Source organism: Amphiura filiformis, chromosome 8, assembly GCF_039555335.1.
Source record: "Amphiura filiformis chromosome 8, Afil_fr2py, whole genome shotgun sequence".
Lineage (NCBI taxonomy): Eukaryota > Metazoa > Echinodermata > Ophiuroidea > Amphilepidida > Amphiuridae > Amphiura > Amphiura filiformis.
Genome location: NC_092635.1, coordinates 51,525,509 through 51,586,456, shown reverse-complemented (window position 1 = coordinate 51,586,456; position 60,948 = coordinate 51,525,509). Strand labels below are relative to the sequence as shown.

Here is a 60,948-nt window from a genome sequence, read left to right as displayed (position 1 = left end):
CGGTGAATGGTCAAATCTATTCCTCCTCGTGATCTCGGAGGGAAAAAAAGTATGGTTTTAAGGTCACAAGGAGCAAATGGTCAAAACTATTGCTCCTTGTGATCTCAAAACCGTAGTATTTTCCCTAAGCGAAGGTATTATCCTGGTAATGTCACCCCAAATTTACACACAAATCCAACCTGGTCAGTGAAATGGGTCTCCTTTTCAAGAAAGTTAAGGGATGGGGTATGAACATATTTATTGTGGGACATATCAAATTACATTCTGAATACTGAAGAATGTCCTTCTGATATCAATAATTTAGATTTTTTCCCAAAAAATTAGGTCTTTTTGGGAAAAATCATATCTTCAATATGAAAGGTCAAAATTTTCAATTGATCGTCGGCTTTTCCACCCCGCTACACACACTTTAAGAATATATCATTAGATTTATAAAATTTACTTCGAAGACTGTTATATATCAAAAATGTGAAAAATATCAAATTTTAATAATTTTCAAACAAAGAAAATTATTTGATATCAGAAAGACATTCTTCGTATTCAGAATACAATTCGATATGTCTGATGTGCTTTTATGTCCCACAAAAAATACTGTCGAAACGCTCATTCCAGATCCCTTAAGCAAGTAAAGTTAGTAATTTTGTTCAATGTTTAGTAAGGGCAGGCTTGAGGCTGATAACACATGATAGCCCTGGGATATGAGCATGACTACAAAAGAAAGAAACATTGTATACACTTCAATATCAGTTGTGCCATTTCTTAATTGCAACATTTAAAATACAAAAATATTTAATATCATAAAACACTAGAATATAGATAATTACAATTTACAAACATTATTTTTGAAATATCTTAACATTTTCAGCTGAGATTATGTAAGCCTTGTTACACCCTTCACTCCTTTTGTTATAATCTTTGTAAGTTCTTCAAAATGGCCATGTCATGAACATACATTCAAATTGTTAAGCTTGTGATAAAGCTATTTCCAAAAGTATAAACTTTCCGCACAACTAACCTTAGTAGTCTTATGACATTGTGTTGGACTTACCCTCATGTGGACTATTATGGCAAATTTGGGTAAAAAGAGGGAATTGTATACGAATGGGCACTCCAGCACTTGATCACGATTTAGTTCTGATGATTTCTTGATTTTCTTCTTGATTTGGATAGCCTCCCTAACAGGGGTACTCTCTATCATCCTTATCCTAAAGCCTTTGTTTTGTAAAGTACCACAATTTAGTGATGAAATGCCATCCTAATCAAGGACAAAATCACAAACAAGGACTGGAGTTGCCATCCTTATACAAAGACCCTCATTCCACCATAAGTTAAGGGACCGCTCACAAACACTTGTAAGGGGGGGCTTGATGCAAAAGGGGGGGCCCTGAAAATTTTTGACCCTCCTAAGGGGGGCACAGTGACATCGCCCCGATATCTTCATGGTATAAATCGCCATGGTAGGTTGAATCCACAGCCAACCATGGCCATTTTATTCGGACCTTATGAGATGTATAATTAGCGAAGTGACCTGACTAAGGCTACTGATAATAGACGGTGTAATTGATTTCTTGCTGTGTGAGTAAGCTTGTATACGACATCATTGCGGTCAATGGTTACTACTCTCCACTTGAGTGAGTGCCGCTATAGCCTGCTGCGCGCTGTAGTCCATACACATGATACAGGACCAACGCAATATAAAATTAGAGTTTTGGCCAAATTTTGAGTTCAAAGCGCACGGCCAATTTTCAAAGCGCACGCTAACGACTATCATAGCTGTTCAACACATATTTTCAAGTGTATGAGACTACATCTGGTTTCTTGAGAAAAATTCATTTACGGGAGATATTCATCATTTTCTAATCCAGTATCCGAAGATTTTTGTCTGATATCAAAATCGTGCATAGCAATTCATGTGTATCGATCCCGTGTATTCATTTTAATGTCACTGCTGCACCAAATAATTATTAGCCAGGCGATGTCGGTGTGGGGGGGGGGCCCTGAAAAAAAATTCTGGGAAAATTGAGTTTATATGCTTTTCTATGGGATTGACCGATAATTTTCATGTCAAAAAGGGGAGGCCCTGAAATTTTCGAGGTCTGTAAAGGGGGGCCCCGAAAATTTTCGCGATAAAATTTTTTTGCATCAGGCCCCCCTTTACAAGTGTTTGTGAACGGTCCCTAATTGGTAATGGTCAATTAAGGGAAAGTTTAAAACAACGTCATAAGACTACTTGTGATAATTGTGTGTCACACATCGAAAATTCAAATAAAAATTTTGGAAAATGTATATTATTATAAATACTCTTATGCACAAATCAATTGTAGTCCCGGCCCCCAGGACCCGGGGATAGCAGGGACGTACCCAGGGATGTAATTTTGGAAACTGTTATAAACATGTTACAGTCCTGGCTTAGTCCGTGCAGGGCGGGGCACTATTTCCTTGTACATCCCCGGCCAAGTCCCCGTCCCCTAGCCCCAGGCACCATGTTCGAAGTCCCTGCATACTCCCCGGCCCTATGGGGCTGGGACAGGCTCCCAATCTCATCGACCAAGAACATCATCAACTTGCCAATGGCCATAGTTCATTTTTCATTAATGACGGAATTATGGCATCCCTGGCTGAAATTTGATACACTTTTGATACACCACTTTTGATACGTATGAAAAATGTATGAAATAAAAGGCTTTGAATTGGAACCCTCATTTCATACACTTTTATGTATCAAAACTGTATCAAATTAACATTGCATACACATTTTATACATATCAAAAGTGTATCAAATGCCAAGATAATGTATCAAAAAGTATCAAATGAAATGTATCCTTTCATTTCATACATATTTGATACATAATTATATCAAAAGTGTATCAAATAAGTAACTGTATCAAATCAGGGTTCCAATTTAAACTGTATCAAATTAGCGTTCAAATTTTTATCCTTTCATTTCATACACATTTCATACATAATTTATATCAAAAGTGTATCGAATATGTTACTGTATCAAATGAGGGTTCCAATTTAAACTGTATCAAATTAGCATTGAAATTTTTATCCTTTCATTTCATACACATTTAATTCATAATTTATATCAAAAGTGTATTGAATATGTTACTGTATCAAATCAGGGTTCCAATTTAAACTGTATCAAATTAACACTCAAATTTTTATCCTTTCATTTCATACACATTTCATACATCATTTATATCAAAAGTGTATCGAATATGTTACTGTATCAAATGAGGGTTCCAATTTAAACTGTATCAAATTAGCATTGAAATTTTTATCCTTTCATTTCATACACATTTCATACATAATTTATATCAAAAGTGTATCGAATATGTTACTGTATGAAATGAGGGTTCCAATTTAAACTGTATCAAATTTTCGTTGAAATTTTTATCCTTTCATTTCATACACATTTCATACATAATTTATATCAAAAGTGTATTGAATATGTTACTGTATCAAATGAGGGTTCCAATTTAAACTGTATCAAATTTATGTTCAAATTTTTATCCTTTCATTTCATACACATTTCATACATAATTTATATCAAAAGTGTATCGAATATGTTACTGTATCAAATGAGGGTTCCAATTTAAACTGTATCAAATTTATGTTCAAATTTTTATCCTTTCATTTCATACACATTTCATACATAATTTATATCAAAAGTGTATCGAATATGTTACTGTATCAAATGAGGGTTCCAATTTAAACTGTATCAAATTTGCGTTCAAATTTTTATCCTTTCATTTCATACACATTTCATACATAATTTATATCAAAAGTGTATCGAATATGTTACTGTATCAAATGAGGGTTCCAATTTAAACTGTATCAAATTTATGCTCAAATTTTTATCCTTTCATTTCATACACATTTCATACATAATTTATATCAAAAGTGTATCGAATATGTTACTGTATCAAATGAGGGTTCCAATTTAAACTGTATCAAATTTATGCTCAAATTTTTATCCTTTCATTTCATACATATTTCAAACATAATTATATCAAAAGTGTATGAAATATGTAACTGTATCAAATAAGCGCTCCAATTTAAACTGTATCAAATTAGCGTTGAAATTTTATCCTTTCATTTCATACATAATTATATCAAAAGTGTATGAAATATGTAACTGTATCAAATCAGGGTTCCAATTTAAACTGTATCAAATTAGCGTTGAAATTTTTATCCTTTCATTTCATACACATTTCATACATAATTTATATCAAAAGTGTATCGAATATGTTACTGTATCAAATCAGGGTTCCAATTTAAACTGTATCAAATTAGCGCTCAAATTTTTATCCTTTCATTTCATACACATTTCATACATAATTTATATCAAAAGTGTATCGAATATGTTACTGTATCAAATGAGGGTTCCAATTTAAACTGTATCAAATTTATGCTTGAAATTTTTATCCTTTCATTTCATACACATTTCATACATAATTTATATCAAAAGTGTATCGAATATGTTACTGTATCAAATGAGGGTTCCAATTTAAACTGTATCAAATTTATGCTCAAATTTTTATCCTTTCATTTCATACACATTTCATACATAATTTATATCAAAAGTGTATCAATATGTCACTGTATCAAATTAGCGCCCAATTCTAATGCTGGCCAGCTGGACCGCCCTATTTTTGATACATGCCATTTGATACACCTTTGATATAGTTTTTGATACACTTTTGATACAGTTTTTATACACTTTTGATAGTTTTTTGATACACTTTTGATAGTTTTTTGATACACTTTTGATACAGTTTTTTATACACTTTTGATACAGTTTTGATACACTTTTGATACAGTTTTTTATACACTTTTGATACAGTTTTTCAAATTTCAAAATTGGTCCAATCAAGCTCAAATTCAACAAGAATTATCCATACATATCTAAACATATTTGCAAACATTAATGACCCCAAAGTGAAGGGGTCAAAGGTCAAATTTTGAAATTAGTCTAATCAAGCTCAAATTCAACACTGCCCTCTACTGCTAATGCTGACCTCTAGCACTTTCCCCATCACGGAGCAGCTCAATGCACTTTCCCTATCAACGCTCAAAATTACAACGCAATAGGATAAATGTGTGAGAAAGTCTTGCAAAAAAGAAGCAAAACCCAACCAAAATGGAACATACATACATCAGAAGGCCTGCTTGGAATGCAGTGCTTGTCACTGAAGTTGTTACCCTCAATAAAGAGACAAAAAGGCTACCAATAACATCTACTATACAGGCATGTGCTATATTCATGCTTAATACATATACATTGAGGCCCTATATATAATATATAGTAAGCTTACCTTATCAGAACAAAGTCAGATATTTCCTCTTTAATCACAGTCCCTGATTACAACTACATTGTAACCTAATGTGCAGTCTACAAGCATGTTTGTATCAAATCATCATGATAAATAAAACACCATAATTTGCTCTAAAATACAGTACATTTCCAAATGCAAATCCTGGTGTTAACTGCATACATGCCACATGGGCAAATTTGAAAATGATGAGTCATTATCTAGACATGTGATCAGTTATTGATACAGTTTTGATACACTACAAAAGGTCAGTTTATGAAAGCCCAATTTGATACACTTTTGATATACCTCTAGCCACCCAAAATAAACTAAGTCCAATTTAATACGCTTTTGATACACTAAAAAACAGGCAAAGTCCAATTTAATACACTTTTGATACACTGTATGCAGCCAGAATTTGACTAAGTCCAATTTGATACACTTTTGATATACCTCTAGACACCAACAATTAACTAAGTTCAATTTGATACACTTTACATACACTAAAAAACAGGCAAAGTCCAATTTAATACACTTTTGATACACTGTATGCAGCCAGAATTTGACTAAGTCCAATTTGATACACTTTTGATATACATCTAGCACCAAAAAGTTCACTTTGATACACTTTTGATACACCACAAGCATGGCCAAAATTAACTAAGTTCAAATTTGATACACTTTTGATACATTTTTGATACAGTTAGGTGGTATTTGATACAGTTTTGATACCTTATATTTTCAGTTGATACATTTTCAATACACCCTTTGTATATCAAAACTGTATTAAATTGCTGTTTGATACAGTTTTAATACACTTTGATACACTTTTGATACACTTCTTGCTGTATAGAATTTCTGCTAGGGATGTTCCGTATTTTCGGGTTTTTAACTTTGGAATACGGGACTGGGGGACAGTTGGCAGGTCTGTATTTCACTAAATATGAGCAGTGAAAATCTCTGAATAGCCTTACTTTTAAAACATAATATCGAACTTTTTGAAAAACCTACTTTAGGACAAAAATCCGTACTCCCGTATTCTCGACCAATTTCCATACGAAATACGGGAAATGAAGCGGGAAATGAAACACATGCGCTCGAAACAAAATTATCGAGAAACGTGTATTCCCGGGTAAATCGCTAGAACGACGAGTGTTTCCCCGCATACGACCCGGCACAGTTGTGAGTACTCTTCTATTACGTCCCCGATACACTCCCGGGTTAGAACCCGCCTGTTTATGCCCCCGCTTACGTCCCTGCACTGCGGGACACATTGAGCTGTTACATCCCAGGCCAAGTCCCTGCTCGGACCCCGCTATTGCCCTGGTCCTGGGGGGCCGGGACTACAATTGATTTGTGCATTATACTATGATCACAGGCGAGAATTATTCAGTTTTTGTTACTGTGCCAGTCAATTACATCCGTGTAAAATCACAAAAGCGTGCATCAGTCACGCAACATACAGAGCGCAGTTTGCGCAGGTGATGCCGCCAGCTGCGTGTACACCATTCTATATCAATCCACAATGTTATGAGTCCTGTCTATTATGACCTGATCAGAGTATAGTATTATTATACCAAGAGTGTGTGTCGATTCACACCCACATTTCAATATCTGGCAGCCTATCTCAACAATTTTCAACATTTTGGCTAACACAGTGCATTCCAAATGTTTACCTTGTTCATAGTTATAAGTAGTAATTGACTTTAACATACTTCCCTGAGTAATTTAACAAGTAATCAACAAATTATATATTATACATGTATGCATACAAATAAAACACATTTGGTCATGCGTCTTGAATTTGCCACCCAAAAAAGGTGGCGATGTTATGTTTGTCCAAAGTCGACTCAAAATTAAATGATGATATCTCTGCCAAGCAAGAAGTAATTGTCATGCTTGTGGTCCCATTTTATGGCTAAATAAAATGCACTTTTATTTAAACCCTGTAAAAAGAAATTATTTAGCCTTTTTAATACTGACATTGTGCTTCATAGAATTCAGAATGGGCAGGGTGGCTGAGGTGGGGGATGTGGAGGTGGGGGATGTGGTACACACAAACTCTATGGGATTCATATTTTTAGTGCATAATCTGCTTCTGTAAAGGCTGTAAATTGGATTTTAACTATATTTAGCATCTAAAAGACACATGACATTACAGCTAAACAATTCTACTAATTGTTTTTAATCATTTATGATTGCTTAAGTCTAGGAAATACTAACTTTTCCAGGCGGCGGATGACATGATCGAGCCGGCAACTCGTGAAACCGCCCGGCCGTATGGCATTTTCCATATACTCGGTTAGTTTTGTGGGGTTCATTATCAAACCCCAACGGTTTTAGCTTGTATTTATATTATTTATCAACATAGGCCTATTTGTTTGTGATATTTCAAGCGTTTTAAAATTTCAAAATAATCCCATTCAATTACACGGTTGACGATGAAAATTTACTGAGTTTAGGGAATGCACGTCATACACCACCTGAACTTTTCCATACAAAATAACCCGTTTTCATATAAAACACTGTAGCAAGTAATGCGGATGTCTTCAATATCTATAAGTTACTGTAAAATTTTAATTACTTATCCTATCATAGTCAAATTATAGATTTTCTGAAGGGAAATTTGGCGAGGAATCTAAATATGGACTTATTTTTGCTGTATGGGTTAGAAATGTTTCAGTTCAAAATATGTTGAATTGTAAAAATTTTCAACATACTTTGGGACACCCTGTATTCCGAGATTACAAAACAGCTGTGATTTTGAAGTCAGTAGGTTCCCCCCTATGCTCTAACCAAATGAATGTTGTTTACTTCCAGTTTATTACTGTTATATAAAGTACTCTTTTTTTCCCCAAATATTTTTGATTCCACCCTTTATAACTTGAATGTCACCCTGTATAATGAGTTGAAATGTCTATATTTGAATTGCTTATGCCTTCAGCTTTCCAAAAATGAACACTTTTGCCAGTTTAGGGTTGATAATTGTGGAGATAATCTAATTAGAAACTTGATTGGTGTAAAAATTCGTAATATTTGTGATGTAATGCTAAGGGTGGCGAGTTCAGGACACACAGCCATTTACATTGTTTTTAAACAAGTCATAAGTTGATAATTTTGTATACGACTGAAAATATTTGTTACAAATTTAACATGAAATATACATGAAATAAATATTGAACATTCAATATGCTCAAATATTGTAGCAGGCTATTCCAGTTGAAATCCACATACCCCTTATGGAAGGCATGACTTTAATCTCCCACACAGTGAGTGTGAATTTTTCAAATGGGGTTACCTGAATGGGTGACTCCATTTGAAATCACACTCCCTGTGTGGAAGATTGAAGTCATGTCTTCCACAGGGGATGTATGAATATTAACTGGAATAGCCTAATAAAGTCAACTTCAAGTTTTATGCATCACTTAACACATCACAAAATGGCCAGCAGAGATCCATCACTGCCGATCCACACTTCCCCCACACTTGCCCGGTTTTGTTGCACGTTATTTTGCAAAATTTACTCAAGCTGACCCCTGAAATGAATAGGTCAGATACTGTGTCAAGAGAGCTACAAACAAGTATCAGATCTTGATAGTTCTGTGTCCCAGGAGACAAGGAATTCTGTTCCAGAAAGGAAGTTGAATTTGGAAACCAAACCACGCTCAACATAATGTACGCTTGATAACATACATGTAGTAGTTATGGGTATCTATACATATGGCAAAACGGTATAAATATCTCTATAGGATGATTGCACGCCAGGTCAAAAGGTCAAACTCTGTGACCTGCAAAATCACTGGACCGCGTAGGAGGATATACAATCAGGCTAGCCTCCACGGCTCAGTGCCCGTGGCTGTACGTAGTGTGTGTAGCATGTTGTTATTCACCCGTGGAAAATCTTACCTCCGAACTTCGAGTAAATTCACCTCAAAATGGTGAAGTTTTCCTGCATGCGAACGCTGATAAATCAAGCGTCGCCATGATGCAGGTCTGTACTGAGTAGGCCTAAAATGCATGTAAACTGAAATGTCATAAAAAGAGGATGCCAGGATCACGAAATCCTCCTTTAAGGGAAGACGCTAACACTGCAAAATTGGACGACGTTAACACTGCAGAATAGCCTATGAGAAATACCTGCCTCGCTTTGACTGCCATGATTTAGCTGAGGCTGCTTGAATAGCAAACTGTGAACTATCAGCATTAAATGTTAACACAAGGACTTGTGTGTTGGCCAGAACGCGAAACACTGTGGAAGACCATGCCGATGCAGTTTAGGAGATCATTCGGCAGGAAAGTGGCAGTCAATGTTCCATTGAAATCACAGCCTTTACTCGTGGGAAGCCACAACTGAGCCCACTGGATGTGGAAAAAAAACAGAGACATCGCCCATCTAAGAATCCATGTTGAGAGACTAATCGGCTGTACGTCCGAAAGAAATATACAATTCAGGACAAAACACTACCGGTGGAATACTGTGAAACTACTACTGATGAAAATACAATTCCAAAAATAGATACAATTGCAAGACTGTGCTGTGGGTTGACAACTTGATAAATATTTGTGAATCTCTTTTCCAACTCTTAATTAGGCTAAAGAAAAATAATATATTGATTCCTGTAGTTAACATGGTCTCAATAAATTGGATATAGGTATGTTGAAAAGAAATGTTATCTTGTTTGCATGAAAAAAAAAATTGTTTTACGGGCCCGAATAGCCTACAAGAAATACCTGCCTCGCTTTGACTGCCATGATTTAGCAGAGGCTGCTTGAATAGCAAACTGTGAACTATCAGCATTAAATGTTAATGTGACAGTGAACAAGTTCAATTTGTTAACCTTTGCCCACATTTTACTGAAAACATGTACGGTATGCTGTTGCTGGAATTCATCTACACAGAGTTAAAGGTTACAAACCATTTGCCAGCCTTCTTGAAAAGGCCATAATGAGGCGCTTTAGTGCTGTGAATGAAACAAAATCACAATATGAAGTGGGCCATACCTCATACACAAGGCAAAACAAAAGCAACCAGTGTAAGGGAAAGAAGAACCTGCAAGACGTTACCCTAGGCTGAATCGGCCGTATTGACCACCTCCAAAGCCTATCATCCTCCAAGGATCATGAGTATGCATCCTATGGGTGCATGTTATATATGAACAGAATGATTGTGAAAACTTAGAACTGGAGCTGCAAGTACACATGGGAACACAAACACCAGCATTAATTTGCCAGCAAAAGAGACAGTGGAAATATCGACCCAAACTGAAATGTGTACAGCAGACATCACAGTGCTGGAATCACATGCGGACAATAATAACAAAGAGCTTGTTAAGGCAAGAAATTGCTCAAATGAAGTTGACAGAAGAAAGTTTTTCTAAGGATGACAAGAAGACATGTGAAGGACAAACTCACTCCTAGGTACTCATTGCCCCACTTTCAAAAGTTACTAATTGTCCTAATGAAACTCAGACTTGCAATTCATTCATGAAGACCTGGCTTATCAATTTTGTGTATAAGCGAGCCAACAATATCGAGAGTAGTGCGTTTGATATTCTCTGTCCCTCGCTCAACTGGTACCTCCAACCTTCTCATTCAATTGCATTGGCTTCCAATCCAGGACAGAATTCTTTTTAAACTTCTGCTTTATGTTTTCAAGTGCTCTCAGGGCCGTGCCCCTAATTATCTTTGTGAGCTTCTTTCAGCCTATGCTCCCGGAAGAGAAGGATTGAGATCTTCTTCCGATAAGACTCTGCTTAGTCAGCCTAGGGCACATAGAGCATATGGTTTAAATACCTTCTGTCTCTGGCCCGAGGGAATGGAACAAACTCCCTAGAGCCATCAGGGAGTCTCCATCAATTCCAGTTTTCAGAAAGAAACTGAAAACTCACCTTTTCAGTTAGCTTCTTTCTTGTTCCTTCTGTGTTTCTTTTTTCTTCCATCTCTCCTTGTTCAGCGCTTTGATACATTTTAAAGGCGCTTTATAAATATCTTCATGTATGTATGTATGTATGTATTCAATATGGGTATTGATGCTCTTTATGGCATATCAAAGTTAATCGCATGGCCTGAAAGAGACATTCTTTGGAAGACAATGCCGATGCAATTTAGTCGGGCATTCGGAAAACGTGTCACAGTTATTATCGATTGCTTTGAAGTATTTTGTAACAGACCAACAAGTCTTGAAACCTGTGCCCAAACTTGGTCAAACTATAAACACCATAACATAATCAATTTATTTCATTTTTATCTGCGCCTGTTTGGTGTTATAAAGGAGAATTATGACTTGAACGTCAAAATATTGCAAGGTATAACATGGATTTGTCAAACCAGGGTCCTATTTCATAAAGCTCAACTTAGGATTCATCCTAAGTAACTCTTCCTAACTTATTTAGGAAGAGTTCCAATACAATTCATCCTAAGTCAGGACTTATGATTGATCCTAGGATAGGAAGAATCCTATTTTGATTCTTCCTAAATAGTTCAACAGTATGCCATGTATTTGTGGAAGAAGCTAATTTGCATATTCATGAGTTTGCTCCTCTAGAGAAGAAACCAAGATGGCCGCTTTTTCAATGTGCACACAAAAGTGAAAATGGTGAGTAAATTGCCTCAAATCATGGCTTTATATGTATGGTTTGAGGATTTTTCTTCATTTTTCTGCTAGTAAATGACATTATTTTACCTATGTGCTTTTGTCTGGCCATAAAAATGTCAGAAAACGTGAAATTTTAAAGGAAGTAAATTGGCGTCTGTGAGATTCTGTGGAGGCACACGAAACCCTATGCAAATGTATAGGGGTAAACTTCAGCTTTTTAATGTCTTCACGGCAGACTCGTATTTATTGAATAGGCCTTTATTTTTGCTTAGACAGTTTACCATACACATCACGGTCAGGAATTGTGAAGTTTTCAGGCAGTAAATTGCGATAGGGAATAGGGGGGGGGGGGAATTTAAAATATTATTTATTTTATAGGCACGCAATGCATAATTTTGTACTTGTAAGTTGTTTCAATCATGCATGTACTGCCATGTCCCGATTCCTTTTTCAATCATGCATGTACTGCCATGTCCCGACTATTGTTCCACCGATAGCGTTCACACGCAAATGAGAACTGTTATCGAGATTTTAGGCCTCGTAATTAGCTTTGAGTAAAAGCAACAGAACATTGAAATCAATTAAAATTGTCAACTTCAATTTTATTGAGAGTTTTAGTTTAGGCTTTGTAAAGCCCGGTGGGGTTACTCAACTTGCAATACTGACCGCACGATCGTTACCAAAATCGAGGAAAAAGGGGTCATTTTTGGGGCTTGTCCATGGACAAAATTGTCTGTGAAATTGGAAAAATAGGGTGTTTTAGCACACAAAGGTCAGCGAAATTGAATAAAGGCCAAGAGGTTCTTATTATTTTCTCCCATCCAGTGGAATGATAGCTGGCCAGATAAATAAATCACAGGAATAAATTTGGTTTCCTACTTCGTACTCATCCCGTGATCAATATTGTTCTCGGTTCTATTTCATCGTAGCCTTAGCATAGATTTGGAGAAATTTTGCAATAATAATTGTTTGGTTTATTTCATGCTGTCAAAAACACCCAATGCTAACGGGTGTAAAGCTTTAAGTTTAAGAGGCCTAAAAATCTTGATAAGATTTTATATTTCAATGTTCCATAAATTAAAAGCTACGGCACATTGAAATCAAGGATTTTAAACTCGTAAACCTTTATGAGGCCTAAAATCTTGATAAAATTGAAATTAAGAATTTTAATTGATTTCAATGTTCCGTAGCTTTTGCACAAAACTTTACGAGGCCTAAAATCTTGCTAAATTCCTTGATTTCAATGTGCCGTAGCTTTTATGGAAAAGTAAAATCAAGGATTTTATCGAGATGTTAGGCCTCGTAAAGGTTTATTAGATCTAAAATCTCGATAAAATTGAAATTGAGAGTTTTAATTGATTCCAATGTTGCGTAGCTTTTATGCAAAGCTTCAATGTGCCGTAGCTTTTCCGAACAGTAAAATCAAGAATTGTATCGAGATTTTAGGCCTCATAAATCTTTATTAGGCCTAAAATCTTGATAAAATTGAAATTGAGAATTTTAATTGATTCCAATGTTCCGTAGCTTTTACGCAAAACGCTTACGAGGCCTAAAATCTTGATAAAATCAGTAAAATCAAGAATTTTATTGAGATTTTAGGCCCCGTAAAGCTTTATTAGGCCTAAAATCTCAATAAAATTGAAATTGAGAATTTTAATTGATTCCAATGTTCCGTAGCTTTTACGCAAAGCTTTAGGAGGCCTAAAATCTCGACAAAATTCTTGATTTCAATATGCCGTAGCTTTTACGGGAACAGTGAAATCAAGAATTTTATCGAGATTTTAGGCCTCGTAAAGCTTTACTAGGCCTAAAATCTTGAAAAATCCTTGATTTCAATGTGCCGTTGATTTTAAATGTGCTTGTGTGGACATCAGCACATGAGTGAACACTAGCGATTAGAAGCTGAGCCCAATGACCCAGTGGGCAACTGGCAGTCGAGTTTTTGAAGCTGCCCCTTATAAAGTTTGATTTCTTTTTAAAATTAACTGATCATAATGCTTAATTGTGTGTTTGATTTGCAGTTGATGCTGGTTATCAATGTGTTAAGTGGATTGGTTTGATTTCTATGAAGAGTCTGTGAAGACGCAGTGGTCAGTGGATCTGTCAATGGTAAGTAGAATAATGAATGCAAACAGCAAACCCATGCAGATAAAAGATAACAGAGAATTTAGAACTCTTTATTTACATGTAATGATGAAATCCACAATATGAAGAATGTTGGAGAATTGGGGTAAAATCTCTTGTAAAAATTTACCTTGTATTTCTTTTCAGTATCAGGTCCATGATTTAAATCAAAATTATTCTTAAAATTTAAAGAAATTCAAAATAAAATTAATTGGGATCTTTTAAAGGTAAACAGACTTCAGTACAAATTATGTAATAATACATGTGTCTGTGTCATGACTTAGAAAGTTGGTCGGTTATATTTTAAGCAGTACGTTTCACAGATTAGGCGTTGGAAAATAATTTTAGATGGTAATTAACTAATTTCATTCGATAAATTGAAATTCACGTTGGCAGAATTCATTGCAAATTGCATAATAGCTAGCTAGCTGAGACCCAGAGACCTATTAAACCTATTTAGAAACATGTCAAAACGTTTTCCATTTAATTCACACTTTTTAATATGTTTTTACTTTTTTTGTCTTATTTTACAGGGGCATGATTTAAAAATCAACCTTACAGCTGCCATGATTGCAGGAGAAACAACACAATTTGTGACTCAAGAGACTGATCATATTCTTGATGATTATGCAATCTACATGTCCCGGCTACATGACTGGTACAAAGTAAATTTTAAATGACACTATAAATATTAGTATAAGGATTGGATAAATTTATCTCTAAAATTGGAAGTAAATGGCAATACATATTACCTGACTATCTTTAAGATGGACTAGAACTTAAAGTTACAAATGTTACATAATTTACAATTGCAAAATGCACCTACAGGTAAGTGCAATAACACTGTTCATGTCCATGGTTACATGAAAAAATTGTTGTGATATTCTCTCAAGTGGCAGAGCAATTAGGGGCTGTGCAATAATTATGAGCTCTGGTGGGAGCCAGGGGGTAGAAATTTCTGGCAAGCCAAGGGGGGGGGATTTTAACATTCATGGGGGCTGTGCATGTGCAATGAAATTTCCGAACGGCTCTACAAAAATCACTTGCCCCCCTCACGGCCTGCCAAAAATCGCTTGCCCCTCTCAGCCTGCCAAAAAATCTTTGCCCCCTCCCCCCTTGTTCAAACCTTCATTGGTCTAGATACATGTTGCGTACAGCGAGCAGGAAAATTTGCATATTTAAGCATTTCCAACCATTTCCTTTTTGGTGCCCCATGAATGTATGCCAAAATCGCTTACTACCCCCCACTCGGCTTGTCAAAATTTGCATGCACCCTCCCTTTAAGCTGGCCAAAAATGTGTTGCCCCCTCCCACCTGACCCACCAAGGCTCATAATTATTGCACAGCCCCTAAAAACAGTACGGAAACACTTAAATATGCAAATTTGTCCACTTTATACAGCAACACCATGATTTCTATTTTATTTTCACTCCTATCTTTTCTCTGAGTAAAAGAATGGCACTCAGTATTATTTTGAAAATTGAATAGCTTTTTGATGGAGGAATTGTTGTTTTTACTAGCCGTGTGAACGGTGTGATAGAGGTAAGGCAGGTTCAATATTTTGAGTTGTGGATGCTGAATCATGCTGGCACATTTATGGTAGGCCTATCCATTAAGGCAAAATATTGGACATTCCTACACACAGTTGATGATAGTAAAAACAGAAATTCATATAGTTTATTCTCATTCTTAGTCAATTGAGAGGGGGGTCCGTTGGTCTTTGACACTGGTGTAGGAGGTCCCCGATCCAACACTAAGGCCACTAAGATTAGAATATTAGTATGTCTTCCTCCAATCCTCGCACAGAATTACTACATGAAGGTCCATGTCTATTAAACGGGTCTGCAGCAATCATAACATTATGCCTTGTTAGAAAAATAATTATCAAGCATGAATCACATGGTTTTATTTGAAACAAACTCATATTGACCATAAAAACGAATAAAAATAGTCGGCTCTCAACACGCGATATTCAAAATTCCCACACCAAAATTATCTAAGTGCAATGACGTAATGGTTACTTGTGCTCCATTGTCGTCCGCCTTCATTGTATTACTGAGACGTCATTGCACTCGACGTTTTATGGTCACTATGAGTTTGTTTTAAATAAAACCATGTGATTCATGCTTGATAATTATTTTTCTTATATATAAGGCATAATGTTGTGATTGCCGGAGACTTTTTTAAAGAGGAACCCCGCCAGAGCAGTTCTTCTGGGGTGAACCAAACCTGCCTGGTTATAAAATTAATCAGTGACAAGGTCATCTCTGAATTTGATAGGGGCTAATTGATGCAATTGCCAATAACATTAAAACATCAATTAGCCCTTGTCAAATTCAGAGATAACCTTGTCACTGATTAATTTGATAACATTGCAGATTTGGTTCACCCCAGAACTGCTCTGGTGGGGCGTCCTCTTAAAGATTATCATAACAATCAAAATGTGAAGCAAGTTTGTAGTGAACGTTTATGCAATAAATAAAATGATTTCCAAAATGTACTTATGATTTGAAGTTGCATTATGTTTTGTGTGTTTTAGTGTTTTTGATAATTGGTATAAAAACTACTTAAGGTTATAGACGAAATCATCCACCACTAATTGCAACAGAATCCATTTTGCATGCATTGCATCCATCTCCCAAAAGCTAACACAAAAGCATATCAAAAGTCCCCAAAAATCCAAGTAGTGGAACACTGCCTAATTTGCATAAATCCAAAATGGCCGCTTATGCAAGGGGGGGGGTGAATTTTCAAATTTGGTCAAATCTTGCTAAAACCACAATGTATTCCTCTCGACCAGTTGGATTAAAATTGGAGCATATTTCCATTGTAAACGATCAGGACCCAAAATGTGACCTTTGACCTGTTTACCTATAACTCAAGAACTTTATGTCAGAGACTGGAAAAACTATACTTTGTCTGTATCCTTATGATGAGAGCAAAACATTGGTATGGTTTCTAACAAGATTTGATTTGACCAACTTTGTAATTTCACCCCTGCATAAGCGGCCATTTTGGATTTATGCAAATTAGGCACTGTTCCACTACTTGGACTTTTGATATTTTCTTTAATAATAATAGGCCTATACTTTTCTGAAATGAATGGTGATGGTGATTAAATGGTTTCTGTTGCAGTTAGTGGTGGGTTAAACCCTGATTTTCCTTAATTTGATTGGCCTATTAAAGAAGCCATCCCACTTTTTGTGTTCAAGTTCCTCCATGTCAATTATGTTCACTACGTTAAGAAAATTTTATCTCTCCACAAACAGCAATTTTTTTTTCATCCAAAATGCCTGCTTCTCATCAAAATGCCTGTTTTCTCATCAGAACCAAATCTGTTAACACCAAAAACCTTATACACAAAGTAAGGCTCTCACCTAACGGCTAATTATGTACTTGGGTACCGGATTGAATTTTCGAGCGGGCATCCGCCCCCCCAAAAATGCAAAAAAAAAAAAAAGTTAAACTAAAATTACTTGTTATACTAAAAAAATCAAAGCTGGATAAAGTTGTATATTTAATAACTTTTGCTTCTATAGGGCCAGGACACATTTAATTAGTATGCATTGCTAGGATTTTTAAGTAGCAGAATTTCTACTTGGAACTTTGTTTTTTGTGCTAAAAGGAGATGCACAGGGCAATAATTGCTTAATTTTTTCTTCTAAATAGCGAAAATATATGTTTAACTTTATTTTAATATATATGGTTAGCTTTTATCAACCTTGATACACCAAAGTTTCATGTTCGAGTTTCTAAAAATAACGGAGTTAGACTCATTTTTTACCAAATCTGTGGATTTTAAACATTACCATGGCAACAGAAGATAACGAAAACATATGTTTCACTTTACTCTGCTGTTTATGGTTAGCTATTATCAACCTTGACATACCTGTAAACTTTCAGATTTGAATTCCTAAAAATAACGGAGTTAGACTAATTTTTACCAAATCTGTGGATTTTAAACATGTTACCATGGCAACAGAAGATAGCGAAAATATATGTTTCACTTTTTTGACTATATATGTATAGCTTTGATCAACCTTGACACACCTGCAAAATTTCAGGTTCGAGTTCCTAAAAATAACGGAGTTAGACTCATTTTGGACCAAATTTGTGGATTTTAAACACGTTACCATGGCAACAGAAGATAACGAAAACATATGTTTCACTTTACTCTACTGTTTATGGTTAGCTATTATCAACCTTGACATACCTGTAAAGTTTCAGATTTGAATTCCTAAAAATAACGGAGATAGACTAATTTTTTTTTTTTCTGTGGATTTGTAACATGTTACCATGGCAACAGAAGATAGCAAAAATTTATGTTTCACTTTATTTTACTATATATGGTTATCCTTTATCAACCTTGACATACCTGCACATTTTCAGGTTCGAATTCATAAAAATACCGGAGTTAGACTAATTTTGACCAAATCTGTGGATTTTAAACATGTTACCATGGCAACAGAAGATAGCGAAAATATATGTTTCACTTTTTTTGACTATATATGTATAGCTTTGATCAACCTAGACACACCTGCAAAATTTCAGATTCGAGTTCCTAAAAATAACGGAGTTAGACTCATTTTTGACCAAATCTGTGGATTTTAAACACGTTACCATGACAACAGAAGATAGTGAAAATATAAGATTCACTTTATTTTACTATAGATGGTAAGTTTATATCAACCTTGACATATCTGCAAAGTTTCAAAAAATAACGGAGTTAGACTCATTTAAACCCTTTTCCCCCTTGATTTTCATCAAAATCGCAAAAATCATGTTTTTTTGACGTTTTAGCTAAGATAGGGACTATAGGAAGAATCCCTTAAAGTTAGGACACCTCCTGACCCCTTCCTAAGTTAGGAAGAAACTTAGGAAGGATATTCTTCTTAAGTTGCTTTATAATATAGAAGATAGGATTAATCCTAAAGTTAGGAAGAGTTCAAGACTTAGGAAGAATCAATTCATCCTAAGTCCGACTTAGGATGAATCCTAAGTTTTATGAAATAGGACCCTGGAGTGTGCTCATTTGTCCAAAGGAGGTTGCTTTGACAAAGGTGCACTGAATGTCAAATCAAAATCAAGAAGCAAGGGTCCTCAACTGATTACAAGGTAGGCCTACACAAACTGCGTACAGACATAGAGCAGCTAATGAAAGCCAGACATCAGCAATGGGAAGTTGAAAGAGCAGAAATGAAACATTCACTTTCTCTATAAGCCAACGTGATTGAAAACGTATAAGAGCATTCTCATTGAAAAATTTCTGCATTACAAGAACATTTGCTAAAGTCGAACGCAGAAGTCATCAAACCAAAGGATGATGCATATGAATCCAGTCTATCTGGCAGATTACCATCTGCTAGACTGCAGCCGGGTCAACAATATTCAGAGTATTTAATGCAAGTATTGATGCTCTTTATGGCATATCAAAGTATAATTACATGGCCTGAAAGAAACGTTCTTAGGAAGACAAAGTATTTTGTAACAGACCAACAAGTCTTGAAGCCTGTGCCCAAACTTGGTCAAACTATAAACACCACAACACAATCAAATTCTTCATAGGAATAACACCATGTAGTGTTATTTCATTTTTATCTGCGGCATGGGGAGGAAGAGGCACAGATAAAACAATTACGCTGTCATCAAACTTCTTTGACCATCTGCTCCCTGGAGATGTGATATTGGCTGACCATGGATTTGACATAATGGATGATGCCGGGTTTTATGGTTGCTCGCAGAGATCCCTGCATTTACAAGAGGAAAAGCCCAAGTGTCTGCAATGGATATTGAAAAAATCTTTGTCATGTGGAGAGGGTTGAAGAAAAAAAAACCTGAACGGAAACATAGGTTGTTTGTTCTTACATGATCGCATTTGACTGTCATCAGAGGGCCTGTGATCAGATTCACTACTTTGCTTTGTATGTAATTGGTTTGAAAATTATGGCATTTGTCATTTATACTATGTATTTTTGAAGTTGTGAAATAAATGTTTCTTGAATTGAATTGAATTGAATTGAAAACTTGGGCATGGAACAAGGCTGTATCCCGTCAGTACAGCTTTGTGAAAGGCGAGAACAGGGTTTGTGTGTACAAAGCTTTCTTCATGAGCACACTTGACATATCTGACAGGACAATAAAACATGTGATGAATAAGAAAAATGACCTCAGCACATACTCTGGACAAGACAAAAGAGGCTCACACACACCTGTCAACAAGACTGAAGACCTGAGCGCAAGAAGACCGTAAGTCCACTTGGCCCCTCAACATGTATACACTAAAGTTGCATATAGTTTGGTAATGTTTTATACATGTTCAGGGGCCAAAACGAATCTTTCACAACCTTTCATGTTTTCACCGTGGAACATGTATTAAACATTATAAAACCATACGAAACTATATGTAACTTTAGTGTATACATGTTGAGGGGCCAAGTAGACTTACGGTCTTCTTGCGCTCAGGTCTTCATAGTAGAAAAAGAAGACTTAGAAGGTGTGCGGAAGCACATAGAATCCTTCCCAACCGTGGAATCTCACTATGTGAAGAGTGATACCACAAGAAAGTACTTACAAACTGGATTGTCAGTGAGACTAACTGGTGATCCAATTTTGTTTAACATGTCCATATACTCTTGTTCATTCATAAATTTGTATACACGACAGATACAGTTTCCTTTACTTTGTGTACATTTGTATGACAGGACTGCAGTTGAAACGAGGAGGGGCAGACAAAATGGCAATCCAGCGTCTTAGTGCGAGGAAACTGTCTGTCTCGTACGGCACAGTTAAGAAGAAGCATGGGGCAAACTACGATCAGAAAGTGAAAGAATGGGGAAATGAAGTAGTGCATGACAACAACTTACAGAAACAAATGGAGTAATATATCAGAGATATTGAGCAAGAAGTAACTAGTGCAAACACCAGCATGGCTCATGAAGTCGCAACAAAGGCACTTGGACGTGCTAAAGGGTCTTTGGATATTCATAATGGACTTTGTCATCCAAATATACTTAGTAGAAGGCAAGGCATGGCACTTTGTGGCCATAGAGACGACTCACAATATTTCGATGATAACACCAACAACCCGGGAAACTTCATCGAACTTCTTAAGTTCAGGTATTATTCAAGTCTTAATGTTTAATTAATTTGTCAGTACATTGTTGTCTAATTATTGATTAAAAACAATCGCGTGTATGTATTCTGACATTATCATGATAATATACTTTAAAAAATCTCCAGTTTTAAGGACCCTACTGACTTTTTTAGTGGACATATTATTTGATGTAACATACCTTTGTTATTGAATCTATTCCTAATTTCCAGTTATGTTTAAGTTCTAACGAATGTTTAACAACGTAAAATCGATAATATATATCTACTAGATATTCTACGTAACATAATATCGACGTCATCAGGATTTGACGAAAAACAAAATAAATAAATAAACAAACAAACACAACCTTAAGTTTTCAATGACTTAACCTTTTCACTTTCAGAGTTCGGTCTGGTGATAAAGTACTGGAAGAACATTTTGAAACATCTAAGAAGACGGCAACTTACAGATCCAAGACAACTCAAGCGGAATTGATTGACATTATTGGGGATCAAATACTCTGCGTCATTGCTGATGAAGTGCAGGATACCCCAAACAAAGAACAGTTGAGCTTGTCTGTACGTTACATTACGATCAGAAAGTGAAAGAATAGGGAAATGAAGTAGTGCATGACAACAACTTACAGAAACAAATGGAGTAATATATCAGAGATATTGAGCAAGAAGTAACTAGTGCAAACACCAGCATGGCTCATGAAGTCACGACAAAGGCACTTGGACATGCTTAAAGATCTTTGGATATTCATAATGGACTTTGTCATCCAAATATCTGAATTGTTGGGGACAATGTCGATCATAAAGTTAAACCACGGCATATGACAACACAACTTCAGATCTCCACCATTTCCAGCTATTTGCAGTGAACAGTCGCGTATCTAGGATGCATCTACCAGATGATCGTCCAATTGTGAATCATGACGAGATCAACATCAGTGAACAGTTACCAACTGTTGAAGACAATCAAATGCTTAGGCATACATGGTGTACGGTCTTGGCAGGTCGGGTCAAGCTTAAGGGATCTGGAATGAGCGTTTTGAGCATTTCGACAGTATTTTTGTGGGCCATGAGAGCACATCAGACATATCGAATTGCATTCTGAATAAGAAGAATGTCTCTCTGTTATCAAATAATTTTCATTTTTTGAAATTCACTATATAATACAAATTTTATGACAAATTATTAAAATTTGATATTTTATACATTTTTGATATATAACAGTCCTCGAAGTAAATTTGATAAATTTAATGATATATTCTTAAAGTGTATGTAGCTGGGAGGAAAAGCCGACCATCAATTGAAAATTTTGACCTTTCATATTGAAGATATGGATTTTTTTCCCAAAAAGACCTAAAAATCCATATATACGAAAGGTCTAAATTTTCAATTGATCGTCAGCTTTTCATCCCACCTACATACACTTTATGTACATATTAGCAGATTTATTAAGTTTACTTCGAGTACTGTTAAATATCAAAAATATCAATTTTTAATCATTTGCCATAAAATGTGTATTACATTGCAAATTTCAACAAATCAAAATTATTTGATATCAGAAGGACATTCTTTGTATTCAGAATGCAATTCGATATGTCTGATGTGCTCTAATGTCTCACAATAAATACTGTCCAAAGGTTCATACCCCACTCCTTAAATGGATGGCAAAACATCTTCCATCATTAGCACATGCTCATAATGAAGGAGGCAAAAAGCAAAAGTGAAATAGTGAGTGTTTTTGGCATTAAACTAATTGTGAGTCTTGGGCATATGGGGGGTGATGGCACTTTGCTTATCCACAACTGTGGTGCTTATTAGTAAGTACTACAAGGTAACATGACTTTGTGTCACCTGACTGTACTTAATAATATTGTTATTGTCTGATGAAGAAATGATTTTACAGGAATATGACAAATAAATCTGTCTCCACAATGGAGACACTTATTTCTCAATCAGAGGCAAAGCACACGATGGAAAACTTTTTTAGAAAATTTACCTGAAGATAATCTTGCATTGGAAATGGATTTTTCAGAAAATGTGACTGTAATTTCACAAGAAGAAGGTAAGTCTATGCACTGCAACCCTTCCCAGTAGCGATTCATTTATGTGTATTATTGAGACCCATAGTAGAAAGTGTAATTGTATACTGATGAAAGAGCATCGGCTTGTTTCGGATGATATGCTTCATAATTTTGCCTGAGTTAGCTTCACTCGGTTGCAAATTCACAAATATTCATGGGCAATACAAGTCTAAAAATGCATTTGGTGATATCAGCTACAGCAAACAACATATTAACACAAATAACTAACTTCAGCTCTTCTGGACATACCTTAAAGAAGTGTATTAGACTGAAACTGTGCAAAGCCATAAGAATGAGGGACAAATATGCCAAAATGGAAACAAATAATTTCTTGGCTCTCTATGAGAGTGAATGGTGTGAAAAAATTGCTTTGCCAGCACTTCAAACCTTAAAAGAGCGCCGTTTCATTAAGGAAGATGTTTTACCCTTGTGACGCCACTAAACTGTAACCTAACACTATACCGTAACTGACTAAAGCATCTATGCGGAACATCACTAATTCCAAACTACGTCACTGTTGTGCACCTCTAGGCTAGCGCTAGTTGACTATTTATTTTTACACCGCCACTGATAGAGCAAATTGTTAATATTAATGAAGTAATGTCATTCAAACCAAAGCCCGGGACCAAAGCGTTGTGTAATAATTTTAAGTGCACCAAAATGTAACCTGTGTGGGTGTGTGGGGGTGTGTGTGTGTGTGTGTGTGGGGGGGGGGGGTGCGATAACGTGTGAGTTTTATCATGTTTATATAAAGTTCTGCATATGCCTAGTAACCCTAGTTAGATTTTTTCTTCAAAAAACTTTAAGATTTACTTTAGGCCTACTGCTGGAAAAGCAGAAAACTACTACGTAGTGCTAATTTTAACTGAAGGAAAAAACCTTCCCCCCATCAATGATCTGGAGTTTCACAATCACAACGTCAACAAGATACGAAGTAAGGCCCTTACCAAATCGGAGAAGGAGGCAAATATAATGATTAAAAAGAACGTGCAAAAGAACCCACCATGTATGTACTTTATAGGTGAGAAGGTTTTTGTTAAGACCAAAACGCCAGGTGGTATTAAGAGAGGTGGAAAAACATTGGGAAAACCTCTCGTGCACCTGGCAACGATAGTAGAAGCATACAGGGACACTTATAGATATAAGGTTGAGTACGATGAAGACGGAAAAACTGTTACAGCCAAGGTGTCGGTGGGTGAAATTACGTCGCTCACCAGAGAAGAGGAAAAAAAAGCGGCAAACGGAGGTAAAGAAACGAAAGGACAAAAGAGCACCAAAGCGATATAATGTCTCAAAATTAAGAGACATGAAAAGTTTTTTAAGCATGTTAAGTGACCACTCTAAAGGAACTTCAAACAACCATGAAAACTTGGATTACAACATTGCAGATGCTGGTCTTCAATACCGGGAGCCACGTACACCGGCAGATGGAAACTGTATGTTCCATGCACTGGCTGACCAATTAAGACTTGCACATGTTGCCGATTTATCGCACATACAAGTAAGGGCTGAATTGGTTAGTTGGCTGCAGGAAAACCAGTTTCTGTCTGTCGGTACGGCACAAATTCAAAATTTTATTGACTCCCCATCATGGAATGCCTACATACAGTACATGACAAGAGATGGCAATTGGGGTGATCATCTGATTTTAGTGGCAGCTGCAAATAGATATAACGTCGATATTTCAATTATCCCCAGCTTACAAAATTCACCAGTTGCCATAATTTCCCCAAGTTCTGATTCTTCCCCTAATACGCCCACATTACTACTTGGACATCTGCATGAAAATCACTATTACAGTTTAGAAACTTCAACACAGGGTCAGCGAAAGAGAAAACGGGAAGACACCCATGCAAAAACATCAAAAAGGCAGCAGAAGGGTCAACCAGAGCAGCGAATTTTGGACATGATGGAGAGAGTACCATCTATGTCAAGAAGCGACATCATAGCCTCCATGGATGTCCCTATTGATGGATCGTATAACACAGATTATATAAGGGACACCAACTTGGATAATTCATCCACATTGTTGGGTTTCAGCAACCATTCACGATACTGGGCTTTTCTGTATGAAGAGAAGTTTGGCAGTGCAGTTAAGATTGCAAATGGGCATTATTGCCTTAGTCCTGATGAAATGGACGAGTATTGTCGGTTTCTCGATGAATATCGCAAATCAGAGCGCGAAACAGGCAGAACAATTTTGTACATAGACATAGTTGTTATCTATTGGCTGTTCAAGAATCGTAAATTGCACATTTTAAAGGACGTTGCAAACACGGTCCTAGATTCATTTTTATATCCTACTCTTGAAGACGCTGAACAATTTGGACGTTTTCGGGAAATACTGTTGCAAGAATGGAAAGAAAACGAAGAGAAGTGAGATGTCATAGATGACCATGCACGGTGACTCTCTTATATCGGTCAGAGAGCTCTTCAAGGGAAAAAGGAAAATATTTTGGCCGAATGCACCCATGTTCACTTAATGAAGAGTACATTCGGTGCATAAGTATTACATCCAATCATGCATAATATAAGCGTTTAAAGCATGCATAATGTAATTGAGGTTTTATGTAATTGAGGTTTTTATGTCATTGAGGTTTTATATAATTGAGGTTTTTGTAGTGAAACTTAGAAATGTAAAGACCAACTTGGACTCTTATTTGTCACATGTATACAGTATTGACCAAAAAGCTTTTAAACAAAAGGTAGTACTATTTTGAAACAAAAAATCAATCAATATGGTTTTAAACAAATTGATTTGAAGTATGTTTAGGTATTTCATCATTCAGTAATAATTATGGAATTGGTTCTTGATAATTTTAGTGACGGTGGCTTATGTGTAATCGTTATTAACCCAGCAAACACAACACGTTTTATAGAAAACGTTTAAATGTCGAGTTAAGTTATGTAAAGGGTACATAAAGGGTATAACTATTCAGTAACATTCAAAAACATTTTTGGAAATTTGCTGCAAAAACATTATAACAATGTCATTCAAGTGTTGACAAAATATTTCAAAATAATGTTATGTTCTATTATGACGACTATTTTGCAGCAAATTTATCAAATGTTTTTGAATGTTATTTAAACGTTTTATGCCCTTTATATCCCAACATGTGAACATTTTCTGTCAAACGTTTTGTGTTTCCTAGGACCTTCACACCACAGACATGTGAATTCCCAATAAGTTTCTGTTATATCCATGTAAAGCTGTAAATAAAACTTCATTGTTATCATAATTATTTTGATTTTAGCGTGTTTTATACATGCCCTGCTTTTATTTTGTTCGCCTGAACCATGTTGGTGGGGTGGGTGGGGTAAGGGGTATAAGGGTGTGGTTGGGGATGGGTGGGTAAGTGGTGAAGTGGGGTAGGGTAGACGAAGTTCAAGGGAGAGGGTATGAGTGGGGTGTTGATAATTCGAAGGTCACCAGGGGTAATTTTAGGTCAAATTTGTAAAAATGGTTGGATTCTCATGAAACTAGTGCTTCTACTTGAAAAAAATATGGTATTTTTTCAATGTCACAGTCATTTCAGGGGTCACCAGAAGTCAGCGGCGTAGCGTCATAGGGGCACGCTCCCCTCCCCCCATCGATCTGGAATTTTCAAGTAAAAAATCCCATAGCTAGAAAAATTGTCAAAAATCGGCTTGGGCCCCCCCCGCCATCAGACCTGGTGCCCCAATCATGGTCGGTGCCCGCCCCCCCCATGTGATGACCCACGCTACGCCACTGCCAGAAGTCAAAACGTGAAGATTGGTGGATTATCATACAGTTTCTTTCCTTAATTTCCTTCCTTTTCCTTACTTTATTCCTTTTTTCCACCCTTCTTTCCTTCCTTCTTTTCTTTCTTTCGTTTTTTTCTTTCCTTCTTCCTTTTTATCTTCCTTCTTTCCATCCTCTTTCCTCCTTTCTTTCCTTCCTTTTTCCTTCCTTCCTTCTTTCCTCTCTTCTTTTTTTCTTCCTACTTCCCTTGCTTCCTTCTTTCCTTCCTTCTATCCTTCCTTCTTTCTTTCCTTCCTTTAATTCCTTCCTTCTTTCTTTCCTTCTTTCTTTCCTTCCCTCTTTCCTTGTTTATTTTCTTCCTTTCTTTCCTTCCTTCTTACCTTGCTTTCTTCTATACTTTCTTTCTTTCATTCCTTCTTTCTTTCCTTCCTTCTTACCTTGCTTCCTTCTTTCTTTAATTCCTTCTATCCTTCCTTCCTTCTCTCCTTCCTTTCTTTAATTACTTCTTTCCTTCCTCTTTTCTTTCAATACTTTCGTTCCTTCTTTCTTTCCTTCCTACCTTGCTTCCTTCTCTCCTTCTCTTTCTTTCTCTTTCTTTCTTTCTTTCTTTCTTCTTTTATTCCTCCTTTCCTTCCTTCCTTCCTTCTTTCGTTTCTTTTTCCTTTCTTCTTTCCTTCTTTCTTTCCTTCCTTCTTACATTGCTTCTATCTATCCTTCCTTCTTTCTTTCCTTCCTAGCTTTCTTCCTTCTTTCCTTTCTATACCTTCCTTCTTTCCTTTCTCCCTTCTTTCCTAATAAATAAATAAACATGCAGGCATATAGGCCTAATTGTTATTGAGTTTGCTACTGCACAGATGGAAGCAGTTGTTTTTTAACCTCTTGGAAGGGAGGGGGGGGGGTCAAAAAGTTTTGTATGTTTAAAAGGGGTCAAAAGTTTCAAGTTTGTTTGTTTGTTTGTTTGTTTATTTCTTCTTTATACTGGGTCCATATTCAGGGGAAAATTTAAGTATTCCCCTGTTCTTCCCCTGGGGTTCTTCCATATGGCCCAGTTATTAAATGGGCCACATGGAAGGGGGTCAAAAAAGTTTCGACTCCAATAATTTTGTGGGAGTGTCTATAAAATCACCCCCATGTTGTATGTAGGCTGACCAAACTCATATTTTGGCCACCTACAAAGTAGGCCTACTAATTTTTTGCACACCCGATATTTCGGCCGGCATTTTAGCTTCAATAGGCAAAGTTTCTAAAATTAAAATTAAAAAATGTCGATTATCGGCAAGTTTCTTTCTTATATTATTTCTTCTCACCTTCTCCGATTATGATTAGTAGGCAAATAATTTATTCTTATTAACAGATATCTATGCTCATTATCATTTGGGCCTACCGGTATTCTCATTATTATTATTATTATTAGGCCTATTATTATTATTATTATTATTATTATTATTAGTGTTATTATTATTATTATTATTATTATTATTATTATTATTATTATTATTAGTGTTAGTATTATTATTTTTGTAGGGCCGTTCGCCGCGATTTTGTTCAATTTTGAAATCACTCACTAGGCCTATCTTCAAAATCATCAGAGAAAAATGTAAAGTCATGCCATGCGCCCCTGAACTGGTCGTCACCCTGCTGGTAGTTTGTTACGCATGCACGAACCCCGGGGGGGGGGTACTCAGTACAAATGACCATATGGGGACGTGCCGCAAATATGGGTAGCATTTTCAGCCTCCTGGTATATCAATGACCCCTTTTTCAAAGCCTATTTTGGTATATGAATGGGTCCTTTTTTCAAAATTTTCTAATTTTTTTCGGAAAATAGCCCAATTTTTCCTTAATCAAGCCAAAATTTTCAAAATTTTGGGAAAATTTGTAAAAACTAAGACAATTTGGGTTAAATTCGGCCAAAAATTTTGACTTTTGGTATATCAATGGGTCCAAATTTCTTGAAAAATTGGTATATTTATGGGTCCACTTTCAAATTCTCAGCGCACGTCCCTACCAAAACCAAACTTGAGTACCCCCGGACACGAACACATGCACGACTACTGACTACTGCATGTAGATTTGTTATTGTGCATAGCTGGATTACACCATTGAATATAGTTGTGTGGAATAAATTTACAAGACCCTATGTGGTACAATATAATACACTTTAGTGGTGGTGTGGGCGGTATTGATAAAACTAACACTAAAGTGTAAAAGTTATAGTTTAGTGTTAGGTTACAGTTTAGTGGCGTCACATACCCTTAACATCACATTTAGATAAGTTATCCAAATGCGCAGCAAATGCGATAAATGAACAAACGACCATCCAACTAGATTATTGGAGAACATCGGCAACAGCGATCTTTGTTGCTACCAAGGTAGTGTCTAGATGAATTAAGAAAAGATAAGCCAGCGAACCAGGAGCTTCTATGTGCAAAAAATAACTTGAACTCCTTCAAAAAAAGACATGTTTAGTTACATAAATATCTTGCCACTTTGGTCTGCTGACATTTCTGCAATTATCATGTTTTTTAAAGTTGTTAATAAATTGTATATTATTGTAATTAAGTTTTAATAAATTTTAATACGATGTAAAGCTAAGGTATTTTGTGATGGAGATGTTAGTATTTTGATTGGGAATAATTTTCATTAAGCCTTAGAGCCATGGGAAATAGTACACAGTGAAAGCGGAGGTCCATGTGCATGTATGACTTTTGGGTGGACAGTCACCGGACTCATCAAACCAGGTAATGACACATCACAGTTGGAGTGTTATAGAGTGACAGCAAGGGAAATTGAGCAGCATTTGGTCACCATGTACAATCATGATTTTACAGAGAGAAATATTGATGATGAAATAGTGCCTCAGAGGTCCATGGAGGACGACCAAAGTGTACATTTAGTTTATTACAATCTTGTAGTTGACTTCTATTGGTCCGGTTACGATGCCAACAGCTGTATCTCTGTGGACAGCTATGGTAAGCTGGGGTCCGGTTACGACACCATCTACATCTTGGAACACCACTGTAGTGAAACCAGATGAAGGCATGGTATCAGTGTCAGATCCTAGATGTGGTCTGGAGCGGGGTTATCAGACTCATGGTTGGACAACCATTGGAGTTCCCAGATCTTTCAGACGGTGTTATCAATGAGCTAGCGGTGGCTCACCAGACACACCAGACTGAAACTGGGCAAAGCTATATAAGCATGGGGGACAAATATGCCAAAATGGAAACAAATGATTTCTTGGCCCTTACTTTCATTCAGCAGGTTTCTACACACACTACAAAAAATGGATGGCAGAGCAACGATACTGGAACATTGATGAAGAGCAATGGGTGAAAGATCAAAGTACACATTGTTCACCAAACCACACGATCAATGGTGCAACGAACGCTCGTGTGCGAATCACGAGTGGCTGGGATCAAAAACTCGAGCAGTGATTCCCCTCCGAAAGGATGGGTATCAAATTGTAACCACGGACTTATGTCCGCTCAGAGACTTCAAACATCAGGAATAGACTTAAATTATGGAATTCATTATGAACTAAAAGATAACCTGGGACAAGAATCGGTAAAGGTTACTATTAGGAGTTTGCCACTGGATTTTCCACTGATGGAAACTTTGACCTTTCTGCAAGGCTATGGACAAATTAAGTCACCGGTAATGCTTAATTTTCATAACTTGAAAGTCCTTCATATGAATTGGAAAATAATTTAACTCTCAGGGACAAGGAAAGTGTGATATTTTATTGATTTCTTTTAGGTGTTATTTTCAGTATTTGGTTTTCAGTCATGCCAAATACGCTGTACATAATACATGCATTATCACAAATAGTACGCAGTTCGGGACCTTGCTTATACAGTAAATGATTATTGACATTTGTATCAACGTATGAGGCTTCTTCGCATGCCGTTACATCCGACCAAATAAATCGTGCTGCATATCGGGGTCAGTGACCAATGGCGTTGGGAATTGTGTTGTTAAAGCAGTTTTGTGAACATGTGGAATTTGTGTACAATGAACATGGGAAATTAAAGCATACATTTAGTAGTACTAAAATGCTTGTCAGACAGGTCGTAATAGTGATATATTTTCCATGTTTTTCTTTGAAAGATTTTATATTTACTAATTTACTTGCGTTGATCATGAACGGGAAAATGTGAAGCTACAATGTAGGTTACACAACACAGTCATACAGTGTAGGTTTTGATACAAATTGCAATGTACATACAAGTTCTGAACTTCTATAAATGAAATTCCAAGCATTATCCATTGCAAATGATAAAACAAAATTGATTTTTCCCCATGTAGATAGTTAGACAGTTGGTTAGCCCAAGACTGATCCCATAGGGGCCTACATGTTTTTTTGTTGCTGTTTTTGCCCTTTCTCTCAAAGGTTCAGAACTTGCAAGTTTGATGAATCGGGGATTCATCAAGAAGTCTGCATTTTATAATCACCAGAAAGATTACCTGCTCCCTGCTGTACATGAAGCATGGGTGAAACATAGGGATGGTCTGTGGGAAGAAGCAAGAGAGAAAGGCCCAGTACATGGAGCCGGTGACGGTAGATGCGACTCACCCAGGTACAGTGCCAAGTTTGGCACATATTCGGTTATGGACTTAGAATCAAACTTAATCCTAGACACCGAAACCATCGCGGTATCAGAGGTGTCTTCAAGCAATGCCATGGAGAAGGAGAAGAACTTAGCAAACGCAGACAGGAGGAATCAAATGTAATGCAGGGAATACAGACTGTTATGCAGCAGAGTTCAGAGGGGAGGAGGAGAGATACAGATAGAAGAAATCAGGAGTTTCAAGCACTTATGACAGCTTTCATGAGAACCATGGACCCAACCGAAGCATGAGTGGCTATGGATCAAAACCTCAAGCAGCGATTCCCCTCCGAAAGGATGGGTATCAAATTGTTACCACGGACATTATGTCTGCTCAGAGACTTCAAACATCAGGAATAAACTTAAGTGGAATTCATTATGAACTAAAAGATAACCTGGGACAAGAATCGGTAAATGTTACTATTTGGGGTTTGCCCCTGGATTTTCCACTGATGGAAACTATGACCTTTCTGCAAGGCTATGGACAAATTAAATCGCCAGTACTGCAGGAAAAGTGGCAGGGAACGGACATTCTGACAGGAGGGCATTTCTCTTACATGAGCATTGAGACAGCAATACCAGGACACGCCGCTATCAGAGGCATCAAAGTTTCCATATTTTATAGAAACCAGCCGAAGATTTGCTTCAAATGCCAAACAACTTCAAATAGTTCGGGATGATTGCAGCCACATAATTCTTCGCCCTGGAGAACTCCATATGGTCTTGGCTCAGCTTCGATCAATCGGATCATATATGGAAAATAGCGGTCTAGATCTGTGTTAGATACATGTAGAAGCGGGGTTGTATGGTACAGCTACTGTTAAGCAGATTCTTGTGGGAAGACATGTGAACAGAGGTATTACATCACATTTAGCCACCCTCCATTAGGCCTCCAAGCTTTGTTCACACTATACACAGGCACAGGCAAGGTTTAAAAACAAATCAAGAGAGCACATGAATATGATACAAATCAAATCACTTGGCATTTTGGAAAAGATGAACGAATATGATGTGTTTGTTCTACTACCAATGGGAGTGTGATTCCTCTGGCAACATGTTATATGCCGTTACTGACCATGGGCCAACAGGAGAATGGATCATCTTGAAGCAGTTAAGACAATGAAGCCAGCACTCTCCATAATGCACTCCAAGGCACATTCTTGGGACTGCCAGGTAGGTATTTAGCTTTAGCCCAGAAGGCATGCAACATGTACACTGGTGAACAATATGGCTACCCGCACTTTCTTCGTGTGCTTGTTCTACTACCAATGGGAGTGCGATTCCTCTGGCAACATGTTATATGCCTTTACTGGCCATGGGCCGAGAGAGGAGAATGGATCATTTTGAAGCAGTAAGGCATGCAACATGTACACTGGTAAGCAATATGGCTACCCCCACTTTCTTCATGTGTATGTTCTACTACCAATGGGAGTGCGATTCCTCTGGCAGGATGTTATATGCCGTTACTGGCCATGGGCCAACAGGAAAATGGATCATCTTGAAGCAGTTAAGCACCTCTGGCAGGATGTTATATGCCGTTACTGACCATGGGCCAACAGGAGAATGGATATCTTGAAGCAGTTAAGCACCTCTGGCAGGATGTTATATGCCGTTACTGGCCATGGGCCAACAGGAGAATGGATCATCTTGAAGCAGTTAAGACAACGAAGCCAGCACTCTCCATAATGCACTCCAAGGCACATTCTTGGGACTGCCAGGTAGGTATTTAGGTTTAGCCCAGAAGGCATGCAACATGTACACTGGTGAGCAATATGGCTACCCCCACTTTCTTCATGTGTTTGTTCTACTACCAATGGGAGTGCGATTCCTCTGGCAAGATGTTATATGCCGTTACTGGCCATGGGCCAACAGGAGAATGGATCATCTTGAAGCATTTAAGACAATGAAGCCAGCCTTCTCCATAATGCACTCCAAGCCACATTCTTGGGAGTGCCAGGTAGGTATTTAGCTTTAGCCCAGAAGGCATGCAACATGTACACTGGTGAGCAATATGGCTACCCCCACTTTCTTCATGTGTTTGTCCTACTACCAATGGGAGTGCGATTCCTCTGGCAAGATGTTATATGCCGTTACTGGCCATGGGCCAACAGGAGAATGGATCATCTTGAAGCAATTAAGACAATGAAGCCAGCACTCTCCATAATGCACTCCAAAGCACATTCTTGGGACTGCCAGGTAGGTATTTAGCTTTAGCCCAGAAAGCATGCAACATGTACAGTGGTGAGCAATATTATGGCTACCCCCACTTTCTTCATGTGTTTGTTCTACTACCAATGGGAGTGCGATTCCTCTGGCAAGATGTTATATGCCATTACTGGCCATGGGCCAACAGGAGAATGGATCATCTTGAAGCAGTTAAGACAATGAAGCCAGCACTCTCCATAATGCACTCCAAGGCACATTCTTGGGACTGCCAGGTAGGTATTTAGCTTTAGCCCAGAAGGCATGCAACATGTACACAGGTGAGCAATATGGCTACCCCACTTTCTTCATGTGTTTGTCCTACTACCAATGGGAGTGCGATTCCTCTGGCAAGATGTTATATGCTGTTACTGGCCATGGGCCAACAGGAGAATGGATCATCTTGAAGCAATTAAGACAATGAAGCCAGCACTCTCCATAATGCACTCCAAGGCACATTCTTGGGACTGCCAGGTAGGTATTTAGCTTTAGCCCAGAAGGCATGCAACATGTACACAGGTGAGCAATATGGCTACCCCCACTTTCTTCATGTGTTTGTCCTACTACCAATGGGAGTGCGATTCCTCTGGCAAGATGTTATATGCTGTTACTGGCCATGGGCCAACAGGAGAATGGATCATCTTGAAGCAATTAAGACAATGAAGCCAGCACTCTCCATAATGCACTCCAAAGCACATTCTTGGGACTGCCAGGTAGGTATTTAGCTTTAGCCCAGAAAGCATGCAACATGTACAGTGGTGAGCAATATTATGGCTACCCCCACTTTCTTCATGTGTTTGTTCTACTACCAATGGGAGTGCGATTCCTCTGGCAAGATGTTATATGCCATTACTGGCCATGGGCCAACAGGAGAATGGATCATCTTGAAGCAGTTAAGACAATGAAGCCAGCACTCTCCATAATGCACTCCACAGCACATTCTTGGGACTGCCAGGTAGGTATTTAGCTTTAGCCCAGAAGGCATGCAACATGTACACTGGTGAGCAATATTATGGCTACCCCCACTTTCTTCATGTGTTTGTTCTACTACCAATGGGGGTGAATGGGAGTGTGATTCCTCTGGCAAGATGTTATATGCAGTTACTGGCCATGGGCCAACAGGAGAATGGATCATCTTGAAGCAGTTAAGGGTAGACGAGGTATTGTTGGTCGAAGCAACCTAAAAATCGATTTTCATTATGTAGATCAATATATTATTGAAAAATAACACATTGGTGTTTTGCAAAAGTTCATTCTACAAATCATATACTTTGCAAACTTGCTTAATGTATTGTTGTTAATGAATTATGTACGTTTTACAAAAGTGTTGTTGTTTCAGCCCTCTTTACAACGTAACTCAAGAACCGCAACACCTATAAAAGTATATCTGTGATATTTTAATTCTTCTACACACTCGCCATGAATTGAGCAATGCAGTTTTTGCCAAAGCTTACTACCATTCGTAGGATGCTGTGAACTACTTAATCACAACAGTTTAAAATAATTAATAACCTTAAGCGCCTAGCGCCACATAATACAAACAGATCTAGATATTGCTAAACAAGAAAACTCTAAGTTGTCCACCGCGAATGCGTACCTCTCCACTAGATTGGCTGAGCTGTCCAAATGTCCAAAGAAAGGTGCTAGTCAGGATGATTAACGCCATAAACTATGCACAGATATGCAGCAACTGATCAAGAGTAGGCATACTGAGTACCAAGCTGATAAACTTTCACTACAGCAATCTCTCGCAAAGTGTTAGGCTTCCCAACAACACCAAGATGCTTTGCTGCTCGAGAAGGAGCGCCAAATCTCAACCCTGCAAGATCAGTTACACTCAACCGAACTTCAGCTCTCTAAAACGCACGACGACCTGCATAAGTCAAAGCAGCTGAAGGGTGAAGGGTCCTGATGGAACACTTGCTGAAGGACAGCAGTCAAAAGTTATTGGATTATGCCAATGGTAATGTTTTCTTTTTCTTTATGTTTATTTTGTGTCCAATCAGATCGCAACCATTCCAACGAATAAAAAGGACCAACATGGAGGAGGACAATATAAGATGTGGGCCAATGCATTTGCTACAGAGGCGGAACAAGCTCGGAAAGAAAAACAAAGAAAGGAGAAGGAGAAAGAACAAGCCAAAAAGAAAAAAGAGGCGGAACAAGCTAGGAAAGAAAAGCAAAGTAAGGAGAAGGAACCGTATCAACCCCCCAACCACTACATTTGATGATATGAATGCCAAGTGCAGTGCTGGATATTCACCATGCCAACATTCTGCCTGATTGACCATCTTGGAACCGAGTTGGGGACAGGATGGTTGGTATTATGGTACGATGCTGACAAAGGGAACATTCCCAGAGGTAACAGCTGTGTGTGGTGAAAGCTGGCCTGATCACATCCGAAATGAGTACTCGAATCAGTCTGCTAAGAAGAGTAGCTTTGTGACCATCTTGGAACCGAGTTGGGGGCAGGATGGTTGGTATTATGGGTAAGATGCTGACAACAAGGGAACATTCCCAGAGGTGACAGCTGTGTGTAGTGAAAGCTGGCCTGATCACATCCGAAATGAATACTCCAGTCAGTCTGCTAAGAAGAGGGATGAATGGAGTGTACCAAAATTCAAACATGTTTATCATAACAGAAGTTTACAAGAAACCCCCATGACACTATCGATAAGAAATATGCAGAGAAAATTCCTGATAAAGAAATTGTTGGTGTAAGTGGAAATAAGTGGTTTATCAACACCCATCTTATTAACATGAGTCAACTACCGTGAACACTTCACACGTGGGGCACCAGCAGGGTGCATAGGTGCAACTACAAGATCAGGATGGATCAATGTACAAGCTTTCTTACAGTTCATGAATCATTTCATTCCCAATGCACGCTGCACTCCAGACAGAAACGAAATAATTAAACTAATAAAAGACTCTCCAAAACGCAGTGCCTTATTTAGTGAACTGAAACAGCTGGGGAAAAATTCAGTACTTTTAGAGGACAGAATTGACACAGACGACACACAGATGATGAAGACGAGCAACTGTCACATGACAAATCGTCAGCACCTAATCTGTCAAAGATGTGCGCCACAAGATGGACTGTCAAAGCCAAGGCTCTGAGAGGAATTCTTGAGAACTACCAAACGCTTCAAAAACATTTCATAAATGCTGTGAGGATCCTGATGTAAATCTTGATTCTGGACTCAAGATCAGGGGTATAGCACCACACATGCAATCATTTGATTTCTATTATGGAGTACGGCTTGGAGAGCATATTCTCAGGCACAGTGACAATTTAAGCAACACGTTGCAAACAACAAATATGTCTGCATCAGAAGGGCAACGGGTCACGGAAATGACAATAAAAACTCTGAATGGACTTCGAAACAACTTCCACAGTTTTTGGGTGAATGTGACGAGTGATGACGAAAAGCTTAAACTTGGGGAACCACAGAAACCCAGACCCAAAAACCCTCCAAGTCGTCTCAGTACATCGTCAGGCTTTCATCCCGCAACATCAAAAGAACGTTATCGTATCATATACTTTGAAGGTGTTGATAGTATAACAAACTGCATTAGGAATCAGGGACAGACTTTGGTTTAATTTTTCTACTCACCCTCCGGGCCAGTGAAATGGCAAATCCACTGGCCCTGCAATAAATTTACTGGCCCAGCTTTTTCTATATTCTACTGCAAAAAGTGCAAAATGTTGGAAAGGTGGTACACAAGAAATTTGAATACTCCAATCAGATCGCAACCATTCCAATGAATAAACAGGTCCAACAGGACAATACAAGATTATGGGCCAACGCATTTGTTACAGTGAACCGTATCAACCCCCCAACCACTACAAGAATGAGAATAAAGGTATTGTTTTTGGCCCCTGGAGTGCATCTATCGTCTCATATAACACGGGCGACATCATTATTTTAAGTAAAACAAATGAGGCGAAGCCGAGTTGCTTTACGCTAAAAATAATGAGGTAGCCCGTGTTATATGAGACGATAGATGCACGAAAGGGGCCAAAAACAATACCTTTATTCTCATTCTTAAACACTTCAATTCAAATAAAAATATCATAAGTATTACCAATTATAATCAAATTAAATCCCACATTTTGCAAGGAATTATACCTAGGGCTTAAAAATTGATCAGTCCCGTTATTGGTATGCGCCTTGATTGGTTTAAATAGCGTGTAATGCAGCGTGTCGCGTCGATGCATGCGTGCTAACCCGTGTGATATCGTGTCATATCACACGGGTAAGAACCAATAAGATTGCAGGAATGTTTTCAAGTGTTTAAGAATTGTTGATATGAATGCCACTACTGCAGTGCTGGATATTTCCCTTGCCAACATTCTGCCTGATTGACCATCTTGGAACCGAGTTGGGGATAGGATGGTTGGTATTATGATATGATGCCGACAAGGGAACATTCACAGAGATCATGGCTGTACATGTATGTGGGAAAAACCTTGTCCGACCATATCGTCGACAAATACTCTCAGGATTCTGCTAAGAAGAGAACCTTTGTAAGTTATTTTGATTTGTTTAACTAAGACCTAATAAGGCCAAATTTCAACGATGACATTTTATCCATGGTTCATCAAAAATATATTTTAGTCATTCCTATGGATTTTGGGATGTAGTCTTCTGAGCTGCTATTGGTCAGATTAAGCAAACATCTTACTACTGATGAAAGGACTTTGAAATATTACTTATTTATCACATTCTTTTCATTTGCCTTTTCAGTTCCTCCACCAAATTACACAATCACATGGGACAATGTTGGAAAGGTGGTACACAAGAAATTCGAACACACTAATAAGATGGCCACCTTTCTAACAAATAAACCGGATCAACGAGGAGGAGAATACAAGATATGGGTGAATGCGTTCGTTACAATAAATAGAATTAACCCCCCAACCACCACAGCTGTGAATATGAGTGCCACTACCGCAGCGCTGGATATTCCCCTGATCGACCAACTTGGAACTGAGTTGGGGACAGGATGGTTGGTATTAAGGTACGATGCTGACAAGGGAACATTCCCAGAGGGGGCAGCTGTGTGTAGTGAAAGCTGGCCTGATTACATCCGAAATGAGTACTCGAATCAGTCTGCTAAGAAGAGTAGCTTTGTGACCATCTTGGAACCGAGTTGGGGACAGGATGGTTGGTATTATGGGTAAGATGCTGACAACAAGGGAACATTCCCAGAGGTAACAGCTGTGTGTGGTGAAAGCTGGCCTGATCACATCCGAAATGAATACTCCAATCAGTCTGCTAAGAAGAGTAGCTTTGTGACCATCTTGGAACCAAGTTGGGGACAGGATGGTTGGTATTATGGGTAAGATGCTGACAACAAGGGAACATTCCCAGAGGTAACAGCTGTGTGTAGTGAAAGCTGGCCTGATCACATCCGAAATGACTACTCGAATCAGTCTGCTAAGAAGAGTAGCTTTGTGACCATCTTGGAACCGAGTTGGGGACAGGATGGTTGGTATTATGGGTAAGATGCTGACAACAAGGGAACATTCCCAGAGGTAACAGCTGTGTGTAGTGAAAGCTGGCCTGATCACATCCGAAATGAGTACTCGAATCAGTCTGCTAAGAAGAGTAGCTTTGTGACCATCTTGGAACCGAGTTGGGGACAGGATGGTTGGTATTATGGGTAAGATGCTGACAACAAGGGAACATTCCCAGAGGTAACAGCTGTGTGTAGTGAAAGCTGGCCTGATCACATCCGAAATGACTACTCGAATCAGTCTGCTAAGAAGAGTAGCTTTGTGACCATCTTGGAACCGAGTTGGGGACAGGATGGTTGGTATTAAGGTACGATGCTGACAAGGGAGCATTCCCAGAGGGGGCAGCTGTGTGTAGTGAAAGCTGGCCTGATTACATCCGAAATGACTACTCGAATCAGTTTGCTAAGAAGAGTAGCTTTGTGACCATCTTGGAACCGAGTTGGGGACAGGATGGTTGGTATTATGGGTAAAATGCTGACAACAAGGGAACATTCCCAGAGGTAACAGCTGTGTGTAGTGAAAGCTGGCCTGATCACATCCGAAATGAGTACTCGAATCAGTCTGCTAAGAAGAGTAGCTTTAATTGTGACCATCTTGAAACCGAGTTGGGGACAGGATGGTTGGTATTATGGGTAAGATGCTGACAACAAGGGAACATTCCCAGAGGTAACAGCTGTGTGTGGTGAAAGCTGGCCTGATCACATCCGAAATGACTACTCGAATCAGTCTGCTAAGAAGAGTAGCTTTGTGACCATCTTGGAACCGAGTTGGGGACAGGATGGTTGGTATTATGGGTACGATGCTGACAACAAGGGAACATTCCCAGAGGTAACAGCTGTGTGTAGTGAAAGCTGGCCTGATCACATCCGAAATGAGTACTCAAATCAGTCTGCTAAGAAGAGTAGCTTTGTGACCATCTTGGAACCGAGTTGGGGACAGGATGGTTGGTATTAGTGGTAGAATGCCGACAAAGGAACATTCCCAGAGGTGACAGCTGTGTGTAGTGAAAGCTGGCCTGATCACATCCGAAATGAGTACTCGAATCAGTCTATTAATTTATTGATGTATTACGTTTACATGTTGGTTTTTAACTTTTATAACATGTTGTATTTTTATTCTGTAACTTTCAATATGTTGCTATTATCATCCTCTTTGATATATTATATTATTCAGACTCAGCCTAAGAGACTTGGCATGATTGGGAGAGCATCGGCAGACCTCACAAAAGGCCGCTACTACCAGGGATTGATGAAGCTCCACCGTCATAGTCTCCCTGGAAGGCGAGAAGAAGGTGAAGACTGTCGTCGGGAAAGAGATCAACAGCCTCGGTGACAACGACAGCGTCCTCAGAACCCGGCCCAAAGAACCATTGGACTTCGGGGGATACAACATGAAGGCCGTTAACAGGGAGGCAAAAATAAAATGCCCAACTTTATTTGCGGCGCTAAAGGGGGCCACTCAGAAGCAAACAACTGCGAGCAAGACACCTTTGTCACAGGAGAAGGCAGCAGCAACAAGTACCCGCGGTGCCGTACTTTCAATCATGGCGAATAACCACAACAAGCAGTTCCTCACCAAATTTCAGAAAATAAATAGTTTACAGCTTTGGATTGCTGGTTGCAAGCGACAGGTAATACAAATAAACATTTTATCACACTTTCTGTTCATTGTTAATTTTTCGAAGTATGAAAGTTAATGTTTGAGCAATCATTGGGCTTTTTCACTTGCTTTTCATTTGCCTTTTCAGTTCCTCTACCAAATTACACAATCACATGGGACAATGTTGGAAAGGTGGTACACAACAAATTCAAGCACACTAATAAGATGGCCACCTTTCCAACAAATAAACCGGATCAACAAGGAGGAGGAGAATACAAGATATGGGTGAACGCCTTCGTTACAATCAATCGAATAATACCCCCAACCACCACAGCTGTGGATATGAGTGCCACTACTGCAGCGCTGGATATTCCCCTTGTCTTGGAACTGAGCTGGGGACAGGATGGTTGGTATTATGGGTAGGATGCTGACAAAGGAACATTCCTTGAGGTGGCAGCTGTGTGTAGTGAAAGCTGGCCTGATCACATCCGAAATGAGTACTCGAATCAGTCTGCTAAGAAGAGTAGCTTTGTGACCATCTTGGAACCGAGTTGGGGACAGGATGGTTGGTATTATGGGTAAGATGCTGACAACAAGGGAACATTCCCAGAGGTAACAGCTGTGTGTAGTGAAAGCTGGCCTGATCACATCCGAAATGAGTACTCGAATCAGTCTGCTAAGAAGAGTAGCTTTGTGACCATCTTGGAACCAAGTTGGGGACAGGATGGTTGGTATTATGGTACGATGCTGACAAGGGAGCATTCCCAGAGGGGGCAGCTGTGTGTAGTGAAAGCTGGCCTGATCACATCCGAAATGACTACTCGAATCAGTCTGCTAAGAAGAGTAGCTTTGTGACCATCTTGGAACCGAGTTGGGGACAGGATGGTTGGTATTATGGGTAAGATGCTGACAACAAGGAACATTCCCAGAGGTAACAGCTGTGTGTAGTGAAAGCTGGCCTGATCACATCCGAAATGAGTACTCGAATCAGTCTGCTAAGAAGAGTAGCTTTGTGACCATCTTGGAACCAAGTTGGGGACAGGATGGTTGGTATTATGGGTAAGATGCTGACAACAAGGGAATATTCCCGAGAGGTAACAGCTGTGTGTAGTGAAAGCTGGCCTGATCACATCCGAAATGACTACTCGAATCAGTCTGCTAAGAAGAGTAGCTTTGTGACCATCTTGGAACCGAGTTGGGGACAGGATGGTTGGTATTGTCGCAAATAGATAATTGGATTAATTTTACAAAAATGTATTTTTTTTATGTTGGATGTGCCATCACCCTCTGCTTTTACTTCTACTGATTTGTTCTGCTGCCCTCTGTCTTTATCTGAAACTTTCTGACCTTTTACCTTTCAGCTCCTTTCAATTTCATCTTTTGTTGAACACCTGTTTTTACTTTATTGTTCACTCTTGCTTCACTTCACTGCTTCTCTCACTCTGTGATTGGTGCATCTTGCATTTTCTGTATTGTCTCTTTTGTTTGCCTGTGTATTGATTTGGAAAGGATTATTTTGTTTAGGAGTTTGATTCATGTTTCTTTTTAGTTGGGGAGTATGTGAGCGGATGACTGAACGAGATGGATATACATGGGAGTGTGAGGCCAAATTTTTTCCTGCAGGATTTTTGTGTGTAAATGGATGTATGCAAGCTGATGAATGTGAGTAATGTTGGCATCCAAAACCAAAATTTATTTTTAAACTGTAAACCCTTCCTTGACCGGAGATTGTATAAAAATTATTTTAGGGTATTTATTTAGTCTTTTTCTTAGGTTAGTTTAAAGTAATTTTAGGGATGACGGAATTTAATTAGTGTAGAATACTTTGGCAGTAATTTCAGGCCTTTGCAAAAATTGTTTTCTGATGATTTGAAGTAGAAGTTTTGGATATGTTTGATACTGATTTTGAAATGGATGTTTGGAGATATTTTGGTATGCAATTTTGTTTTCTCGAGACATGAAATTTAGTTGCAAAAATCTTTTTCGTTAATTCTGAAAATTAATTAGGCCTATATTTTTTTCTTCATAATTCATTGATATTAAATTTGGTTGGCCGCAATTTCTGCATGAAAAGTTTTGTGCATCACCTTTAAAAAGGAGTCTTGAACTCCGGGTGATCCCCTTTCTGACTTGTTTGCACGATAAGCTTGCTTGTAATTCCAAATTTTATTTGTTTTTCTGAATGCATTTTTAGGAAGTTGACGTTTTACCTTCCCTTTCAGGTAATTGGAACGTCACCGCTTCCTTTTCACAAAACCCATTCCTTGTCGTGCTTTTTTGTTTATTACCTTGTCCGTTAAGCCTACACTTGTAGGAAATCGGACTTGGTCTTGGCTTTCATTATTAATTTAGGTCTTTATTATTTATTGCCTTGTCCTTTAAGCCTACACTTGTAGGAAATTGGACTTGGTGATGATTTTCATAATCACATTTTAGGCCTTTTATTATTTTGTGTCTCGATAAAAAAATGTTCAGTGCATTTATACGCTGAATAATTCAGCGACACATGCTGAATTTTGTTCAGTGATGCACACTGAAATTTTCAGTACATGCTGAATTTTGTTCAGTAAATTACGCTGAATGTGTATTTAGCTTTTCAGCTTTTGTTGCTGATTCAGCTTTTGTTTATTTGTTTGCACGCTTCGGTAGATACTGGTGGCTGGGCGCCTATCTGTATAAAAAGCCCGCCCGTTTCTGCCGACCATGGATTGTGCCTGCACCAAAATAAGTTCAGTTGCAAATTGGGTGGCTTTAGATTTGTAGATAGAACCCGCCCATTTATTGTTTTATTGTGGTTTTGTGATTGGTTTATTGTGAAATATTAATGTGCAAAGGCCTGTGCTTTATTTAAATTAATTTTGAAGCTTGTAGGTTAGGTTTCCGTCAGTAGATTAAGTTAGTAATTAATTTAGGATTTATTTAGTTAGTTTTGCTTTCTTTGGTCAAGTCGGGTTTCATTTGTATTTTTGGCCCATTTCCTTTTAAAATCCATTTGATGCCAACATTATGTCTTTGTTTTCTAAAAGTTCGCTTATATAAAACATTTGCAAATCAATAAAATAAAAATCATGAAATAGAAATATTAATTATGTGCAATATATGGAAAAAAAAAATGAACTTGATAATTAAATATTTTTGTTTGATATGCTATATTTTATTGTCTTTAATAGAACTTTATTGTGTTTCGCTTTGCTCAATAATATCCAAATTTTCCCGCCACTTCACCTTTTGTTTCGGTTCCTTTAGGCCACGCTACCCACGGCCAGGGAATTGTCCCTCTTCGTCATAAGTCGGACTTTTATTCATTTTCCAAAACCCCTGGTCCGTGACAGTATTATGGGTAGGATGCTGACAAGGGAATATTCCTTGAGGTGACAGTTGTGTGTAGTGAAAGCTGGCCTGATCACATCCGAAATGAGTACTCGAATTAGTCTATTAATTTATTGATGTATTACATTTGCATGTTGGTTTTTATCTTTTATAACATGTTGTATTTTTATTCTGTAACTTTCAATATGCTGTTATTATCATCCTCTTTGAGATATTATATTATTCAGACTCCGCCTAAGAGATTTGGCATGATTGGGAGAGCATCGGCAGACCTCACAAAAGGCTGCTACTACCAGGGATTGATGAAGCTCCACCGTCATAGTCTCCCTGGAAGGCGAGACATTGGCCGTCTGGTGAAGACTGACGCGGGAAAGAGATCCACAGCCTCGGTGACAACGACAGCGTCCTCAGAATCCGGCCCAAAGAACCATTGGACTTCAGGGGATACAACATGAAGGCCGTTAACAGGGAGGCAAAAATAAAATGCCCAACTTTATTTGCGGCGCTAAAGGGTGCCACTTAGAAACCAACAACGGCGACTAAGACACCTTCGTCACAGGAGAAGGCAGCTGCATCAAGAACCTGTGGTGCCGTGCTTTCTATGATGGCGAATAACTGCAACAAACAGTTCCTGACCAAGTTCCAGAAAATAAACAGTTTACAGCTGTAGATTGCAAGCAACAGGTAATACAAATAAATATTTTATCACACTTTCTGTTCAATATTCATTTTTCGAAGTATGAAAGTTAATGTTTGAGCAATCATTATGTATGTTATGTTGTGATAACAGGTAATGATCGCTAGCAATGCGATCAAGCAAATGAGTAAATTAATGTAGTTGAGAAACTTTTGTCTGAAATACAACCCAAGAAAGCATCCGGGCCAGACGACATCTCTGCCAGAGTCATCAAAAGCTGCGCTTCTAGTCTTGCCCCAGTTTTCCAAAAGATCTTCCAAAAATCAGTTGACACCGGTGAACTACCTGACCAATGGCTGCGCGCTAACATCATACCCATCTACAAAAAAGGCGATCGTACCAACCCAGCCAACTACAGACCAGTCTCACTGACTTCAATCCCATGTAAAATCCTCAAGCATATTATACATCGTCACATCATGGATCACATAGACAAATACAAAGTTCTCACAAATCACCAGCATGGCTTTCGTCAGGGAAGATCCTGCGATTCACAACTTGCAGGCTTAGTCGACGACCTTACTCAAATCCTGGACAGAAAGAGCCAAGCCGATCTGATTATACTTGACTTTAGCAAGGCTTTCGACACCGTCCCCCACCAAAGATTGCTGCGCAAATTGGAGCACACAGGCATCAACAACAGCCTCTTGATGTGGATTAACAACTTCCTGACAACCAGGCATCAAAGAGTTCAGATTGAAGGTGAATCGTCTCCAGAAGCAACAGTTACCTCAGGAGTCCCTCAAGGGACTGTGTTGGGACCCTTGCTTTTCTTGCTTTATATAAACGATCTCCCGGCTGCTGTGTCATGTAAAGTGAGTCTTTTTGCAGATGACTGCATTATATACAGAGAGATAAAGAGTGCTCAGGACAGTCTTCATCTCCAAAAGGACATTGATTCTCTTTGCAAATGGGAAAAATCATGGCAAATGTCATTTAACTCAAGCAAATGCTACTCCATGCACGCCACTCACAAGACTAAACCAGTTCATCATGATTATACAATGAATGGAGTTGCTCTCCAGAATGTTAAACAGCAGAAATACTTAGGGGTCGAAATCAGCTGCGACCTCAATTGGGCCCACCACATAAAACAGACATCTAACAAAGCAAATAAAATGCTCAGACTTTTGAGAAGAAATCTGTACTCATGTAACAAGACAGTCAAAGAAATGGCATACAAGGCTCTCGTGCGTCTGAAATTAGAGTATTGTAGCGCTATCTGGGATCCCAGAAAATCCAACGTCGTGCTGCACGCTTCGTTCAAAATGATCACTCCAGGAAATCAAGCGTCACAAAAATGCTGACTAATCTCCAATGGGAAACGCTAGAAAACCGACGCACAAACTCCGCTTAACTACAATTTACAAGGAAGTTCACAACTTGGCGCCATCAAATGTTAAGCCATTAAGCAATACAACCAATCGCAAAACCAGAAATTCTCATGGACCACATCTTTTAGACATTCCGCTTTTAACAAGAACTGTTACCAATCCTCGCTTTACCCCCGCACTACAAGGGAATGGAATCTCCTGCCGGCAGAGACACGCGATGCTCCAGAAGTCAGAATTTTTAAAAGTAAACTGGATGAAATGGACATTAACGAACTATGTAAAAGAGCTCATTTCAAGATATAGGCTGTCGTATCACGCGACCTGTGCGTGATAACCACCAAGTACCGGCGGTATTTGCACAGTATAAAGCAGAAGCATAATGTATTCATGATATTCGATATAATCCAATATAAAAGTCAAATACACATGACTTAAATAGAGTGTATTATTTGGTTATAGTAAAGTCAACATTAAGTGTTTCATATGGTGAAGATGCAATGTCTAATTGACTTCTTTTCTCTGAAGATATTGCCAAAATGATCCATGCATGTTTAGCAATTATGTCACTGCACATTAACAAATATTTGTTGAACTATGTTTGATTGAAAGTATTGTGCACCAATGAAACACACACTAGCAGAAAAATTTTAAGCAACTCGGTTGTTCACTACTTAGACAACTTGTTTAAAAACCTTCACTTTGTTTAAGAATCTGTTGTTGTTCTTTTAACAAGTTGTTTCATAAGCTTAACAACCGGGTTGTTTAAAATATCTTCTGATGTGTGTATTAGACTGATGTACAATATTTTCAATCAAACAAAGTATGATTTGCAATGACCATCTTCTGCTTTGGCTCGGCAAATAACTTTATGTGATATCACAAATGTCATTTTGTGTTTCATCACTTGTGTACATTGGACCTTTGACGACTTCGCCAGACTGGGTTGGTGTCGGACCATCTCCACAACCAGGCAAACTGTTGACCAGCTGTGCACAACTTACGACAAGGATGTGCAAGAGTGGAAGGCCCCCTGTGTCAGATATTGTGGGGGGACATGACAGTGCAGGTACGTTATCACAAATTCATTCACGAGTATGAAACTATACATGCATGCTACGATAATCGGACAATGTAAGAAAAGCTGCACACAATTTCAAAACATCTATACGCCTAATATGCATGTAGCCTACTTCTTAATTCATGTACGTACCCAGCATTATCACAATGCTGTAGGCTTAGCCTCTACAGCAGCGTAGCGTGGGTCATCACATGTGGGGGCGACCATGATTGGGACACCGGGTCTGATTTGGGAGGGTGGGTATACCGTACAAGCCGTTTTTCAGCAATTTTCTATGGGATTTTTTAATTTTCAGATTGATTGGAGAACATGTGCCCCTATGACGCTACGCCACTGAACCTCTTGATCTGTGTGCACCACTGATCTGTGTGATCTCTGATCTGTGTGACCTCTGATCTGTGTGCACCACTGATCTGTGTGCACCAACACTGCATGTATACACAAACCAATTTGTAAAAAGATACAAGGAAATGATAAAATACAAATAAGAGAGAGAAAAAAAAGCGCATGTGGCCGAGTGGATAAGGCGCCCGACTCATAATCCATAGGTTGCAAGTTCGAGCCCCGCTCATGCCAACGTGTTGTGTCCTTGGGCAAGGCCCTTTATCCTCCTTGCCTACTGGGGGATGGGGTTGGGTTGGATTGGATGTTTGTATTATAGTTGTTTGTTTCCATGTTGCAATATTGGCGCTAATTAAGCTGCTGCCTGCAAATTGCATTGTGTCTGTTTAGTTGTGTTTAATATACAATTCTAGCAATTTGACCTGCGGGTCACTATTAGAGTTTGAAATAAAACCTTCCTTTTTTTTCTTGAAGAGTGGGGGCTTGACCCAAAGAAACAAGTGTGTATCACTACTGACAATGGTGCCAACATATCAAAGGCAACTAGAGACCTCGAATGGCAGCAGTTGTCATGCTTTGGACACAACTTACATTTAGATATTACAAAGGCTTTTAAAGATGACCAGCCAGCGTCTCAAGCACTTGGTCTCAAGCCACCAAAGACATTAGTGTCAGTAAGTGCGCATACATTTCATTTATTTAGACATGCGATATTTAGGTTATTAAGTAGCCTACTGTAGTCACGTTTGCGTTTAGTTTATGAAAATAGAATATAACTGATATGATAATATCACAAGTACAGCATAAATCAGCGCCGGGGTTGCACATAGGCCTAACTTATTAAAAGCTAACGCTTATCCTGGCTTTCTTAAAGTTTGACATTGGACTATATGTGACGTGTCATGTCAAAAGGAGACACTTTTGGGCAGGATCGTAAATAGAGAAATAGACACAAATCTGCCTGGGGTAATTTTTTCACAATTTGGGTTTATTGCGAATTTGTGATGCTATTAATGTTTAAGATATTGTCTGATAGTTTCAGACTGGAATATAAACTGGCATCTTGTATTTTTGAGCCATTTTTCAAGGTAATTCCTACTCTCACCATTGTCAATAATATTTTCAAAGGCCGATATCTCAATTTCCAATTTTATAATGCCATAACTTACAAACTCAATATCTTTGCTTATGTTCGATTTCATTGGGGAAAACGGCGCTGTGGAGCAAATCATCTCTATATTTAAGATATGTAAAAACCTCAAAGATATGTAAAAACCTCAAAATTGATAACCTGCCCAAAAGTGTCTCCTTTTGATATGACACGTCACGTCACATATATTAAAATCCAAACAATTAACAGCCAAAGCCATTGACAAAGACATACAGTGCTACAATGACAATGATTTCCAGACAACTGAGACTACTCACAAAAGATGAGGTAAAGTGGACTTAGAAAGAACCACAGGAAATTGCCCTGCAAGAAATCAAGAACGCCATAACTGAACAAAGGTAAAATTGCTTCAACTAGGATCTATGAACTGAAGTAGTTGTTGATGTCAGCTCAGTTGGTCTTGGCACCATGCTGACACTACATGCTACCTTGTAGCTTTAGACAGCAGATCTTTGACAGAAGTAGAACAACGCTACTCTCAGACTGAATGTGAAGCGCTAGGAGTCGCGAGGGGTGTCAAACATTTCCACATGTACTTGTATGGAGGTGAATTTGAAGTAGTAACAGATAACAAGCCATTATTCTCCATCTTTAACAACCCCTCATCCAAGCCACCATCATTAGACACATCAACATCTCAGTATGTGTGCATTATTTTGTACAATTTCACTTCCAGCAATTAAGTGATACGCATTTATTAACCTGTAAGTAACAGATTTGGATATGATGCCGTTAGTAGTTTGAAATCCAAACACACTCCTGTGTCAAAGTCTTGGTTCCAGAATACCAGTACCCGATCATCCCCAGGAGGCAAGTGACCAGAACGATGACGAGCACAAATTATGTAGATGATGTCAAGCAGAGGATGCAATATAGTTCATTGTAATCGGCCACGAACGACAATGGGGAATGTCCACAGAAGATCCTATGTTGATTTTAGCGAAGCAATACTGCTGAAGGTCTGTGCGAGGAAATGAGGTTGAAAGACATCAACTTGTCATTGACTACATGCATGGAACATGTTTGGGTACGGTATCCAAACTGCTCCATGCATGGGTGCAATACAAGAGCAGACCTTACAGTATCAAGGATCACACCAACACCATCGATGCAAGGCTACATCAAATAGCACCGCCAACAGCAATGCGTTGATATCCACTCAAACTGAGTCATCTAAGAAACACAAAAGGTACGCATGAAAGATATATACCAAAGTTCCATAAATTAGTGTGTACATTGTACAACTATTTATAAACACAAAATAATAAAGATGTTTATTGGTACCAATAAGTATCTCTATTAGATTGCTCTTTCCACCTACAAAAACACACACACATGGGCAAAGGTGGTGCCATTCAAAGCATAACCCCACAATGCTTCCATGTAGCAGCATTTACTAACACAAGATGTTAAGAGGATACTGTGTGATTAATTGGAGGAATGGAGAATATGGGGATGTGCCTAGTCATAGGTTGCCTATTTCATCAATTAATCTTATTCATAAGCGATGAGGAGTTCTCCCTAACAGATGAGAGAATTCATTTAGACGTGCCTCTCAATGACCTTGTTTACCAGTCTTTTTGCGATGCCACATTTATTGAAAAGGAGGCGCATGTTTATTGAGGTAGCATCCAAAAGCATGCCAGAAATAAACTTGGACAAGTACAACACTAGGTCATCCACCATACCATGGACATGATCGACTTGGACTCGACCAACGTGAGTTCCACACACGGTGGTCTTGATATTTTCATAGTGCAATAGGAACTCTTCTTTGCCTCACAAATGAGGTTTTGTTAATAGTATCTGGTTGTACCTCAGCTCAATTTAGTATATGTAGAACATGTGATGTAGAATAGTTGGTGATAACAACAATAAAATGTCATGAAATTGGCATTTTCTATAAAGATATAAAGAAAGAGAATATTTTGCTGAAAGACAAAAGAACAATAATTTAATAAATGCAACTTGTAGACAAATATTTTTATGTGTATTTTCTACCAACAGAATGGCACTACGTGTAAATTGTTAAGAAATAGCAATGATGCAAATGGTGAGAAATGTATGCCACACTTGCTTCATAGTGACGAAGGGCGCAATTTTGAATCCTTTATTATTCAAGAAACTTGCAAGCTACTTGGTATCGAGAAGACGAGAACCACGCCATACAACCCGAAGAGTGATGGATATGTGGAACGTTTTAACCGAACACTTATGGATATTGTTTCCAAGTTGATAGCACCACACCGAAAGCAAGTGGCCCACACGACCATTTGAAAGGGTCCACATAGACTTTGCGGAAAAAGATGGGTACCATTATTTAGTCATGATCGATGCCTACTCTAAATGGCCAGAAGTAATACCCATGGGAAGCTCTACCATAACTACCAAGACTATTGATCATCTCCGCACATGGTCTGCCGCATTTGGTTTACTGGACACCATAGTTAGTGACAATTACCCACAATTTACTTCTTGTGAATTTGCTACTTTTCTCAAAAGGAATGGTATCCATCATATTCGTGTTCCACCTTACCATCCCGCGAGTAATGGCGCAGCTGAAAGAATAGTGCAGGCAATATAACGCTAACTTTAATAACAGAATAAATCCTCATAGAAATGTCTTCTCTCTTCAGAATACGTTGTATTATATGTGCGGAAACTATTATCTGCAAAGTACACTAAAAACTGGGATGTGGAAGTGGAATGGCAACAAATTTGATGTGCTAAAATCGCCATGGCGCATAAACTGAAGCAAGTCTCAGTTGTTTACCAAGCATATGAAGGACGGGATGAAGGACGACTAAGTGAAGCTGATACAGAGCTTGATATAAGGACATCACTGGTAAAATATATCCACAAGTAAAAGATACCAAAATGTACCATTGCAATATGAAGGAGGAGAACTAGGCCATCAGAAATTAAAAACACAGACACGGATGACATTTCATCCAGGATTCACTGCTGGACTTACAGTTTCAATAATAGTACAGAAGATAAATAAATAGAAGTAAGATGACTACCACAACTAACAGACAACTGACAGACATGCGCCTATTTTTCAGTACACTACACATTTGTGGTTGCCATTCATAAAAGCAACCCGGAGACAGGTCGAGAGGTGATCTTTGTTGATATACATAATACAACACTGGAGGAGTTTTGGAAAGGATGTTTAAATTTGCATTTGAATGCACCAACCTACACTATATAATATAGAAGGAGCAGCCAAACTTTTTGTGTCTATTTTTCAGAACACTACACATTTGTGATTGCCATTCATAAAAGCAACCCGGAGACAGGTCGAGAGGTGATCTTTGTTGATATACATAATACAACACTGGAGGAGTTTTGGAAAGGATGTTTAAATTTGCCTTTGAATGCACCAACCTACACTATATAATATAGAAGGAGCAGCCAAACTTTTTGTGTCTATTTTTCAGTACACTACACATTTGTGATTGCCATTCATAAAAGCAACCCGGAGACAGGTCGAGAGGTGATCTTTGTTGATATACATAATACAACACTGGAGGAGTTTTGGAAAGGATGTTTAAATTTGCCTTTGAATGCACCAACCTACACTATATAATATAAAATGAGCAGCCAAACTTTTTGTGTCTATTTTTCAGAACACTACACATTTGTGGTTGCCATTCCAATATCTGTGTTGCCATTCATAAAAGCAACCCGGAGACAGGTCGAGAGGTGATCTTTGTTGATATATATGATACAACAATTATGAAGCAAATCTCAGCTGTTTACCAAGCATATGAAGGACGTCTGAGTGAAGCTGATACAGAGCTTGATATAAGGACATCACTGGTAAGATATATCTCCGAAGAAAATATACCAAAATGTACCATTGCAATAAGAGGAGGAGAACTAGGCCATCAGAAATTAAAAACACAGATACGGATAACATTTCATCCAGGATTCACTGTTGGACTTACAGTTTCAATAATAGTACAGAAGATAAATAAATAGAAGTAAGATGACCACCACAACAGACAACTGACAGACATGAGCACAGAGGAACTTCATCAATCAGCAACGCAGGCTTTAGATGAACTGCTGAAGCGACAAGGTTGTAATTTATCAACAGGTTTCACACAACATGCTATACAAGCCATTGTCACCCTACAGGAAACCCAAGAGCCTGATGGGTTGAATTTGAGTACAACTTGGATCTCACACATTTAATTATCATAATTTTAATTAGGCTTTTCCATTTCAATTTAGTGGAAATTTTGGATTCAAATGAGTCTTTGATTATTTGCTGCACTTACAAACCTGAGGACCATTTTCACCAGGGCTACGAAATCCCCGGTATCGTGGTACCGGCGTTCCCAGAAAAAAATTCAGAGTCGCAGAAAAAAAATCAAGACGGGAAAAATAATTTAAAACATCCTAATCTTTAATATCATTTTTCTGAAGCTCTGAAAATATTCTGTGAACACTTCCACTCGTGAAATATTTTTTGCGAACTTGGACGATACTGATAAATAAAACTAAACGCCAGTGATAGGAATGAATATGTAAACAAAGTAAAACAGATACCGTGTGTTGATTTTAATCCCGTATGACTCGATTCACTGTAGTCTCTAACGCTGCTGCGCAAACATGAACTCCAGACCAGACAATCGCTGGGATCCCAGAAAGTAACATGAGGTAGAGCCTAACTGGGATTCCCCCGAAAAGCAGATTTTTTAACATTCGGCAGAGCCTAACTGGGATTCGTTCCCCAGAAAAGCAGGTTTTTCATTGATTTGCCAAGGGAAATAATTTCTTTTGTGCATATTGTTTTGGAAAAACTTCAACTGTTCATATCTTTTACAATCATCCCCCAAAATTGACGCCTGGATTTCTAACCAAAATTAACCCCATATTTGGTCATTTTAAAATAAAAAGTGCCAATTTCTTTGCACTTCGCGCAAATTAATTCCAGTTTTGTACTATATTTCACCAGTTTAGCTTCAATATGGCAAATATTTTTGCGCGCATTTGTACCATAAACTTATTTTGTCAGCAAAAGGTGCTGGATTCACTGGAAATTTTCACCAACCCATCAAAAGAAATCTGTGGCACTGTTAATGATGTATATTTTTAGTTTCTTTTTTAGGACATGAAGGGGGGGGGCAAAAAATGTTTAGACCATAAAAGGGGATAAAAAATCCACCTTTTTTAGGGAGATTAAACAGTTTTTGACGTCCGAAGTTTCAACTATTACAACCCCCCCCCCCCCACACACACACACACACACCCCCACCCCAGTATGTATGAACACTCCCTAACCCCTGCCTGGACTGCGCTGGGCTTCGCCCCTGGACACCACCTGTTCAATAATTGTGTTCATACTCGCGCTCCGGCTCCACGCTCGCAGAAAATATTTCAAACAACATTTCACGTTCCCAGAAAGGAAATTATTTTTCGCTGCCCTGATTTTCACTTTCACTTGACCACTCTAACTTTCACTAGAAATTGACCCCGAAGTGATATTTTAATTGCTGCTGCAAATGTACATACATGTATGCATGTAGAAGATGGTCTTTGTGTGAAGATTTACCATGATATTCTTTTCTTATTGATATTGTTAACATTGTGGTAGGTTTGCATGACAATGAGTTACAACATATTGTTGCTGCAGAATACAGACGAGATACCACTAAGATATGCAGCAAAATAGGGTATTGGGTATAATATAATTTTTCTTTTCCTTATTCAATCCAGGTTCTATATACTGCTGGTATTGTCGGATCAGCATTACCATACAAACAAATCAAGAACAGCGGGATACAGATAAACAGGCTTTCAGACTTGAATTTAGAGCTAAAAAACCCTGCATTATATGGACACAAACAACATACATGTAAGGTCATCTTGGAAAATGTGGATAAGCTAACCTGCACAATACAAAGAATGCCACAGAAGACAAGAAAAAGGCATTGTGCGCTTATTGCTCATTTCAGATTTTATTGTTCTTACTTATTTTGATTTTATTGTTCTTTCCTTTCACACCTCACAGACCAGAGAAAAATATCTTTGAAGACTGCAACTGCGGGAGTGACTAATTTCTTGACAACAACAGCAATATCATTGTGATCTTGGGGAAATATACCATCAAGATGTGGCTTTCTTTTTTCAGCACCACCTCCTGGTTGGGTTTTGCAGACAATGCCAGTTGAAGGAAGCAAATGTTACATGAAATTATGTAATTTACCGGGAAGAGGACCGGTGCTGATGAAGTCTGTTACGATTAACATTGATCAGATATGGACAGTTCATGCATTTGGACGACTTTTAAATAATGATTTGATTCTTCTAGATGTCACAACTAGCCACAGACTTTTGCAACTGTTGATAATTTCAACAACTGTATCGGCTATCCAAACAGAAAATATCAACCTCTTGTGAAAAATGGAAAAGTTGGTAGATCAGGCGTTCTAACCCATTACTTTGTCATGAAAGGGGAGGAATGTTTTGACAATACGATAAGAGATGTGGAGTGTCATTTATTGACCGGCAGCACAGAGAGGTGTGCAAAGTGTGTAAAATATGGCAACACACTGAGAGCCTGGAAATCAAAATACGGGGCTGCAAAATCAGGTAAAACGGATGCTTCTAGCAAAGTAAAAATAACAAGTTTGAGCGCTCATGACCTAATAAAGATATGTCAGAACTTGGCAGCTATAAAGAAAAACTGTATTAACAACGGTTTTGGAGGAAAATGAGGAGTCGGTATTTAAGCAATACAAAGAGAACTCATTTGGAAGCGTCTTTTGGAAGCAGCAAATAGAAAGTGCTCAACGTAACCCACAAGGTCATCGATGGCACCCGATGATGATCATTATTCAGTTTACCAGTTTTATATTTTCCAATTATGTATCATTCCACTCTAAATTGTGTGCCCAGTGCATGAACAGCCTTTTGGCCATAACTGTTTGCTTTCACTATTTTGTCCACAGGCACTCAGTGCACGATTTTTAGTGCAAGTTGTACCAAGCATATTTTATTTTTTTTGTTAAATGTTGTATGTTGTAACTTTAAGCTGAGGGCACTGCACCTCACGCTCTGCGTTTAGCAGTGTCCTCATCCATCTCATTGACATTTTTCATAAAAATAGTTGCTTTTTCCATTATATTATTGTATATAAAACACTTCCTTATTGTAACTCATTGTATCATAATTATATTGTTGTATATGAATGGATGAAATAAATTGATTGATTGATTGACCATGGCCTGAGGACAGACTGAACACCACACCACAGCAGTCTTTTGAGAGATAATAGCTAATTAGGTGACATCTAGACATCAGTTATAAATTCGCCAAAAGAATTGTCTTTGAGCCAAGTCGTGAAGCTAGGTTCACATACGAGATCAAATACAAAAAATTCATAAACAACAGTGAGAACAGCAAGCTGTGGTTGTGGCAAAGGTAACTTGATACTTGAAGTGTTCCAAGTCTATCAAAATCATTAGTTACCTTGAACTCCTTACGTTCCTTTAACTCTCAGCACAAACCAGTTCACAAAGTATTAGTTACTTCCTTTATGTAAAGTATTCCAGTTATTCCAATTTCTAGAATCAACACAGGAATTAGATCCAGACAATGCCAACCACATTTGCTTTATATTACATGCATGTTCCTACCCCAAATTAACAGAGCCCTTGTAAACTTAAACAGGCAGTGGAACCACCATGGCCTGAGGACAGACTGAGCACCACACCACACCACACCACACCACAGCATATAGATGTATGATATGAATTGAGCCTTTGAGAGATAATAGCTCATTGGGGGACATCAAGACATCATGTTATAAATTCACTAAAAGATTTGTCTTCGAGCCCAGCATCGAAGCGAAATTCAGCTATGAAATCAAATATAAAAATATAAAAATGAAGTCATGTCAGTATTAGAAGATGTGTGTTTATTATATTATTATTATATTACATTTACATTATTATATTAAATTACAACCAAATGTTCAGGTCAGTATGATAAGCAGATGTTTATATAATACAAGTAGATAAGTAAAATAATGTTTTGTACATTTGCTGAGAGATGTGCTGCTAACCTCTTTCTCAATCAGGATGTACACCATTATTATTCCTGCCATATTTCTTTCTTTTCATCTGCTGTCCTAAATATGTTGCATTGCACAGTATTCTGTTGATAACATTTTGTACAATATTATGTTGCATTGCATAGTATTTTCTGTTCATGGACATATAGGTAATCAGACTGACTTGATCAGAAATAAAGCAACGTTTCAATTTGTCATATATTTATTGTAGGCAAGACCCAGTGCCAACCCAAGTTCACAACCACGACCGAATAGCCAGGTCAGTATGATTTTCCAGATGTGTGTTTATATATATATATATATATATATATAAGAAGATCTAAGTAAAGTCATGTTTTGTACATTTGCTGAGAGATGTGCTGGTAACCTTGTACTTATCCAGGATGTACACCATTATTGTTCTTGTCATATTTCTTCGTTGTACACATCAAAACACCTTGGTTGTTCACGAAAAGGAAACACTCAGGAGAGACTTTCGAGTATCAACATTGTAGTTACAGATACCGATGAGACAACCTTACCACACATCTCATAACACATATTGGTGAAAAAGCTGTATAGCTCTGGACAGTGTTGTTACAAGTCTGCAACTTCAAGCAATCTGAAAAGGCTCTCAAGAATATAAAGAGGAGAAAAGCTGTATAATTGTTCGGAATGGCCGTACAAAACTGCTACTGCAGGTAACCTAAAGAGACATTCTAGAACGCATAAAGGCAAACACCAACCTCCTAGAAAAATACCTCAAAGTTGCCGATACAGATGTTGCTGTCCTGCAGATCAAGAACAGTATGTCCAAGAAACTTGGCAAGTATTACAGGCCAGAATCAGCCAAGGAAATGCTGGCTATCGCAAGTTTATTGGACATCAGATACAAGAACTTGCCCTTCATGGTGGCGTTGGATATTCCCTACTACAGAGTTTCCATATGGTTAGTGTTACTTTTAGATAGTTGGGTCATTCCATGAAAACTGACCAAGGGGTGTACACCATACCTCTTGGTTTTTTATTTTGATATATATAAATTAAACAAAATAAAAGTGAGATCCATATGAACAAGTCACATTTAGAGTACAAATTATTTTTTGCCAATAAAAACAATGAAGGTCTACCTCAAGCAGTTGGTGTATTGGGGGCCTGTGCAGAATATGTTCTTTATCCACTCTACCATGATATTTTATCACTGCTGCAAAATGTATACATATGCATGATGAAGATGGTTTTAGTGCTAAGATTTTGGCTTGATATTCTTACTGATATTGCAAAAATAATGGTAGGCTTGCATGACAATGAGTTCATACACAATCAGGATCAACTTTATAACACAGAAGCCAGACCCTATTGCTGCAAACACTGAACATATCAGTGTACACATCAAAACAGGTTGTGACAGTGTGAGTGCATTTTATGCAAAGGGTAAGAAGAAAGCTTTGAAGCTAATGATGAAGAATACTGCATTCTGCTCACTTTTCAAGCAATTTGGAAAGACATTTGAAATGACTGATGAAATGATGGATCATGTAGAGGAGTTTGTGTGCCAACTCTATGGACAGACAACCACTAAAGAAGTAAACAAAGCCAGACATGACATGCTCTATTACTCAACTCCTTGGTTGTTCACAAAAGGAAACACTTGGTAGAGACTTTCAAGTGTCAACATTGTAGTTACTACAGTTACCGGTCAGACGACCTTACCACACATCTGAGGACAAATACTGGTGAAAAGCTGTATAGCTCTGGAGGTGTTACGAGTCTGCAACTTCAAGCAATCTGAAAAGGTACTCAAGAATACACAGAGGAGAAAAGCTGAATACATGTAGTTTTTCAAAAATTGCTTCGGATATTGGTATCAAACTAGTTACCAGTGATATCTCTACGGCACATAGACTCGGTAAGACTAAGATTGGTTCCATTAGACCAATCATCTGCCGCTTTGTCGCCCGCCACAAGCGTTATGAGTTGATGTAGAACAAGAAACGGTTTAAAAACCTCCAAGAATATAAGGGAAAGATATTCATTAGTGATGACTTAACAAGCCTCAGGGCTAAGCTGATGGGTTGTGTAAGTTGTAGTCGTGTTTCCAAGCAAGGAGAGGCTTAGGTAGCTATATTAAATTTAAGCAAAAGTTGAAAATTGTCATTTGTAATCATTTCAAGTTCTTATCAGCACTGTGCACAGTAGAAATGTAGGTCCCTATATAAAAATCGCCAACTTCGTCTTTGTGTTCAACTATATGGAATAGGCGTGTTAAGTAGTGGAACTAGAAGATTCCATCTTACTGTTATATGGTCTAAATGGAAATGGAGGAGGAGAGCTGTGGCCCTTACAATAAGTAGGATCAAGAAGGGAATCGGATGCTAAGGAACAGAAGATATATTTGTCACTGCTGCAAATGTACATATACATGTTGAAGATGGTTTTCGTGCTAAGATTTCCCATGATATTCTTATTGATATTGCAAATATAATGGAAGGTTTGCATGACAATATGCCAAGATGTACTTTTTTCAACAAAAAATTTTAGATTTTTATTCATTGTATCACTGCAAACCTCTGTTTGCTTTGTTTGTGTGCAAAATTACTTGCATATTCATTCTCTTTGCAAAACTATTGTCAAATTTGTATATATGATCTGTTGACATACATGTAACAAATTTACAGGACAATGACCTATGGAGCGAGCGATGAAATGTACAATAATCATACAAATCCAGAAATGGAATCAACTAGAATTTTGGGAATAAACAGTCAGAAAATAAAGAGGATTTTAGTAAAATAACAGAATACTCCCTTTAATTCAGTATTTCATTCAAACAGTCAGAAAATAAAGAGGATTTTGGTAAAATAATTGGAATGGACAATGAACCTCAGGTAATAATTTACATGCCACTCCTAAGCAAAGGCGATTCCACAGATATGACCATGGAATATTCCTGCACTAAAAACAAAGAGTTGGACAGTGAAGAACAAAGACCAAAATGCCATTAAATTAGAAACTAAATTGAATAAAATAGGTGGGAAATATTTGGTTATATTCCTAAAGAGAAAATCCCCAAATTTACACTAAGTTTGACGAGAGGAGAACGGCAAAGTATCAAATTTGAGAAGCGTCCACAGACGGATTTTCATCCTCATCTCAAAGGTATCGAAGATGATTCCAATTTTAACAAATTTGGGACAAAATTGAATCATGGCACAACCCTTAAGTTGTTAAATCATTTGTTTGGCTTACATCTATGTACAGGATCAAGTGTTTGTTGGCAAAGGGTGCAAGCAAATAATCAAAGAACGACTGACGGATCCAACAACCAAAGACTTCTACAAGTCCGCAGCCAAAGCTTACATGATGTGTGGCAAGTACTTGCAAAAGAAACTGCCATGAGGACAGGCCTGAGGATTCATCAACATTTTCCTTGCGACACTCTAGACGTACGAGGACTGCTATAGAATATGTACCTTACTAGCAAAACATTAGACCTTTTCAGATGGCACTGAATAACACATGCTCGAACAATTGGGCCTGTTGAGATCAGAGTATGATAGACTTAATTTTGATTAAGTAACTAAAAAAGCAAAATAGTTGTTTTGGTATAAATAATTGTATTTTTTTCTGTCAACAGCATACACACTTGCTTCACAACTTGATGTGGATTCTGTTACAGAAGCCAGCATCTTAAAAATAAGGAATAAATTTACAGGGTTGCTATCCCACAATAAGAAGATCTAGAAGACATTAATGTGGGCATCATTGTGAATCTTGGAACTACAACTTACAAGTGTACCCTCCTCAAGCCACGCCAAGCTTCACCATTATCTTCTTCTTCTTGGATACCGCTTCACGATGATTAAGTTTGGACTTACCAAAATGAGCTTCTGGGTGAAGCTTGAACTAATAAAAGCATTCGTATGATCAAGGTTAAACTTGGCTTTCGCTTTCAGGCATTATTGTGAACTGATGGTGACAAATTGAACGCATGAATGGTGAGACAATATAAATCCTTTTTGATGCTTGGTGAAGCTTGGCCCA

At 38.1% G+C, this 60,948-nt stretch overlaps 1 protein-coding gene and 1 long non-coding RNA gene across 2 annotated transcripts; both read left to right on the top strand.

The window, feature by feature from the left end:
• Positions 1–11,337: 11,337 nt before the first annotated feature.
• On the top strand, positions 11,338–19,906 carry LOC140159599 (uncharacterized). Its single transcript, XM_072183091.1, is given in 3 exon segments — positions 11,338–11,479; positions 19,516–19,776; positions 19,779–19,906. Coding segments are annotated over 3 exon segments (531 nt in total).
• On the top strand, positions 11,651–14,972 carry LOC140159192 (uncharacterized). The gene is made up of 3 exons (XR_011859853.1): positions 11,651–11,913; positions 13,935–14,022; positions 14,571–14,972. It is a non-coding gene; the product is annotated as an uncharacterized lncRNA (long non-coding RNA).
• Positions 19,907–60,948: the final 41,042 nt, after the last annotated feature.